Here is a 72089-nt window from a genome sequence, read left to right on the forward strand (position 1 = left end):
ATTGACATCACCTTCTGATGTTCTGATGTTGTGATGTTCTGTTGTGATGTTCTGATTGAAGTGTATTTCCTGCTTTTTCCTTCCATCTGATTGTATTATTGAAATCCAGACACTGAAATTGATAAACTCCCATTTGTGCACAAAAATGTGTGTGCATTACAAAACCTATACAATGACTAATTAGTCAGTTGCCCTCCAGCAGTCCATAGTAATAAGTGATAAGGCTGTGCTTCCACCTATCCAGTCCTTTCAGATAGGAGGCCAAGGAAACGTGGTACAGGCCAGCGAGGAACCAACCCCTTGGGTTGCACCACCTCCTCTAAGCTGAGTGTGGTTTTGACTGATGCTTGCCCCAACCTGGCCCCGACCATGGTGTCCACGGCCTGGTGTGTGGTGTCCACGGCCTGGTGTGTGGTGTCCACGGTCTGGTGTGTGGTGTCCACGGTCTGGTGTCCATGGCTTGGTGTGTGGTGTCCACGGCCTGGTGTGTGGTGAAAAAAAAATCCAGAAAATCACATTGTAGGATTTTTAATGAATTTATTTGCAAATTATGGTGGAAAATAAGTATTTGGTCACCTACAAACAAGCAAGATTTCTGGCTCTCACAGACCTGTAACTTCTTCTTTAAGAGGCTCCTCTGTCCTCCACTCGTTACCTGTATTAATGGCACCTGTTTGAACTTGTTATCAGTATAAAAGACACCTGTCCACAACCTCAAACAGTCACACTCCAAACTCCACTATGGCCAAGACCAAAGAGCTGTCAAAGGACACCAGAAACAAAATTGTAGACCTGCACCAGGCTGGGAAGACTGAATCTGCAATAGGTAAGCAGCTTGGTTTGAAGAAATCAACTGTGGGAGCAATTATTAGGAAATGGAAGACATACAAGACCACTGATAATCTCCCTCGAGCTGGGGCTCCACGCAAGATCTCACCCCGTGGGGTCAAAATGATCACAAGAACGGTGAGCAAAAATTCCAGAACCACACGGGGGGACCTAGTGAATGACCTGCAGAGAGCTGGGACCAAAGTAACAAAGCCTACCATCAGTAACACACTACGCCACCAGGGACTCAAATCCTGCAGTGGCAGACGTGTCCCCCCGCTTAAGCCAGTACATGTCCAGGCCCGTCTGAAGTTTGCTAGAGTGCATTTGGATGATCCAGAAGAGGATTGGGAGAATGTCATATGGTCAGATGAAAGCAAAATAGAACTTTTTGGTAAAAACTCAACTCGTCGTGTTTGGAGGACAAAGAATGCTGAGTTGCATCCAAAGAACACCATACCTACTGTGAAGCATGGGGGTGGAAACATCATGCTTTGGGGCTGTTTTTCTGCAAAGGGACCAGGATGACTGATCCGTGTAAAGGAAATAATGAATGGGGCCATGTATCATGAGATTTTGAGTGAAAACCTCCTTCCATCAGCAAGGGCATTGAAGATGAAACGTGGCTGGGTCTTTCAGCATGACAATGATCCCAAACACACTGCCCGGGCAACGAAGGAATGGCTTCGTAAGAAGCATTTCAAGGTCCTGGAGTGGCCTAGCCAGTCTCCAGATCTCAACGCCATAGAAAATCTTTGGAGGGAGTTGAAAGTCTGTGTTGCCCAGCGACAGCCCCAAAACATCACTGCTCTAGAGGAGATCTGCATGGAGGAATGGGCCAAAATACCAGCAACAGTGTGTGAAAACCTTGTGAAGACTTGCAGAAAACCTTTGACCTGTGTCATTGCCAACAAAGGGTATATAACAAAGTATTGAGAAACTTTTGTTATTGACCAAATACTTATTTTCCACCATAATTTGCAAATAAATTCATTAAAAATCCTACAATGTGATTTTCTGGATTTTTTTTCCTCATTTTGTCTGTCATAGTTGACGTGTACCTATGATGAAAATTACAGGCCTCTCTCATCTTTTTAAGTGGGAGAACTTGCACAATTGGTGGCTGACTAAATACTTTTTCCCCCACTGTACGTGATAGGCCTATCTGGCCTATATGATCATGATGTCATAATGCTTCTGGACAGTCATAAAGCGTATTTTCTTAGTCCAAGTAAAGTGACACACAATGTTTATAATGCCTATTGACAGTGTCATAAAGCGTATTTTCTTAGTCCAAGTAAAGGATGGTCAATGCTTCACGACAGTTTCATATAGTGTATTTTCTACAAGTTACTTAAAATGTGATGAAAGAAAAACATGACTGTAAAGAATTCATTACAACAAACGCCTTTTTTTTTAGGGGGTAGATCAGCTTTAATATTGTAGATAGATTGTGGCTTCCATCAATGTAATTGTCTGCAGCATTTCCAATCCCCCATATTTGTTTTGTAAATATATATTATTTTCCCCTAACCCTACCACCCCTCCCCTAATTGGAGTAAACTAATGGTCAACACTTTAGCTTGTACTTCCAGCTTATACATACTATAGACATTTTACAGACACTGTATATTTTACAATATCTATCTTTTGTTTGTTTTTAGTCCCATCCTTCAGCTCCACTCAACCCCTCACATCTATCTCTGAACACCATCCAGTTTTGATTTCTATTTGCCATATATTTTTCAACTGTGCTGTGATGTTTCACAAAAGTTCTGAACCTTTCTATTCTCATAGATTATACATATTGTAAATTAAAGATACATTTTTTTGGCGAAGAGTAATATATTATTGATCGATTGACTGACTTTTTAAATCACCCAGCAGTGCTATTTGCAGAGTTAGCTCAAGGTGAATGTTGCAATTCTTCAGCCATTCCTGAACCTGCTAGCAAAAATAAGCTACATATGGACAGTAACAAAACAAATTACTTAAACTTTCAAACGAAAGGAAACTTCTTGAAAGGGAAATAACGCATTTGATGAAATGTGGATTTTTACACTTATGTTGGTGTCATAACCAGCCATAACATAACGCAATATATATCACAACAGGTGTAAATATATGGGTCATGACAGTGTTATGACCAAATTATGACACGTTATGTCAGCTGTTATAACATAGTTATAAGTCCAGTGTTACCAGTCTTTCCTCCTATCAGTGATCTTTATCCAGACTGGTTAGGCTTTCCTCCCGTCAGTGATCTTTATCCAGACGGGTTAGGCTTTCCTCCCGTCAGTGATCTTTATCCAGACGGGTTAGGCTTTCCTCCCGTCAGTGATCTTTATCCAGACGGGTTAGGCTTTCCTCCCGTCAGTGATCTTTATCCAGACGGGTTAGGCTTTCCTCCCGTCAGTGATCTTTATCCAGACTGGTTAGGCTTTCCTCCCATCAGTGATCTTTATCCAGACTGGTTAGGCTTTCCTCCCGTCAGTGATCTTTATCCAGACGGGTTAGGCTTTCCTCCCGTCAGTGATCTTTATCCAGACGGGTTAGGCTTTCCTCCCGTCAGTGATCTTTATCCAGACGGGTTAGGCTTTCCTCCCGTCAGTGATCTTTATCCAGACGGGTCAGGCTTTCCTCCTGTCAGTGATCTTTATCCAGACGGGTTAGGCTTTCCTCCCGTCAGTGATCTTTATCCAGACGGGTTAGGCTTTCCTCCCGTCAGTGATCTTTATCCAGACGGGTTAGGCTTTCCTCCCGTCAGTGATCTTTATCCAGACGGGTTAGGCTTTCCTCCCGTCAGTGATCTTTATCCAGACGGGTTAGGCTTTCCTCCCGTCAGTGATCTTTATCCAGACGGGTTAGGCTTTCCTCCCGTCAGTGATCTTTATCCAGACGGGTCAGGCTTTCCTCCCGTCAGTGATCTTTATCCAGACGGGTTAGGCTTTCCTCCCGTCAGTGATCTTTATCCAGACGGGTTAGGCTTTCCTCCCGTCAGTGATCTTTATCCAGACGGGTTAGGCTTTCCTCCCGTCAGTGATCTTTATCCAGACGGGTTAGGCTTTCCTCCCGTCAGTGATCTTTATCCAGACGGGTTAGGCTTTCCTCCCGTCAGTGATCTTTATCCAGACGGGTTAGGCTTTCCTCCCGTCAGTGATCTTTATCCAGACGGGTTAGGCTTTCCTCCCGTCAGTGATCTTTATCCAGACGGGTTAGGCTTTCCTCCCGTCAGTGATCTTTATCCAGACGGGTTAGGCTTTCCTCCCGTCAGTGATCTTTATCCAGACGGGTTAGGCTTTCCTCCCGTCAGTGATCTTTATCCAGAAGGGTTAGGCTTTCCTCCCGTCAGTGATCTTTATCCAGACGGGTTAGGCTTTCCTCCCGTCAGTGATCTTTATCCAGACGGGTTAGGCTTTCCTCCCGTCAGTGATCTTTATCCAGACTGGTTAGGCTTTCCTCCCGTCAGTGATCTTTATCCAGACTGGTTAGGCTTTCCTCCCGTCAGTGATCTTTATCCAGACGGGTTAGGCTTTCCTCCCGTCAGTGATCTTTATCCAGACGGGTTAGGCTTTCCTCCCGTCAGTGATCTTTATCCAGACGGGTTAGGCTTTCCTCCCGTCAGTGATCTTTATCCAGACGGGTTAGGCTTTCCTCCCGTCAGTGATCTTTATCCAGACGGGTTAGGCTTTCCTCCCGTCAGTGATCTTTATCCAGACGGGTTAGGCTTTCCTCCCGTCAGTGATCTTTATCCAGACGGGTTAGGCTTTCCTCCTGTCAGTGATCTTTATCCAGACGGGTTAGGCTTTCCTCCTGGTACATGTAAATGGTGAATAAAGGTGATTCTGATAATTTTCCTAGTACTGTTACTTACTGGAGATTCTCCTGACCAAGATGTTACTGAAATTAGTCAGGTGAGCCTTGACAGTATGCACAAATTGTTCAGTGAATAAAACTGATCAATATGCTTCAAAATGTCCATTTGTTTTCATTAAATACCTCAACAACATACCAACACCAACTGCATTCGCTTTCACTTTATTGAATTATACCATAACAGCATTGATCACTTTCAATCACTTTCATTCTTACAGAAACAAATCTCAAAAGTCCCACCCTTCCAAGGCTCGGCATATACAACACAAGCAAGTTCAGTGTTTGTCAAGGAGTTAACCACACATTCACATGTATTGTATGTGTCGAGGCTAGAAGAAGCACAAGGTTGAGGCATGACGTAAATATCTGTTGAACGCCCGACTTTGTTTTGCTTGTCAGAAATGGGAACACCCACCTCAAGTGTAAATAAATATATATAAAATATAAGGATTAAATTACAGAAGAAGACTGAGGGGAGATATGTGATGTTGACTGATATCACCATGAGCAATCCTGACTTTAATCAAAAATATGCCTCCCTCAGAATCAAGACAAAAGCATTTCTTTAACATTCTGAATATAGAACAGAGCAAGTATTCTTCTTTCTTTACTTGTATGAGTGGCAATATGCACTAGGAAATTGCAATCCCCTTCTTCACACAAAAGCAACATTTTTTTACTGTGCCAGTTGACAATACGTTTTCAAACTAAAAGTAGTTAACAGCTGGTGTATGGTGCTAATTGTAGAACAGATCGTTGTTGTTCAACTCTGGAAGATTGAAGATGGAAAGTCAGACTGGAAAGTCTTTATTTCTTTCTGTTTCCGCCACCAGACAGAATCATCACCATCCTCATGAAGATGTTCAGAGTGTCCATGTAGATCCCCATGCACCTACAAGACAGGATAACACCACAAAGCACCAACCGTCAGTTTCATAACGCAATACAAGACAGGATAACACCACAAAGCACCAACCGTCAGTTTCATAACGCAATACAAGACAGGATAACACCACAAAGCACCAACCGTCAGTTTCATAACGCAATACAAGACAGGATAACACCACAAAGCACCAACCGTCAGTTTCATAACGCTACAGAAGACGGGATAACACCATTAGGGCTGTCCTCGACTAAAATAAATCTTGGTCGACCGAGAGTCGTCTACTCTATCGACTGGTCTACATTTTTAAACGTGTATTTTTCCATATATAGACACACCCTCTGTTTCAATACAATCAACTATAGTTAGGCTACTGAGCTTGTCTGATGCTTTAATTACTGCGATTAAAAATGAAGACACAAATGACTAAAGAGGGAGCCAGAGATCAATATAGCCTAACCAGAAGAAAAAAAAACCTGTTCCTGGCCCTCTTCCTCCCGCTGCCCTTCACAGATTCTGCCGTTATGCTCCTAAAGTTGCTGGTAATAGGCTACACTAGCGGTTGGCAACCTTTTCCGTTTGGAGTGCCAAGTTATCGTACCATTTCTGCGTGCCAGTTCTGATTTTTATATGCACATTTACGTGGAACAGTTTCATTTCATTTATAATAAAAAGTCTTCATATTTCAAAATCAATGTCATGTGGTTAATCAACATTTTATCTAAATGAAAACGATACACATCTAAAAAGTATCTTATATTGCCATTGCCAATACGTAAAAATAGCCTACATAAATCAACACATAAAAACATTGCAGCCTGCAGGTAGAAAATATCATGATAAAATAAATATCCTATAAATAACATTGGCTATGCATAGCCTGTCTGCAAGGAACTTAAAACATTGTATCAACTATTAACTTGGTCTAGCCCGATCGTGCTAGCAAACTTGCAATATTGTATAAAATATTCTGTTTCCTGCGCCAGTGAGCTCCGGACAGACAGACACAGCTGTAGACTATTTGAGAAAGGGATAAGACGTAATCAGGTAGGCCTATTTTATGAAGTTTCCACCAGATCAGAGCATGAAATTTTTTTCCCCTTTCACGCTGAGTGGTTAATTGAAAGGGAGAGAGACCGAAATATTTTTCAAGTAGGCTACGTTGAGGAACTATTGTCATTCTCAATGGCCTGCATCTGGCCTACTGTATAGTAGGCCAGTATTCTATTGTATAGTAGGCCAGTATTCTATTGTATAGTAGGCCAGTATTCTACTGTATAGTAGGCTAGTATTCTACTGTATGATAGGCCAGTATTCTACTGTATAGTAGGCCAGTATTCTACTGTATAGTAGGCCAGTATTCTATTGTATAGTAGGCCAGTATTCTACTGTATAGTAGGCTAGTATTCTACTGTATGATAGGCCAGTATTCTACTGTATAGTAGGCCAGTATTCTACTGTATAGTAGGCCAGTATTCTACTGTATAGTAGGCTAGTATTCTACTGTATGATAGGCCAGTATTCTACTGTATAGTAGGCCAGTATCGTACTGTATAATAGGCCAGTATTCTACTGTATAGTAGGCCAGTATTCTACTGTATAGTAGGCTAGTATTCTACTGTATGATAGGCCAGTATTCTACTGTATAGTAGGCCAGTATTCTACTGTATAGTAGGCCAGTATTCTACTGTATAGTAGGCTAGTATTCTACTGTATAGTAGGCCAGTATTCTACTGTATAGTAGGCCAGTATTCTACTGTATAGTAGGCCAGTATCTACTGTATAGTAGGCCAGTATTCTATTGTATAGTAGGCTAGTATTCTACTGTATAGTAGGCCAGTATTCTACTGTATAGTAGGCCAGTATTCATACTGTATAGTAGGCCAGTATTCTACTGTATAGTAGGCCAGTATTCTACTGTATAGTTGGCCAGTATCTACTGTATAGTAGGCCAGTATTCTACTGTATAGTAGGCCAGTATTCTACTGTATAGTAGGCCAGTATCTACTGTATAGTAGGCCAGTATTCTACTGTATAGTAGGCCAGTATTCTACTGTATAGTAGGCCAGTATTCTATTGTATAGTAGGCCAGTATTCTACTGTATAGTAGGCCAGTATTCTACTGTATAGTAGGCCAGTATTCTACTGTATAGTAGGCCAGTATTCTACTGTATAGTAGGCCAGTATCTACTGTATAGTAGGCCAGTATTCTACTGTATAGTAGGCTAGTATTCTACTGTATAGTAGGCCAGTATTCTACTGTATAGTAGGCCAGTATCTACTGTATAGTAGGCCAGTATTCTACTGTATAGTAGGCCAGTATTCTACTGTATAGTAGGCTAGTATTCTACTGTATAGTAGGCCAGTATCATACTGTATGATAGGCTAGAATTCTACTGTATAGTAGGCCAGTATTCTACTGTATAGTAGGCCAGTATTCTACTGTATAGTAGGCCAGTATTCTACTGTATAGTAGGCTAGTATTCTACTGTATGATAGGCCAGTATTCTACTGTATAGTAGGCCAGTATTCTACTGTATAGTAGGCCAGTATTCTACTGTATAGTAGGCCAGTATTCTACTGTATAGTAGGCTAGTATTCTACTGTATAGTAGGCCAGTATCGTACTGTATAGTAGGCCAGTATCGTACTGTATAGTAGGCCAGTATTCTACTGTATGATAGGCCAGTATTCTACTGTATAGTAGGCCAGTATTCTACTGTATAGTAGGCTTGTATTCTACTGTATGATAGGCCAGTATTCTACTGTATAGTAGGCCAGTATTCTACTGTATAGTAGGCCAGTATCGTACTGTATAGTAGGCCAGTATTCTACTGTATAGTAGGCCAGTATCGTACTGTATAGTAGGCCAGTATTCTACTGTATAGTAGGCCAGTATTCTACTGTATAGTAGGCCAGTATTCTACTGTATAGTAGGCCAGTATTCTACTGTATAGTAGGCCAGTATTCTACTGTATAGTAGGCTAGTATTCTACTGTATGATAGGCCAGTATTCTACTGTATAGTAGGCCAGTATTCTACTGTATAGTAGGCCAGTATTCTACTGTATAGTAGGCCAGTATTCTACTGTATAGTAGGCCAGTATTCTACTGTATAGTAGGCCAGTATCGTACTGTATAGTAGGCCAGTATCGTACTGTATAGTAGGCCAGTATTCTACTGTATGATAGGCCAGTATTCTACTGTATAGTAGGCCAGTATTCTACTGTATAGTAGGCTTGTATTCTACTGTATGATAGGCCAGTATTCTACTGTATAGTAGGCCAGTATTCTACTGTATAGTAGGCCAGTATCGTACTGTATAGTAGGCCAGTATTCTACTGTATAGTAGGCCAGTATCGTACTGTATAGTAGGCCAGTATTCTACTGTATAGTAGGCCAGTATTCTACTGTATAGTAGGCCAGTATTCTACTGTATAGTAGGCCAGTATTCTACTGTATAGTAGGCCAGTATTCTACTGTATAGTAGGCTAGTATTCTACTGTATAGTAGGCCAGTATTCTACTGTATAGTAGGCCAATATCCTACTGTATAGTAGGCCAGTATTCTACTGTATAGTAGGCCAGTTTTCTACTGTATAGTAGGCCAGTATTCTAATGTATAGTAGGCCAGTATTCTATTGTATAGTAGGCCAGTATTATACTGTATAGTAGGCCAGTATTAAGCCAGTTTTCTACTGTATAGTAGGCCAGTATTCTACTGTATAGTAGGCCAGTATCGTACTGTATAGTAGGCTAGTATCATACTGTATAGTAGGCCAGTATGCTACTGTATAGTAGGCTAGTATTCTACTGTATAGTAGGCCAGTATTCTACTGTATAGTAGGCCAGTATTCTACTGTATAGTAGGCCAATATCATACTGTATAGTAGGCCAGTATTCTACTGTATGATAGGCTAGTATTCTACTGTATAGTAGGCCAGTATTCTACTGTATAGTAGGCCAGTATCCTACTGTATAGTAGGCCAGTATTCAACTGTATAGTAGGCTAGTATTCTACTGTATAGTAGGCCAGTATTCTACTGTATAGTAGGCCAGTATTCTACTGTATAGTAGGCCAGTATCCTACTGTATAGTAGGCCAGTATCCTACTGTATAGTAGGCCAGTATTCAACTGTATAGTAGGCTAGTATTCTACTGTTCTACTGTATAGTAGGCCAGTATTCTACTGTATAGTAGGCCAGTATTTTACTGTATAGTAGGCCAGTATTCTACTGTATAGTAGGCCAGTATTCAACTGTATAGTACGCTAGTATTCTACTGTATAGTAGGCTATTATTCTACTATTCTACTGTATAGTAGGCCAGTATTCTACTGTATAGTAGGACAGTATTCTACTGTATAGTAGGCCAGTTTTCTACTGTATAGTAAGCCAGTATTCTACTGTATAGTAGGCCTGAATTCTACTGTATAGTAGGACAGTATTCTACTGTATAGTAGGCCAGTTTTCTACTGTATAGTAGGCCAGTATTCTAATGTATAGTAGGCCAGTATTCTATTGTATAGTAGGCCAGTATTATACTGTATAGTAGGCCAGTATTAAGCCAGTTTTCTACTGTATAGTAGGCCAGTATTCTACTGTATAGTAGGCCAGTATCGTACTGTATAGTAGGCTAGTATCATACTGTATAGTAGGCCAGTATGCTACTGTATAGTAGGCTAGTATTCTACTGTATAGTAGGCCAGTATTCTACTGTATAGTAGGCCAGTATTCTACTGTATAGTAGGCCAATATCATACTGTATAGTAGGCCAGTATTCTACTGTATGATAGGCTAGTATTCTACTGTATAGTAGGCCAGTATTCTACTGTATAGTAGGCCAGTATCCTACTGTATAGTAGGCCAGTATTCAACTGTATAGTAGGCTAGTATTCTACTGTATAGTAGGCCAGTATTCTACTGTATAGTAGGCCAGTATTCTACTGTATAGTAGGCCAGTATCCTACTGTATAGTAGGCCAGTATCCTACTGTATAGTAGGCCAGTATTCAACTGTATAGTAGGCTAGTATTCTACTGTTCTACTGTATAGTAGGCCAGTATTCTACTGTATAGTAGGCCAGTATTTTACTGTATAGTAGGCCAGTATTCTACTGTATAGTAGGCCAGTATTCAACTGTATAGTACGCTAGTATTCTACTGTATAGTAGGCTATTATTCTACTATTCTACTGTATAGTAGGCCAGTATTCTACTGTATAGTAGGACAGTATTCTACTGTATAGTAGGCCAGTAGTCTACTGTATAGTAGGCTATTATTCTACTAATCTACTGTATAGTAGGCCTGTATTCTACTGTATAGTAGGACAGTAATCTACTGTATAGTAGGCCAGTATTCAACTGTATAGTAGGCTAGTATTCTACTATTCTACTGTATAGTAGGCCTGTATTCTACTGTATAGTAGGCCAGTATCCTACTGTATAGTAGGCTAGTATTCTACTGTATGATAGGCCAGTATTCTACTGTATAGTAGGCCAGTATTCTACTGTATAGTAGGCAAGTATTCTACTGTATAGTAGGCCAGTATTCTACTGTATAGTAGGCCAGTATTCAACTGTATAGTACGCTAGTATTCTACTGTATAGTAGGCTATTATTCTACTATTCTACTGTATGATAGGCCAGTATTCTACTGTATAGTAGGACAGTATTCTACTGTATAGTAGGCCAGTAGTCTACTGTATAGTAGGCTATTATTCTACTAATCTACTGTATAGTAGGCCTGTATTCTACTGTATAGTAGGACAGTAATCTACTGTATAGTAGGCCAGTATTCAACTGTATAGTAGGCTAGTATTCTACTATTCTACTGTATAGTAGGCCTGTATTCTACTGTATAGTAGGCCAGTATCCTACTGTATAGTAGGCTAGTATTCTACTGTATGATAGGCCAGTATTCTACTGTATAGTAGGCCAGTATTCTACTGTATAGTAGGCAAGTATTCTACTGTATAGTAGGCCAGTATTCTACTGTATAGTAGGCCAGTATTCTACAGTATAGTAGGCCAGTATTCTACTGTATAGTAGGCCAGTATTCTACTGTATAGTTTGCCAGTATTCTACTGTATAGTTTGCCAGTATTCTACAGTATAGTAGGCCAGTATTCTACTGTATATTAGGCCAGTATTCTACTGTATAGTAGGCCAGTATTCTACTGTATAGTAGGCCAGTATCCTACTGTATAGTAGGCCAGTATTCAACTGTATAGTAGGCTAGTATTCTACTGTTCTACTGTATAGTAGGCCAGTATTCTACTGTATAGTAGGCCAGTATTCTACTGTATAGTAGGCCAGTATTCTATTGTATAGTAGGCCAGTATTCAAATGTATAGTAGGCCAGTATTCTACTGTATAGTAGGCCAGTATTCTATTGTATAGTAGGCCAGTATTCAACTGTATAGTAGGCCAGTATTCTACTGTATAGTAGGCCAGTATTCTACTGTATAGTAGGCTATTATTCTACTGTATAGTAGGCCTGTATTCTACTGTATAGTAGGACAGTAATCTACTGTATAGTAGGCCAATATTCAACTGTATAGTAGGCTAGTATTCTACTATTCTACTGTATAGTAGGCCTGTATTCTACTGTATAGTAGGCCAGTATTCTACTGTATGATAGGCCAGTATTCTACTGTATGATAGGCCAGTATTCTACTGTATAGTAGGCCAGTATTCTACTGTATAGTAGGCCAGTATTCTACTGTATAGTAGGCCAGTATTCTACTGTATAGTTTGCCAGTATTCTACTGTATAGTTTGCCAGTATTCTACAGTATAGTAGGCCAGTATTCTACTGTATATTAGGCCAGTATTCTACTGTATAGTAGGCCAGTATTCTACTGTATAGTAGGCCAGTATCCTACTGTATAGTAGGCCAGTATTCAACTGTATAGTAGGCTAGTATTCTACTGTTCTACTGTATAGTAGGCCAGTATTCTACTGTATAGTAGGCCAGTATTCTACTGTATAGTAGGCCAGTATTCTATTGTATAGTAGGCCAGTATTCAACTGTATAGTAGGCCAGTATTCTACTGTATAGTAGGCCAGTATTCTATTGTATAGTAGGCCAGTATTCAACTGTATAGTAGGCCAGTATTCTACTGTATAGTAGGCCAGTATTCTACTGTATAGTAGGCTATTATTCTACTGTATAGTAGGCCTGTATTCTACTGTATAGTAGGACAGTAATCTACTGTATAGTAGGCCAGTATTCAACTGTATAGTAGGCTAGTATTCTACTATTCTACTGTATAGTAGGCCTGTATTCTACTGTATAGTAGGCCAGTATTCTACTGTATGATAGGCCAGTATTCTACTGTATGATAGGCCAGTATTCTACTGTATAGTAGGCCAGTATTCTACTGTATAGTAGGCCAGTATTCTAAAGTATAGTAGGCCAGTATTCTACAGTATAGTAGGCCAGTATTCTACTGTATAGTAGGCCAGTATTCTACTGTATAGTTGGCCAGTATTCTACAGTATAGTAGGCCAGTATTCTACTGTATATTAGGCCAGTATTCCACTGTATGGTAGGCCAGTATCCTACTGTGTATAGTAGGCCAGTATTCAACTGTATAGTAGGCTAGTATTCTACTGTTCTACTGTATAGTAGGCCAGTATTCTACTGTATAGTAGGCCAGTATTCTACTGTATAGTAGGCTATTATTTTACTGTATAGTAGGCTATTATTCTACTATTCTACTGTATAGTAGGCCAGTATTCTACTGTATAGTAGGCCAGTATTCTACTGTATAGTAGGCCAGTATTCTACTGTATAGTAGGCTATTATTCTACTATTCTACTGTATAGTAGGCCTGTATTCTACTGTATAGTAGGCCAGTATTCTACTGTATAGTAGGCCTGTATTCTACTGTATAGTAGGCTAGTATTCTACTGTATAGTAGGCCAGTATTCTACTGTATAGTAGGCCAGTATTCTACTGTATGATAGGCTAGTATTCTACTATAGAGTAGGCCAGTATTCTACTGTATAGTAGGCCAGTATTCTACTGTATGATAGGCCAGTATTCTACTGTATAGTAGGCCAGTATTCTACTGTATAGTAGGCCAGTATTCTACTGTATAGTAGGCCTGTATTCTACTGTATAGTAGGCCAGTATTCTACTGTATAGTAGGCCAGTATTCTACTGTATATTAGGCAAGTATTCTACTGTATATTAGGCCAGTATTCTACTGTATGATAGGCCAGTATTCTACTGTATGATAGGCCAGTATTCTACTGTATAGTAGGCCAGTATTCTACTGTATAGTAGGCCAGTATTCTACTGTATAGTAGGACAGTATTCTACTGTATAGTATGACAGTATTATACTGCATCATGATGGTATTGATAGTAGTATACTGCATCATGATGGTATTGAGTATTATACTGCATCATGATGGTATTGATAGTATTATACTGCATCATGATGGTATTGATAGTATTATACTGCATCATGATGGTATTGATAGTATTATACTGCATCATGATGGTATTGATAGTATTATACTGCATCATGATGGTATTGATAGTATTATACTGCATCTTGATAGTATTGATAGTATTATACTGCATCATGATGGTATTGATAGTATTATACTGCATCATGATAGTATTGATAGAATTACACTGTATCGTGATAGTATTCTACACTGAACAAAAATGTAAACACAACATACAACAATTTCAAAGATTTTACTGAGTTAATGTTTGTATAAGGAAATCAGTTCATAAGGAAATCTGTCAATTGAAATAAATTCATTAGGCACTAATATATGGATTTCAGATGACTGGGATAACAGATATGCCTCTGTTGGTCACAGACACCTTAAAAAAAAGGTAGTGGTGGGAATCAGAAAACCAGTCAGTATCTGGTGTGACCACCATTTGCCTCATACAGCGTGACACATCTCTTTCGCATAGAAATGATGAGGCTGTTGATTGTGGCCTGTGGAATGTTGTCCCACTCCTCTTCAATGGCTGTGTGAAGTTGCTGGATACTGGCGGGAACTGGAACAGATTGATCCAGAGCATCACAAACATTCTCAATGGGTGACATGTCTGGTGATTATGCAGGCCATGGAAGAACTGGGACATTTTCAGCTTCCAGGAATTGTGTACAGATCCTTGTGGCATGGGTCCGTGCATTATCATGCTGAAACATGAGGTGATGGGGCGGATTAATGGCACTACAATGGGCCTCAGGATCTCATCACGTTATCTCTGTGCATTCAAATTGCCATCGATAAAATGCAATTGTGTTCGTTGTCTGTAGCTTATGCCTGCCCATACCATAACCCCACCGCCACTATGGGGCACTCTGTTCACAACATTGACTTCAGCAAAACGCTCGCCCACACGACTGCCATTTGCCCTGTACAGTTGAAACCGGGATTCATCCGTGAACAGCATATTTCTCCAGCGGCCATTTAAGGTGAGCATTTGCCCACTGAAGTCAGTTACGACGCCGAACTGCAGTCAGGTCAAGACCCTGGTGAGGCCGACGAGCATGCAGATGGGCTTCCCTGAGATGGTTTCTGACAGTTTGTGCAGAGATTCTTCGGTTGTGCAAACTAACAGTTTCATCAGCTGTCCGGGTGACTGGTCTCAGACCATCCCGCAGGTGAAGAAGCCGGAAGTGGAGGTCCTGGGCTGGAGTGGTTACACGTGGTCTGCGGTTGGGAGTTCGGTTGGACATACTGCCAAATTCTCTAAAACGACTTTGGGGGCGGCTTATGGTAGAGAACTCAACAAATTCTCTGGCAACAGCTCTGGTGGACATTCCTGCAGTCAGCATGCCAATTGCTCTCGCCCTCAAAACCTGATACATATGTGGCATTGTGTTGTGTGACAAAACTGCACATATCAGAGTGGCCTTTTATTGTCCCCAGCACAAGGTGCACCTGTGTAATGATCATGCTGTTTAATCAGCTTCTTGATATGCCACACCTGTCAGGTGGATGGATTACATTGGCAATGGAGAAAGGCTCACTAACAGGGATGTAAACAAATTTGTGCACAAACTTCGAGTAATAAAGCTTATTGTACGTATGGATCATTTTGGGGATTTTTTATTTCAGCTCATGAAACATTTTATTGCTATTTTTGTTCAGTGTACACAGCTCAAAAAAATAAAGGGAACACTTAAACAACACAATGTAACTCCAAGTCAATCACACTTCTGTGAAATCAAACTGTCCACTTAGGAAGCAACACTGATTGACAATACATTTCACATGCTGTTGTGCAAATGGAATAGACAACAGGTGGAAATTATAGGCAATTAGCAAGACACCCCCAATAAAGGAGTGGTTCTGCAGGTGGTGACCACAGACCACTTCTCAGTTCCTATGCTTCCTGGCTGATGTTTTGGTCACTTTTGAATGCTGGCGGTGCTTTCACTCTAGTGGTAGCATGAGACGGAGTCTACAACCCACACAAGTGGCTCAGGTAGTGCAGCTCATCCAGGATGGCACATCAATGCGAGCTGTGGCAAGAAGGTTTGCTGTGTCTGTCAGCGAAGTGTCCAGAGCATGGAGGCGCTACCAGGAGACAGGCCAGTACATCAGGAGACGTGGAGGAGGCCGTAGGAGGGCAACAACCCAGCAGCAGGACTGCTACCTCCGCTTTTGTGCAAGGAGGAGCAGGAGGAGCACTGCCAGAGCCCTGCAAAATGACCTCCAGCAGGCCACAAATGTGCATGTGTCTGCTCAAACGGTCAGAAACAGACTCCATGAGGGTGGTATGAGGGCACGACGTCCACAGGTGGGGGTTGTGCTTACAGCCCAACACCGTGCAGGACGTTTGGCATTTGCCAGAGAACACCAAGATTAGCAAATTCGCCACTGGCGCCCTGTGCTCTTCACCGATGAAAGCAGGTTCACACTGAGCACGTGACAGACGTGACAGAGTCTGGAGATGCTGTGGAGAACGTTCTGCTGCCTGCAACATCCTCCAGCATGACCAGTTTGGTGGTGGGTCAGTCATGGTGTGGGGTGGCATTTCTTTGGAGGGCCGCACAGCCCTCCATGTGCTCGCCAGAGGTAGCCTGACTGCCATTAGGTACCGAGATGAAATCCTCAGACCCCTTGTGAGACCATATGCTGGTGCGGTTGGCCCTGGGTTCCTCCTAATGCAAGACAATGCTAGACCTCATGTGGCTAGAGTGTGTCAGCAGTTCCTGCAAGAGGAAGGCATTGATGCTATGGACTGGCCCGCCCGTTCCCCAGACCTGAATCCAATTGAGCACATCTGGGACATCATGTCTCGCTCCATCCACCAACGCCACGTTGCACCACAGACTGTCCAGGAGTTGGCGGATGCTTTAGTCCAGGTCTGGGAGGAGATCCCTCAGGAGACCATCCGCCACCTCATCAGGAGCATGCCCAGGCGTTGTAGGGAGGTCATACAGGCACGTGGAGGCCACACACACTACTGAGCCTCATTTTGACTTGTTTTAAGGACATTACATCAAAGTTGGATCAGCCTGTAGTGTGGTTTTCCACTTTAATTTTGAGGGTGACTCCAAATCCAGACCTCCATGGGTTGATAAATTTGATTTCCATTGATAATTTTTGTGTGATTTTGTTGTCAGCACATTCAACTATGTAAAGAAAAAAGTATTTCATAAGATTATTTCATTCATTCAGATCTAGGATGTGTTATTTTAGTGTTCCCTTTATTTTTTTGAGCAGTGTATATCAAAGCAGGATAAAGAAATTAGAAATAACAGGAGAAATGGTCTAGTTGTCTTTCTATATGTTTGAATAGTAAAGTACAGAAATTGACTTGTCTTTCTATATGTTTGAATAGTAAAGTACAGAAATTGACTTGTCTTTCTATATGTTTGAATAGTAAAGTACAGAAATTGACTTGTCTTTCTATATGTTTGAATAGTAAGGTACAGAAAGGACTAGTTGTCTTTCTATCTGTTTGAATAGTAAGGTACAGAAAGGACTAGTTGTCTTTCTATCTGTTTGAATAGTAAGGTACAGAAAGGACTAGTTGTCTTTCTATCAGTTTAAATAGTAAGGAACAGAAAGGACTAGTTGTCTTTCTATCTGTTTAAATAGTAAGGTACAGAAAGGACTAGTTGTCTTTCTATCTGTTTGAATAGTAAGGTACAGAAAGGACTAGTTGTCTTTCTATCTGTTTAAATAGTAAGGTACAGAAAGGACTAGTTGTCTTTCTATCTGTTTGAATAGTAAGGTACAGAAAGGACTAGTTGTCTTTCTATCTGTTTGAATAGTAAGGTCCAGAAAGGACTAGTTGTCTTTCTATCAGTTTAAATAGTAAGGTACAGAAAGGACTAGTTGTCTTTCTATCTGTTTGAATAGTAAGGTACAGAAAGGACTAGTTGTCTTTCTATCTGTTTGAATAGTAAGGTACAGAAAGGACTAGTTGTCTTTCTATCTGTTTGAATAGTAAGGTCCAGAAAGGACTAGTTGTCTTTCTATCAGTTTAAATAGTAAGGTACAGAAAGGACTAGTTGTCTTTCTATCTGTTTGAATAGTAAGGTACAGAAAGGACTAGTTGTCTTTCTATCTGTTTGAATAGTAAGGTACAGAAAGGACTAGTTGTCTTTCTATCAGTTTAAATAGTAAGGTACAGAAAGGACTAGTTGTCTTTCTATCTGTTTGAATAGTAAGGTACAGAAAGGACTAGTTGTCTTTCTATCTGTTTGAATAGTAAGGTACAGAAAGGACTAGTTGTCTTTCTATCTGTTTGAATAGTAAGATACAGAAAGGACTATAAATAGGTCATTTAGCAGACGCTCTTATCCAGAGCGACTTACAGGAGCAATTAGGGTTAAGTGCCTTGCTCAAGGGCACATCGACAGATTTTTCACCTAGTCGGCTCGGGTATTAGAACCAGCGACCTTTTGGTTACTGGCACAACGCTCTTAACCGCTAAGCTACCTGCCGCCCTAGTTGTCTTTCTATCTGTTTGAACAGTAAGGTACAGAAATCAGACATAGCAGGAAAGATGACTCTGCAGACGTCACTTACGAGTTGATGGGGTCGTATTTCTGCATGCCATACATGGGGTATGTCTCTGCCCTCTTGATGACCTTCTGGGTGTCGTAAAGCAGGAACAAGCTGAAGAGGACCAGACCTCCGTAGATAGCGATGGAGTACAGGCCTGCTCCCATCGCTGAGGTAGGGGGCAGGAACATTGAGCCTGGGGACAGAGAGAGTGGAGAGGACATTGTTTAATACCATGTCCTCAAGTTCAATTAATAACTGAGGGGAAATGATCTGACGAGGGCTCAAGGGTGTTTGTCACCAGAGAGACAAATCCTAAATAATGCTACTTGAAAAAGAAGAAACTCCAGCACACTAGTATCTTCAACAATCCATTAACCATTTACTGGGTTTCCTGGAACCAAAGGTTACGGTCCAATAGACTTCATTGATGTCTGTCTACCATGTTGTTTTTCATTGATAAACATTTTAAAATGCAATAACCATTTAGTTGTCTTCTAAAAGTATGACGTTTACAACCCTGCATTTTATGTCCATGTTCCTTTGTGAATTTGACCATAATAAACAGATTGTGAAGAAAAGACAACTAACTGATGGAGGTGAAGACCACTGAAGCCCACAGCCAGGGTTATTGATCTAAAGGTACTAACCGATGGAGGAGGTGAAAACCACTGAAGCCCACAGCCAGGGTTATTGATCTAAAGGTACTAACCGATGGAGGAGGTGAAAACCACTGAAGCCCACAGCCAGGGTTATTGATCTAAAGGTACTAACCGATGGAGGAGGTGAAAACCACTGAAGCCCACAGCCAGGGTTATTGATCTAAATCAAATCAAATCAAATCAAATTTTATTGGTCACATGCGCCGAATACAACAGGTGCAGACATTACAGTGAAATGCTTACTTGATCTAAAGGTACTAACCGATGGAGGAGGTGAAGACCACTGAAGCCCACAGCCAGGGTTATTGATCTAAAGGTACTAACCGATGGAGGAGGTGAAGACCACTGAAGCCCACAGCCAGGGTTATTGATCTAAAGGTACTAACCGATGGAGGAGGCGAAGACCACTGAAGCCCACAGCCAGGGTTATTGATCTAAAGGTACTAACCGATGGAGGAGGTGAAGACCACTGAAGCCCACAGCCAGGGTTATTGATCTAAAGGTACTAACCGATGGAGGTGAAGACCACTGAAGCCCACAGCCAGGGTTATTGATCTAAAGGTATTAACCGATGGAGGAGGTAAAGACCACTGAAGCCCACAGCCAGGGTTATTGATCTAAAGGTACTAACCGATGGAGGAGGTGAAGACCACTGAAGCCCACAGCCAGGGTTATTGATCTAAAGGTACTAACTGATGGAGGTGAAGACCACTGAAGCCCACAGCCAGGGTTATTGATCTAAAGGTACTAACCGATGGAGGAGGTGAAGACCACTGAAGCCCACAGCCAGGGTTATTGATCTAAAGGTACTAACCGATGGAGGAGGCGAAGACCACTGAAGCCCACAGCCAGGGTTATTGATCTAAAGGTACTAACCGATGGAGGAGGTGAAGACCACTGAAGCCCACAGCCAGGGTTATTGATCTAAAGGTACTAACCGATGGAGGTGGTGAAGACCACTGAAGCCCACAGCCAGGGTTATTGATCTAAAGGTACTAACCGATGGAGGAGGTGAAGACCACTGAAGCCCACAGCCAGGGTTATTGATCTAAAGGTACTAACCGATGGAGGTGAAGACCACTGAAGCCCACAGCCAGGGTTATTGATCTAAAGGTACTAACCGATGGAGGAGGTGAAGACCACTGAAGCCCACAGCCAGGGTTATTGATCTAAAGGTACTAACCGATGGAGGAGGCGAAGACCACTGAAGCCCACAGCCAGGGTTATTGATCTAAAGGTACTAACCGATGGAGGAGGTGAAGACCACTGAAGCCCACAGCCAGGGTTATTGATCTAAAGGTACTAACTGATGGAGGTGAAGACCACTGAAGCCCACAGCCAGGGTTATTGATCTAAAGGTACTAACCGATGGAGGAGGCGAAGACCACTGAAGCCCACAGCCAGGGTTATTGATCTAAAGGTACTAACCGATGGAGGAGGTGAAAACCACTGAAGCCCACAGCCAGGGTTATTGATCTAAAGGTACTAACCGATGGAGGAGGTGAAAACCACTGAAGCCCACAGCCAGGGTTATTGATCTAAATCAAATCAAATCAAATCAAATTTTATTGGTCACATGCGCCGAATACAACAGGTGCAGACATTACAGTGAAATGCTTACTTGATCTAAAGGTACTAACCGATGGAGGAGGTGAAGACCACTGAAGCCCACAGCCAGGGTTATTGATCTAAAGGTACTAACCGATTGAGGTGAAGACCACTGAAGCCCACAGCCAGGGTTATTGATCTAAAGGTACTAACCGATGGAGGAGGTGAAGACCACTGAAGCCCACAGCCAGGGTTATTGATCTAAAGGTACTAACCGATGGAGGAGGCGAAGACCACTGAAGCCCACAGCCAGGGTTATTGATCTAAAGGTACTAACCGATGGAGGAGGTGAAGACCACTGAAGCCCACAGCCAGGGTTATTGATCTAAAGGTACTAACTGATGGAGGTGAAGACCACTGAAGCCCACAGCCAGGGTTATTGATCTAAAGGTACTAACCGATGGAGGAGGCGAAGACCACTGAAGCCCACAGCCAGGGTTATTGATCTAAAGGTACTAACCGATGGAGGAGGTGAAGACCACTGAAGCCCACAGCCAGGGTTATTGATCTAAAGGTACTAACCGATGGAGGAGGCGAAAACCACTGAAGCCCACAGCCAGGGTTATTGATCTAAAGGTACTAACCGATGGAGGAGGCGAAGACCACTCCGAAGCCCACCGCCAGGGGTCCTCCCATGTTGAGGAACTTCTCACTGGGGGCACACATGGCCACGGTGGACAGACCCCCCACGATGCCCGCTGTGTACCAGGCTGCCCTCATCATCAGGGGCCCACCTAGCAGAGTCATGGGGGCTATGACCGCTCCCATCACACCTGGAAAAAAAGGAACAAACAGATGTATTTATTAATTTATTCAGTTAGTTTAAAAGGGACCATGTACGTACACCAAACGTGAAAAAGCACCAGATTTTAGCTACACAGCTATTTCTCATCTGAGGTCCAAATAAAGCGGTTATATATCACAAGATGTTATATTTAAAGAAAAAGGATCTGGTATTTAACAGTCTGCTCTGAATATTCTCCCAGGCACAGCACCAGTGTTGTAAGCACTAGAAAAACCTGATCCATTCATGTAAACTGCTGCTGCATAGTGTTGGTATTCTGAAACTCTATAGTACTGCCCTCTAGTGGTGAAAATAAGCAAGTGGGACATTTCAATTGACAAATGCTTGGTAAAGTGAGCAGGTAAAGCAGTCCAGCACCTGCATGTAGCATCCAGGCTAGATGTTTGGTTCCTGGGCTCTGGTCATAGGAGATAGATCTGACCAGCATGCCTGCTCCAATCATGGCTGCAAAGGTAGCTCCAATTGCCTGGTGAAAAATGTACACATTTCTGTATTATTTAAAAAAAAATGTCTAATGTGGCTATTGAGGTGTAATGCAAGTGTCTCCAAATCATACACAATGGTTTGCCATTGAAAATCAGCACCATATTTATCAATACAAAACCCTGAGGTTTGGTGGGCCCTCAAATGACTAATTTCATGTTTAAAGGGTTAATAATATACAGTGGATGCAGATATACTTGAAGAATACTGGAAGCACATTTTAGTCATAAGTCACTGGCCCGGTGGCGGTGGTTATTGTAAATATGAATATTTTCTTAAAGGTAGACTCAGCGATATGACGTAGATGCAGAAAGTAAACAGCATAGTGGGTCCATTTCCGCAACAACTAAAAGCGTTGAATCGTGAGGCTCAACTTCTCCGCTGTTTTGGTCCCCGGTGGCTACCATGATGTTACAGCGTGAAGCAAACGCATGCAAATGTGCAGATCTGTGTGTGTGACTGTGTGAGAGAGAAGTCTTGCATCTCGCTCATCTCAATATCTGCGGTGCTGCTCGTGGCAACGTCATATCGCTGAGTCTACCTTTAACTGACTTGACTGGTTAAATAAAGGTTCAATAAAAAGGTGTATCACCAGCCAGGATCCTCTCATCATGAGACCCATGAGGGCTGGGGTCCTGCTGACTGCTACAGCCGACAGAGCTGTCATCCCCACACTGCCTGCAAAGTACATGTAGGTGGAGTGGATCCTGTCCTTCACGTACTGGGGCCAGATACTGGGCCGAGACCCAGGGAAAAGAACAGAAACATTTTTACAGAGGACAACGCTTGTTGATATGCCTCCAAAACAGCACCCTATTCCCAACAGAGTGCACTACTTTCAACCAGGGTCCATAGGGCTCTGGTCAAAATGAGTGCACTATGTAGGGAATAGGGTGCCATTTGGGAGACAGGGAAGGTAACCCTTTCCTTTAAGTTGTGATTATACCCATGGAAATACCCAGCAATAGCTACAGTAATGACAAAGACACATGTACTTGATACCAGTGAATCGTTAAACCACTGTAACTTCATGGGATAACACCAGTACAACACACACTAGCATGGGATAACACCAGTACAACACACACACTACCATGGGATAACACCAGTACAACACACACACTACCATGGGATAACACCAGTACAACACACACACTACCATGGGATAACACCAGTACAACACACACACTACCATGGGATAACACCAGTACAACACACACACTACCATGGGATAACACCAGTACAACACACACACTACCATGGGATAACACCAGTACAACACACACACTACCATGAGATAACACCAGTACAACACACACACTACCATGGGATAACACCAGTACAACACACACACTACCATGGGATAACACCAGTACAACACCCACACTACCATGAGATAACACCAGTACAACACACACACTAGCATGGGATAACACCAGTACAACACACACACTACCATGGGATAACACCAGTACAACACACACACTACCATGGGATAACACCAGTACAACACACACACTACCATGGGATAACACCAGTACAACACACACTACCATGGGATAACACCAGTACAACACACACACTACCATGGGATAACACCAGTACAACACACACACTACCATGGGATAACACCAGTACAACACACACACTACCATGGGATAACACCAGTACAACACACACACTACCATGGGATAACACCAGTACAACACACACACTAGCATGGGATAACACCAGTACAACACCCACACTACCATGGGATAACACCAGTACAACACACACACTAGCATGGGATAACACCAGTACAACACACACACTAGCATGGGATAACACCAGTACAACACACACACTAGCATGGGATAACACCAGTACAACACACACACTAGCATGGGATAACACCAGTACAACACACACACTAGCATGGGATAACACCAGTACAACACACACACTAGCATGGGATAACACCAGTACAACACACACACTACCATGGGATAACACCAGTACAACACACACTACCATGGGATAACACCAGTACAACACACACACTACCATGGGATAACACCAGTACAACACACACACTACCATGGGATAACACCAGTACAACACACACACTACCATGGGATAACACCAGTACAACACTCACTACCATGGGATAACACCAGTACAACACCCACACTACCATGGGATAACACCAGTACAACACCCACACTACCATGGGATAACACCAGTACAACACACACTACCATGGGATAACACCAGTACAACACACACCCTACCATGGGATAACACCAGTACAACAGACACTACCATGGGATAACACCAGTACAACACACACACTACCATGGGATAACACCAGTACAACACACACACACTAGCATGGGATAACACCAGTACAACACACACACTAGCATGGGATAACACCAGTACAACACACACACTAGCATGGGATAACACCAGTACAACACACACACTAGCATGGGATAACACCAGTACAACACACACACTACCATGGGATAACACCAGTACAACACACACACTACCATGGGATAACACCAGTACAACACACACACTACCATGGGATAACACCAGTACAACACACACACTACCATGGGATAACACCAGTACAACACACACACTACCATGGGATAACACCAGTACAACACCCACACTACCATGGGATAACACCAGTACAACACACACACTACCATGGGATAACACCAGTACAACACCCACACTACCATGGGATAACACCAGTACAACACACACTACCATGGGATAACACCAGTACAACACACACACTACCATGGGATAACACCAGTACAACACACACACTACCATGGGATAACACCAGTACAACACACACACTACCATGGGATAACACCAGTACAACACACACACTACCATGGGATAACACCAGTACAACACACACACTACCATGGGATAACACCAGTACAACACACACACTACCATGGGATAACACCAGTACAACACACACCCTACCATGGGATAACACCAGTACAACACCCACACTACCATGGGATAACACCAGTACAACACACACACTACCATGGGATAACACCAGTACAACACACACCCTACCATGGGATAACACCAGTACAACACACACACTACCATGGGATAACACCAGTACAACACACACACTACCATGGGATAACACCAGTACAACACACACACTACCATGGGATAACACCAGTACAACACCCACACTACCATGGGATAACACCAGTACAACACACACACTACCATGGGATAACACCAGTACAACACACACACTACCATGGGATAACACCAGTACAACACACACACTACCATGGGATAACACCAGTACAACACCCACACTACCATGGGATAACACCAGTACAACACACACACTACCATGGGATAACACCAGTACAACACACACACTAGCATGGGATAACACCAGTACAACACCCACACTAGCATGGGATAACACCAGTACAACACACACACTACCATGGGATAACACCAGTACAACACCCACACTACCATGGGATAACACCAGTACAACACACACACTACCATGGGATAACACCAGTACAACACCCACACTACCATGGGATAACACCAGTACAACACACACTACCATGGGATAACACCAGTACAACACACACACACTACCATGGGATAACACCAGTACAACACACACACTACCATGGGATAACACCAGTACAACACACACACTACCATGGGATAACACCAGTACAACACCCACACTAGCATGGGATAACACCAGTACAACACACACACTACCATGGGATAACACCAGTACAACACACACACTAGCATGGGATAACACCAGTACAACACCCACACTACCATGGGATAACACCAGTACAACACACACTACCATGGGATAACACCAGTACAACACACACACTACCATGGGATAACACCAGTACAACACACACACTACCATGGGATAACACCAGTACAACACACACACTACCATGGGATAACACCAGTACAACACACACACTACCATGGGATAACACCAGTACAACACCCACTACCATGGGATAACACCAGTACAACACCCACACTACCATGGGATAACACCAGTACAACACACACACTACCATGGGATAACACCAGTACAACACACACACTACCATGGGATAACACCAGTACAACACACACACTACCATGGGATAACACCAGTACAACACACACCCTACCATGGGATAACACCAGTACAACACACACACTACCATGGGATAACACCAGTACAACACACACACTACCATGGGATAACACCAGTACAACACACACACTACCATGGGATAACACCAGTACAACACACACACTACCATGGGATAACACCAGTACAACACACACACTAGCATGGGAGCAGCTGCACTTACACTGCTCTCTCGATGGCACCGATCTCATTGGACATGCCGAGTCCGTAGTAGCACAGAGCTCCCAGGCCTACAGCAGCCCCTCCAGCCAGGAACATCCTGCCCATGTTATCCACTGGAAGGAATACATAGTACATCCATACCAGTTACAACCTGGTGCTGACTAGCACATGTAATGGTCCTGACTTCATTATGTAACTGTGGGGGGGGGGGGGGGGGGGTGAGATGGGCCTATGCTGATTTCAGCTATGTTTACACGTGAGGTACATAATTCCCCGGCCCCCCCCGGCACGCAGATGTTTGTGTTGTGAGGTGAGATTGAAGTGCTTTAGTAAGTCATTATATTCACTTCTGATGGCAGTATCAGTGGCTGGCTCGAAAGCTGCCTGTTGGAGCTGGTCCTTGGCAGTTTTCCCACGACGGAAGCCCATTCTGGATTTGGTGGAATAGCCCTGATGAAAGAGGAAGATAAAGCAGAATATTACATACATCAGCAGTTATTACAGCATGCTGACCTACAACTGAAGACATACAAATTGTCCACAGGTAGGGTCTTTAAAAAAAATGTTGTCAATGGCCGCAGCCCCATGGGAATCTTATTAGCATGATGAAAAATCCCCATATAAATCTGTCAGTTTAAGATAGAGATCTGTTTTTTGCACGGGCTATCTGTTTATCCATGTATGAATCTGTTATTCAATGCGTTTCTATGGGCTAATAGCAGTAAGGCCAAATTCAATGTTTCATCAAATATTTTGTGTGTATATATATATATATATATATATATATAATGTGGTCCTCTGTAGCTCAATTGGTAGAGCATGGCGCTTGTATCGCCAGGGTAGTGGGTTCGATCCCCGGGACCACCCATACGTAAAAATGTATGCACACATGACTGTAAGTCGCTTTGGATAAAACGTCTGCTAAATGGCATATTATTATATATTTATACAGTACCAGTGAAATGTTTGGACACACCTACTCATTCAAGGGTTTTTAATTTGTTTTACTATTTTCTACATTATAGAACAATAGTGCAGACATCAAAACTATGAAATAACAGATATGGAATCATGTAGTAACCAAAAAAGTGTTAAACAAATCCAAATATATTTTGTATTTGAGATTCTTCAAATAGCCACCCTTTGCCTTGATGACAGCTTTGCACACTCTTGGCATTCTCTCAACCAGCTTCATGAGGTAGTCACCTAGAATGCGTTTTAATTAACAGGTGTGCCTTCTTAAAAGTACATTTCTTGAATTTCTTTCCTTCTTAATGCGTTTGAGCCAATCAGTTGTGTTGTGAAAAGTTGGGGGGGGGGGGGTGTATACAGAAGATAGACCTATTTGGTAAAAGACCAAGTCCATATTATGGCAAGAACAGCTCAAATAAGCAAAGAGAAACAACAGTCTATCATTAATTTAAGACATGAAGGTCAGTCAATACGGAACATTTCAAGAACTTTGAACGTTTCTTCAAGTGCAGTCGCAAAAACCATCAAGCGCTATGATGAAACTGGCTCTCATGAGGTCCGCCACAGGAATGTAAGACCCAGAGTTACCTCTGCTGCAGAGGATAAGTTCATTAGAGTTTTCCTTTGGTTTGGAGTCCAAATTGGAGATTTTTGGTCCCAACCGCCGTGTCTTTGTGAGACGCGGTGTGGGTGAACGGATGATCTCAACATGTGTATTTCCCACCGTAAAGCATGGAGGAGGTGGTGTTATGGTGTGGGGGTGCTTTGCTGGTGACACCGTCTGTGATTTATTTAGAATTCAAGGCACACTTAACCAGCATGGCTACCACAGCATTCTGCAGCGATACGCCATCCCATCTGGTTTGGGCTTAGTGGGACTATCGATTGTTTTTCAACAGGACAATGACCCAACACACCTCCAGGCTGTGTAAGGGCTATTTTACCAAGTAGGAGAGTGATGGAGCGCTGCATCAGATGACCTGGCCTCCACAATCCCCCGACCTCAACCAAATTGAGATGGTTTGGGATGAGTCGGACCGCAGAGTGAAGGAAAACCAGCCAACAAGTGCTCAGCATATGTGGGAACTCCTTCAAGAATGTTGGAAAAGCATTCCAGGTGAAGCTGGTTGAGAGAATGCCAGGAGTGCGCAAAGCTGTCATCAAGGCAAAGGGTGGCTATTTGAAGAATCTCAAATATAAAATATAATTTGGATTTGTTTAACACTTTTTTGGTTACTACATGATTCCATATGTGTTATTTAATAGTTCTGATGTCGTCACTATTATTCTACAATGTAGAAAATAGTAAAAATAAAGAAAAACCCTTGAATGAGTAGGTGTTCTAAAACTTTTGACCGGTAGTGTGTGTGTATGTGTGTGTGTGTGTGTGTGTGTGTGTGTGTGTGTGTATATATATACACACCTTAAGGGTCCTAAAAATCTAATAGCTAAATGATCCTTTGAATGACCATCTTAAAACAATTCCATATGTTAACTTAGTAGATTTGCCAGTGGCAACGTTAAACTACTGTCCCAATTGAAAAGAATACTGGTCCGGGAAAACGGATGATGCGCACATCTTTAATTGAGCCTGAGCACAGTACTACATAGAGCCATGACTACATGGAACTCTATTCCACATCAGGTAACTGATGCAAGCAGTAGAATCAGATAAAAAAAATGTACAGATAAAAATACACCTTATGGAACAGCGGGGACTGTGAAGCAACGCAAACATAGACACATGCCTACAAACACACGATAACATACACACTACACACACTATACACACTACACACACTATACACACTACACACACTATACACACTATACACACTACACACACTACACACACTACACACACTACACACACTACACACACTACACACACTACACACACTATACACACTACACACACTATACACACTACACACACTACACACATGGATTATATGTTATAGATATGTGGTAGTAGAGTAGAGGCCTGAGGGCACATACTTAATATGTTGTGAAATCTGTTGTGAATGTATTGTAATGTTTTTAAAATGTATAACTGCCTTAATTTTGCTGGACCCCAGGAAGAGTAGCTGCTGCCTTGGCGAGAACTAATGGGGATCCATAATAAATACAAATCCATACACCAAAAAATGACATTTCAATTTGATAATATCATATTTACATTGATTGTTTGGAACAACCTCAAAAAGGGTGTTATTGTTAGTCTACAGTTGTATGGCCCTATAAAATCAGTTTTCCCAGTTTTGTTTAAGGTTTCCGAGTTGTTTGAGGTTTTCACTCAAAATCACACTTTTTATAGAAAAACTAAAAGATAAATTGATGTTTTAAGTCCACAACAATGCTTAAAAACCACATCAGGAGACAACTTTTGAGGTCTGGGAACAATATATAAAAAATATATTTGGAGGGTGTAGTTGCCCTTTAATTCAAGTGCGGGACTAGCAAGAGACAGAATGACGCTGCAATGGATAGATGCCGTTTTACAGGCTCCTGACCAATTCTGCTATTTTAGTCCCCTCCTGTACTCCCTGTTCACCAACGACTGCGTGGCCACACATAACTCCCAACACCATCGTTACGTTTGCTGACGACGCGACGGTCATAGGCCTGATAACCGACGACGATGAGACAGCCTATAGGGAGGCCTGGCAGTGTGGTGCCAGAGACGTGGCAGTGTGGTGCCAGAGACGTGGCAGTGTGGTGCCAGAGACGTGGCAGTGTGGTGCCAGAGACGTGGCAGTGTGGTTCCAGAGACGTGGCAGTGTGGTGCCAGAGACGTGGCAGTGTGGTGCCAGAGACGTGGCAGTGTGGTGCCAGAGACGTGGCAGTATGGTGCCAGAGACGTGGCAGTGTGGTGCCAGAGACGTGGCAGTGTGGTGCCAGAGACGTGGCAGTGTGGTGCCAGAGACGTGGCAGTGTGGTGCCAGAGACGTGGCAGTGTGGTGCCAGAGACGTGGCAGTGTGGTGCCAGAGACGTGGCAGTGTGGTGCCAGAGACGTGGCAGTGTGGTGCCAGAGACGTGGCAGTGTGGTGCCAGAGACGTGGCAGTGTGGTGCCAGAGACGTGGCAGTGTGGTGCCAGAGACGTGGCAGTGTGGTGCCAGAGACGTGGCAGTGTGGTGCCAGGACGACTACCTCTCCCTCGACGTCGGCAAGACAAAGGAGCTGTTCGTGGACTACAGGAAACGGAGGGCCGAGCACGCCCACATTCACATTGACGGGGCTGTAGTGGAGCGGGTCGAGAGCTTTAAGTTCCTCTGTGTACACTAAGGATCTATCATGGTCCACACCAACAGTCATGAAGAGGGCACGACAAGGACTCTTCCCCTCAAGAGGCTGAAAAGACTTGGCATGGGCCCTCAGATCCTCAAAATGTTATACAGCTGCACCATTGAGATAATCTTGACTGGCTGCATCACCGCTTGGTACGGCAACTGCTTGGCATCCGACCGCAAGACACTACAAAGGGTAGTGCGTACAGCCAAGTACATCACTGGGGCCAAGCTCCCTGCCATCCAGGACCTCTATACCAGGCGTTTTTTAGAGGAAGGCCCTAAATATTGTCAAAGACTCCAGCCACCCAAGTCATAGACTTTTCTCTCCGCTACCGCACGGCAAGCGGTACCGGAGTGCCAAGTCTAGGTCCAAAAGACTTCTCAACAGCTTCTACCCCCAAGCCATAAGACTCCTGAACAGCTAATCATGGCTACCACCAAGCCACAAGACTGCTAAATAGTTAGTTAAATAGTTAGTTAAATAGTTAACCAAATGGCTACACGGACTATCTGCATTTACCTTTTTTGTACAAACTCTTTTGACTCATCACATACGCTGCTGTTACTGTTAATTATCTATCCTGTTGACTAGTCACTTTATCCCTACTTATATGTACATAACTACCTCAATTACTTCGTACCCCTGAACATCGACTCGCTACTGGTACCCCGTGTATATAGCCAAGTTATCATTACTTGTGTATTTATTCCTTGTGTTATATAATTTTATATTTTTTTCTTCTGCATAGTTGGGAAGGACCCGTAAGTAAGCATTTCACTGTTAGTCTACACCTGTTGTTTACGAAGCATGTGACCAATCCATTTTGATTGGAGACTGTTGTATTTGGCTAGCTGTGTTTTTGTACTGTACAATGTAGGCTACATGTGATGGCAGAGTTTGGAAAACCAATGCCCCACGATTGCTACGAGTCATCATGATATCATTCTGCCAGGTAGGCCTACTTTACAGTCAACATTTCATTGGGAAGTTTTTTTATGAACGCCTTTAGAAATGTTCATTCAAACAGCGCATGATGATTGAATTGCGCCTCGCCAAGATTCAACCTAAGACTTTGGACCAAACGTTTTTGAATACCCATTTCTGAAAAGCAAATTGTGAACCAAAAACTACTGTGAACAGAAAACAAAAAATAAAAAATATTACTGGCACCATAGCGACCAATAAACAATTGGTGTTGCACTGCCAAGTCCAATGCAAGTGTTTTGGTCGCAGTTTTGAGCGCTGACTGGACAAGTGTGTTATTCAGCATCTCTGTCAGGGATGACTGTACCTGATGAGGCTTAAGCAAGGGTGTGTGTGTGTGTGTTAGGGATGGGCAAGAGTAATTGTGTACTCGAACAGATGTCAAAACGATATCTTTAACCAGAGATCACTTTTTCTTTCTCCAAATACTGTAAAAACGATTTGGTCTAAACAAAACAAAATTGAAACCAAGCCAAGCATCCCTCAGTTTCTTCTCCCTAAATTCCCTTTCCCCTCGGTGTCTCACTCACTCACACGCGTTCGGACCACTCCCGCTAAACACGCGTGCACACTCATTTAAGGTCAGGGTTAGGCATAAGGTTAGGAGTATGGTTAAGGTTAAGGTCAGGGTTAGGCATAAGGTTAGGAGTATGGTTAAGGTTAAGGTCAGGGTTAGGCATAAGGTTAGGAGTATGGTTAAGGTTAAGGTCAGGGTTAGGCATAAGGTTAGGAGTATGGTTAAGGTTAAGGTCAGGGTTAGGCATAAGGTTAGGAGTATGGTTAAGGTTAAGGTCAGGGTTAGGCATAAGGTTAGGAGTATGGTTAAGGTTAAGGTCAGGGTTAGGCATAAGGTTAGGAGTATGGTTAAGGTTAAGGTCAGGGTTAGGCATAAGGTTAGGAGTATGGTTAAGGTTAAGGTCAGGGTTAGGCATAAGGTTAGCAGCGGGGTTAAGGTTAAGGTCAGGGTTAGGCATAAGGTTAGGAGTATGGTTAAGGTTAAGGTCAGGGTTAGGCATAAGGTTAGCAGCGGGGTTAAGGTTAAGGTCAGGGTTAGGCATAAGGTTAGCAGCGTGGTTAAGGTTATGGTCAAAGGTTAGGTTTAAGAAGATAAATTGGTAGAAATAGGTGGGGTTTATGACTTTGTGGCTGTGGTAACTAGTGACGACCCTACTTTGCGACACCCCGGCCTTACGTTTTTTATTTAACCGACCTGTAAAGCCGTGTGTGTTAAATTTAGGCAAACACTGAACTGATCAATGAGCTCAGTTGGTCAGGTGTGGCGCCTAGTTGGGACAAAGCCATGCAGTACCTGCGGCACTCCAGGAACAGGGTTGCCTACTCCTGGCCTAGGCTATAACCCTGCTAAACACAGACAGGTTCCACACTGAAAATATACTAAAACATTAGTTTGATAAAGACAAAGAGCGTATTTTAATCAGAATCATTAAGCCTAGGCCTACTCGCCAGACAGATGTCGTGAAAATAATTCATCCCCATGCAGTGTTCAATATGGAATTGTTAATCCATTTGGAAAATTCCAAAGAACAAGCAGAATAAACTACATTGAACGTCTGAATATCAAAAAGAACAATTTTTGTTTTGTAACCCTGGAGAAAAAACATTCCAAATTGAGCCCAGTTTCAAATGATCACTGGGAATAACTGTTCCAGATGCGTGACGACATCACACTATTCTGTTATATTTTATTCTGTTATATTACATCATGTTTTTTACTATAAAATAGGCGTGTCTTGACTGTGATAAGGCCTCGGGAAATAAGAGTGTCTTGTCTGCCAAATTAACAAAACAAGGCCACATCGTTGCACAGCCACAGGCTTCTTACAAGCAAGCACCACTTCTGAGGTTACTGCCTTTTTGAAGACTGTGTTCCACAATATAATATAACCAGTTGATATTACGGTTTCAATTAATTAATCTTAAAATGGCACTTGTCTTTTTATTGATTAAATATGAGGCAATTTAGCAATTCGGATTTGTCATCTGTAATGGTTATGTTAAATTATACATTTTTGCGCACCGTTGGCATGTAGATAAATGCATATTTTTTCCAGTGCGGGCCTTGTGTTCTAAAAGTTTTTTTTTTTTTTTTTTTTGTACTGGAGTAAAAATGATGTGAGTGCTGGAACAGTCCAACAAAGTGAAAAGCCCATCCCTAATGTGTTACCTGGTGAGCCTTGAGGAGCGGTGGGCAGCTCTTCAGGGTGGAGCTCCTCAGGGCTGGAGAGCCCTGGGTCAACATAGGACGCAGCCCGGACACAGGGAGACTGCGCAGGCATGCTAGCCTCACCAACATGGTCATGATAAAGCTCTGGAATTACAATCTGAAAACAGTTCAAAAGATCAGACAGTCAGCAACCACAACAATGACATCTAGAATACATGTGGTAATATGTAGTATCCATGTGTTCATTACTAATAAAATATGATGGCATTCATGCTCATGTTCTAGCTAGTTAACTCGCTTGTAGCTGCTTTAAGTCGCCTACAAGTTATTCCTTTTTTTGTGTACATATGGCGCACGTGCAGGACTTTTATTTTGAGATGAGGTAAGCAGAGAGGAAATGGGTCGACAACAGTCTTTAATAATACGTTCCTTTAGATATTTTGTCTCAAATTCCCCATCATAATGACCAACTGTCCTGCCCACCGGCACAGTAAGTTGATTGAATTGTATTTAATATCTGGCTTCCCGCTGACTGTTTTTGTGCAACCCAATAAAATAAGGAGCCACGCTTGTCTATGTAAATACAACCGTGTGGCTAAAAGCAGCTAACGTTACATGTTGATGATTTCCTTCCTGTACTGTTTGTAACTACCCTGGTAGGTTGATTGATAACCTGAACCAGGTTGCAGGCACTAGTTACAGTTCACCCAGAAAGTATACCTCTCTATTGATAGCACATATATTATCAAGCATTTCACACGTTATCCAGATACTGACTGTTAGCACTTGGTGGTCTATAGCAGCTTCCCACCAGAATGGGCTTTAGGTGAGGCAGGTGAAACTGTAGCCATATTACTTCAACAGTATTTAACATGAGATCCTCTCTAAGCTTTACAGGAATGTGGTTCTGAACATAGACAACAACACCACCCCCATTGGCATTTCTGTATTTTCTGTAAATGTTATAACCTTGTATTGCTACCACTGTATCATCAAAGGTATTATCTAAGTGAGTTCCAGAGATTGTCAGAATATGAACGTCTTATGAAACCTTGTTTCTTAAGCTACATATGTTAACGTGGGCTATTTCTAACACTTTTCTGGGATGCTTGATTATTTGTCTTGCTTTACTGGGAGGCTTAGCAGAGGTAGACATACTCAGGTTATTTTTCTTTGTGCATTGGCCGGAAGTGGGAGAAGATGGAGCGAGATGGATTATGGCCGACATTCTGTTAATTTTCTCATCTATGAAACATTTGATCTCCATACAGTTCGTTTCCAAAACGATGATTCATTTGCTCCCATTGGAAACGAAAGGCTCTGGTCCATCTTGGGTTAGTTATAAAAAAGCTTTGCTATCACAGTCATTGTCAGGCAACTAACTCGCTTTCTATACTGAACAAATATATAAACACAACATGTAAAGTGTTGGTCCCATGTTTCATGAGCTGAAATAAAAGATCCCACATCGTTTTACAGAATTTGGCAGTACGTCTGCGACCAGCCACCCGGACAGCTGATGAAACTGAGGAGTAGTTCAGTCTGTAATAAAGCCCTTTTGTGAGGAAAAAATAGTTTTGATTGGCTGGTCCTATGCCCACCCATGGCTGTGCCCCTGCAAGTGACGTGAAATCCATAGGTTATGGCCTAATGAATGTATTTCAATTGACTGATTTCCTTATATGAACTGTAACTCAGTAAAATCGTTTTAACTGTTGCGTTTATATTTTTGTTCACTATACAAAGACGAGTGAAAAACATAGCTAGCTTACTAAATTAGCTGATCATTCTGGTTTTCATAACACAGTATGTTAGCTAACGTTAGCTAACTGCAGAATCCCAAAGCTGAGAAAAGTTAAATGAAATAACGAGGATCATGAACATAAAAGTACCACAGCTATCTTTTATAGTCATAAAAACGTATATTTGATTGAATTTTGCTGAATTTGTCAGAGAATGTTCCTTGTTTTGTAACCATTGCGTACGTTAGAAAGCGGCTTGCTTGCTAGTTAGTCGCTGTTGTGATTCACATCGAGCTGACAAGTTAACATCGTTTCCTCCTTAAAAGCTTTGCTACAAATTTAGATATTGATAGATCATGTCAACAATAAAACAGTACTCCTATTTACAATGTTTTAAAGATAAGTCAAAACTCTATATATTACATACCAAGCGTGTAGCTAGACTTCTGTTCACCTTCCTTGAGATAAGTGCGCACTTCACTGACGTAGTATGACGCAATTTCGTGAAAGTTCTGACCGATGTCATCATCATCAGGGGACGAATTTCAGTGAAATTATGTGACTTGTAGTTCTTAGGTTGTTTTTTATTTATAGAGATTCTAAAGACGTGTAAAATGAATTCCAACAGGTGGCGGCACATCTTCATCCACCAAAAAGTGCTGCAACGTTTGCAACTCAACTTTTGAGGATAGCATATCTTTCAGTTTCAACTTGCTTATGAGGTTTTGGAGATCAATTTTTGTTTTAAATGGGCCATTACGTTGATATAGAAAGAGAGAAAGAGAGAGCACTCTGAAATGAATTGAGAGAGGGAAAGATGGAGTGAGGGAGGCGAGTGCGAGCGAGACAGAGAAAGAGTGGCCCTCTATATTCGGCTATGCCAAAACCACGACGGGTGAGGGGCCAACCTCCCCACATGTGACTACTGTGTCCATTTTTAGAGGTAGAGCGGCACACTCGGTCACGGTTGGAGTTCCTGCTCTTTCGTTGCGATTAGAGGTGTAAAATTATTATTTTCCAACCGTTAATGTTTTGTTTTTTTGTTACACATATCTTCCCCCAGTTAATTTCTTCTCATTATTGATCTGAGTTTATTTTCTTTATATTTCGTGTGGACAGTTTGAGATACTTCTTTTATTTCTAAACTTTTCTTTCTAAAATGTCAACTTTTGCTTGCGTATTTTAGTAGCCTACCTTCGTCTATGGAATCATCTTGGGGATATTAGAAATAGCCTAACGGACATGGAGTGGGTTATGAAGTTTTCCCACACAAGGTGCCTTTTGTTCATGAATAAGGCAGCGTGCTTTTGGAGGGTTAGACCATGAGGGAACACATCGAGCGCACAACTGTCGATTAGGCGACTGGTTGCTTGAGAGCTTCAAAATAAAATGGTAAGGAATGCTCAGTTTTAAACCAAGTTCGTTTTTATAAATGATTTCATTAAAAAAAAAAAAAAAAGTTGTTGCTTTATTATTTTCATTATTTAAAAAAAGTGTTTGCTACTTTTCATTATTTGAGAATGAATAACATGGCATGCTCTATTGATGACTTTATTGATTATGTATTACTACTTTATTACTAGCCTATTAACTCATTACTGTATGAGGACTTCCTGCTGTATAAATGATGTATTGTATCCAGTGCGGATGACTAGACAAGGTTTGTGCTGTATATCACCTGATAGCTCGTGGCTATTCATTTCTAAAGACCAAACGCCATCTTTTTAATGGCTGGGTATACCTGCATGAGCTGGAAGCACCACCAATGGATGAGGGCTTCTAGGGTATCAAACAAGCCACAGTGAAATGATGCCAGCGCTGCCCTCTGTCAATGTGCCAGCTTGTCAGGATCCAATACAGCCCCCGATTGCTCAGTTTGTCCGGGCTGCCAGCTCTAGGAAGAGTCTTGGTGGTTCCAAACTTCTTCCATTTAAGAATGATGGAGGCCACTGTGTTCTTGGGGACCTTCAATGCTGCAGACATTTTCTGGTACCCTTCCCCAGATCTGTGCCTCGACGCAATCCTGTCTCTGAGCTCTACGGACAACGGATACACTCTATCCACATGTACATATTACCTTTAATTACCATGACTAACCTGTGCCCCCGCACATTGACTCTGTACCGGTACCCCCTGTATATAGCCTCCCTACTGTTATTTTATTTTACTGCTGCTTTTTAATTATTTTTAATTAAAAAAATTTACTTATCACTTATTTTTCTTAAAACTGCATTGTTGGTTAAGAGCTTGTAAGAAAGCGTTTCACTGTAAGGTCTACACCGGTTGTATTCGGCGCAGGTGACAAATAACATTTGATTTGATTTGAATTGAATTCCTTCGACCTCATGGCTAGGTTTTTGATTTGATTTGATTTGATTTCCTTCGACCTTATGGCTTGGTCTTTGCTCTGACATGCACTGTCAACTGTGGGACCTTCTATAGACAGGTGTGTTCCTTTCCAAATCATGTCCAATCAATAGAATTGACCACAGGTGGACTCCAATCAAGTTGTGGAAACATCTCAAGGATGATCAATGGAAACAGGATGCACCTGAGCTCAATTTCGAGTCTCATAGCAAAGGGTCTGAATACTTATGTAAATAAGTTGTTCCTGTTTTTTTTTTTTTCATTTTTTATACATTTGCAAAAATTTCTAAAAACCTGTTTTTGCTTTGTCTTTATGGGGTATTGTGTGTAGATTGATGAGGAAAACAAATATATTTAATCTATTTTAGAATAAGGCTGTAATGTAACAAAATGTGGAAAAAGTCAAGGGGTCTGAATACTTTGCGAATGCACTGTATGTGTGTCTTTCGGAGGGGTTGGGTTAAAAGCGGAAGTAACATTTCAGTTGGACCTTGTGTGCTATTGACCAATAAAGTCATCTTGATCTTAGCCTGGTCCCAGATCTGTTTGTACTTTCTTGCCAATGGCCACAGGGTTTGGCAAGACAGCACAAAGAGATCTGAGTCCAGGCTACATCCATTACAGAGGAACCACTGAACTGCTCTCTGTAAATATGAGCCAACCTGCCATGGGGGTACGATCCCCCAGACTCCACAATGGGGCACAGCCTCTACTTTATCATGTAGACTAGTTTAAATAGCCCTGTGGATTTACAGTATTACAGTATGTCAAGCTAAACGTCTGTTGATAGGGGTAAGGCAAAATCACCTGAGTTGATGTCATGTTGCTGTATGTCTGTGGTGCCTATGATAGCCTAATGTACCTGCAATGTTAATTACTTTGTCAAGGTAGAGTAAAAAAAACAACTGCAGATCGCTTCTATTCTGAAATTATTCAAGATTTCACTTGATACACTGCTTTGCACCGCCAGATCAGGTGAAAATAAAACCATATGTTGTTCAAGCTTCACTGACTGCATTAATTGAAATTTCACACAGAGAAATGGATACAAATGTGATTGTCACACTGGCTCTTCTATCTTCAGTCCCCTTTCATGAAAAAAAACGATCATATTTGAGCCTTAAGAAGGAGGCATCCATTAAAAGCATTTGTAACGTGATGATAAATGGGGAGATGGTGGTTCCTTCATGAGCTGATCATCAAATGTGTCATACGCCTCAGTGGGTTGTGAATGTTTCGATGGCAGCTCTATAAAGATGAGCTCTTTCTGACACCACGCTTCTATGGGATAATAAGCTCAGATAATTGGTGTGTACTGGCTTACATTATAAATCATGAATCCATTTGAAAGAAAATACTATTTTCGTGGATGTTCTTTTGATGGTTTTCACAGTGATCCGTTCCGTATAGCTCATGCTATGGGACTGCTGTATATGTAGTGTAGTACAGATTTCACTGAAGGTACAAATACAGCGTGTTAGACAACAACCATTGGACCCAACATAGTTACATGGTGTTATTGAACTATGCCAAAAATCACCAGTATGACAAATAACAAATGAAGCAATCTTCATCCAGCTATGAGCAATTGTTAAGCAATCGTCATGAAGCTCTCAATGTATTTCCCTTCTCATTTCCCCTGGCATTTCTCCCATTGTCTGTGGTCTGTGGCTATATGATGATGAGCACCGCTCATGCATGCACTCAAATGTCCTCCTCAATTAGTCTTTCCATGATTCCTCGCGTCCCCTTTCTTCGCTTCCTTCTGAAACAGCATTGGAGGAAAAGATCCAAGGTCCATCCCCTATGACCTAATCCTCCAATGTATTTTGAGGAGAAAGGCCGCAGGGAATTGAGAAAGGATGAATTGTGAAAGAGCCACAGAGTGAATAAAAAAAAAGGACTGGGTTGGGATCTTTAGTCACTGACCAATTGATGTGTAAGGGACACTGGGCCCTCGCTGTGCGGACGTACTGTATTTCTTGTGACTAACTGATTTTTACGCACCGACAAAGAAAACCCTTTGGGAGAGTACAATGGTTTTCCAATGAGTAAAATGTTACACCTCAGGTCTTGGCATGGCAGGGATCCAAACAGGCCGGCAGGTTGGCATTTATTGAGATTACTCATGTACTGGAGGCAGCTCTGCAGTGGTCACTAGCTGGCACAGCCAGAAAGTCAGAAAATCTGATTTCAAACCCAACCCTAACCTTAACCACACTGCTAACCCTAATTCCTAACCCTAACCTTAAATTTACAATATCGACAATTTTGACTTTGCAGCTGGCCCATCTAGCGGAACCCACTCAGTTCTGCCTCCAGGGCAAGACTCATGACAATAAACGTCAACCATGCAACCCTGGGAGCCATAGTGCTGTGATCTCAGGCCAGAAGGTTTTTTACAGTCTGAACTCTGTGAGAGACCTTTGTGTCTGTGGCATGCGGTGTAAGACGGAGATGTTCAGAGGGAGATTTCCTCTCTGGGGAAAACACAGACTCAGTGTACTGTGATAACTGACTAGTCCACGTCAACAGTGAGTGCTTGGTCTAGTTCCAATTCAAAACTTTTACTGTAAGTCCTAGAACTCATTCACTTTTTGAGAGAATTTCACAGAAGCTGTCTAGTCATTTTGGGAGTTTAGATTTGCAGTCTTTTGGACTGGCTACAGCAGAGGCACTTTCTACAAGCTTATGAATCTCTTGGTAACGTGACAACATTGAGAGAACTCAGAGGGCGCGCAGTTTCAAAATCTGCAAGTGTATTTTTGATTCACAGCAGAACATTCATTTTTGTAAATGGATTTGTAATAATTCTGAAAATGTAAAGTTACAAATGTCAAGTTACAAGTTTGCGACCGCTGTTTAATCTTTCACACATCATGATACAAGCTTGCAAAATTAAAATTACACATTTGCGAATCGTACTTGCAACCACGAATCTCAACGTGCAACCACAACATTCAAAATACAAACTGGCGTAGTTCTGTCATCATTGTAATCCCGTACCTAAGAGGTTCTGGTCAAAAGTAGTGCCGTATATAGGGAGCGGTTTGATCTCTGAGCCGGTCATTGGATCTTTAATGATCTCAGGATCTTTAATGATCACAGCCTTTTACTGTTGCCACTGTTAGAGGGACCTCATTGTTTTTATTTATTTAACTAGGCAAGTCAGTTAAGAACAAACTCTTATTTACAATGACGGTGTACCCCGGCCAAACCCGGACGACGCTGGGCCAATTGCGCACCGCCCTATGGGACTCCCAATCACGGCCGGATTGTGACACAGCCTGAAATCGAACCAGGGGGTCTGTAGTGACGCCTCAAACACTGAAATGCAGTGCCTTAGACCGCTGCGCCACTCGGGAGCCGGCAGACGTTTTCCACATCATGCGGCCCAAATGGCACCTTATTCCATATATAGTGCACATCTTTTGACCAGGGCAGCGCCTTTAGGGATCTGGTAAAAAGTAGTGCACTAGGTAACGAATAGGGTGCCACTTGGGATGCAGTATTAATGATCACAGGCTACTGTAGCTACCATTAGAGGGTCCTAATGAACTGACCTTGTCACAGACACAGATGTGCCTTTTGAAAAATGTATTAACACCAGCTATATATACGGTTAAAGCAGATGGTTTACAAGTTCTGCTTCATGTTTATACACTTTTCCTGACTCGATAGTAGATGGACATTTGAATAGAAAGATACCATAGTGTTGTTGGTCTACAGCTGGTTTTGTGGTGGCAGACACATAAGCAACGGTTAACCTGTGTCTTCTCATTGAATGGGTCATTATATCAAACCGGTTCAATAGTGATGTACATTTTCACCTCAATCATCACCTCAATCAATGTAGTACTTTTACTGTGGGTGAATGGCCACAGTCTCTCGTCATGTAAGGTACCCTTTCTACTGTTTAAAGTGGCAATCTGGGATTGGTACATCCATTTTTGGATTTTTAGATGAATTATATATAGCCATTGATATTTGAAGAATATAACTTCATTTAAGAGTGGTTACATTTCTCCAGCCCACACCCTTCAGTTGTTTACAAAAAAATGAGTGGCGGGTTGACCGCTTTTGTTTACTTAGAATCCCAGAATGCCCCTTTCATCCTGGAGCATTAGTCAGGGATTAAAGCCAAGCTGACATTATCCCAAAAGTAACATTATAGTAATCCTTCAGCAGAATGGGCAGGATATCCCTAAATAGGCCCCATTAAATCCGTCTTTGTCTTCAATGGATAGACCCTACCTACTCTGCAAGCAGGTACAGCTAGGGATGTGTCCCAAATGGCACAATATTCCCCCTATGGGACCTGATCTAAAGTAGTGCACTATGAAGGGTATTGGGTAACATTTGGGACGCACACCAGGTTTCATATCCTACTGCAGCCCTGCTTGCTCACACTCTCACAGTCTCATAATGGCTACAATTTATGGCCCTGTGACAAGCAGGTTTTCCCCCTCAGTTTCTGTTTACTTTTGCCTCTGTGCTGTTTTAGTGCAGTTTTAGGTCACTGTTTAAGGGGCTCAGTCTGGGAGCTCTCTGTTGGAATACTGAAAGCCCTTCTTCACTATTCATAGGTTTCACCTCCTTCACTCGGTTGCGTCATGCCATTGTTAAGAACATTCCCAAGCCGCCCTCTGCCGGTGGCGCCATAGTGGTGCCCTAAAGTGGTGATAAACCCAGTCCTTCTGGACGGAGGCTAAATACTATTTAGTCTAAATTACACTATAGTGTCTGGAAATACAATTACAATGCTAAAGTAATCAAATATTTAGTAGGAAACATCTTTGCCAGCATTATCATGTCGTCAAAATTTCTTTAGATGGATGGCAATGTTGTCATTAGCTAGCAAAGTCCTTAAAAAAAAATTGCTGTCAATGCTAACGTTAGCTAGCTAAAATCCGGTGGCTTCCCCTCAATCTTAGCTATCTAGCTAACGTTATACTGCATTTAAAGTCAATCTGGCGACATCAAAATGATGACAAAAGGTTTTCTACTAATTATTTGCCTCCTTTTGAATGTCATTATTGTATTTCCAAGCCACTGTAATGCACTTTTGATGAAATCTTTATCAACGCTCATTGACGATGCATTGAGTAGAATGCTCAGTCGGGCATCAGTCCAAAACATTATTGTGACGAAACATGCAACCCATGAATATGGGATACCTAGTCAGTTATACAACTGAAATGTGTCTTCCGCATTTAACCCAACCTCTCTGAAACAGAGAGCTGCAGGGGGGGGGGCTGCCTTAATCGACATCATCAGAGCCCAGGGAATAGTGGGTTAACTGCCTTGCTCAGAACGACAGATTTTTTTTACCTTGACAGCTCTGGGATTCGATCCAGCAAACCTTTCAGTTACTGGCCCAACGTTCCTACCTGCCTGATCCCAGATCTGTTTGTGCTAACTTGTGAACTCCTATTTTCATTGTCATTGAAGGAACAACTAGGAGGTGGTAAGACAGCACCAACAGATCTGGGACCAGGCTACAGTATGTCTTCACCAGACGGTGGTTTATTCCAGTAGCCGGCTGAACATGTCACTGAGTGGCTCTTGAGTCTTCTCTGAAAATACCTCATTGAGTGTTGACATAAAGGAGCCGCTGGTAGACTGAAGTGGGTTGGGTACCTTGGTGACATACACTACTTGACCAGCAGTATGTGGACGCCTCTTCAAATGAGTGGATTTGGCTATTTCAGCCACACTCGTTGCTGACAGGTGTATAAAATCGAGCACACAGCCAGTAGAATGGCCCATACTGAAGAGCTCAGTGACTTTCAACGTGGCACCGTCATAGGATGCCACCTTTCCAACAAGTCAGTTCGTCAAATTTCTGCCCTGCTAGAGCTGCCCCGGTCAACTGTAAGTGCTGTTACTGTGAAGTGGAAACGTCTAGGAGCAACAACGGCTCAGCCGCGAAGTTGTAGGCCACACAAGCTCACAGAACGGGACCACCGAGTGCTGAAGCGCCTAGCCCCAATGCATAGTGCCAACTGTAAAGGTTGATGGAGGAGGAATAATGGTCTGGGGCTGTTTTTCATGGTTCGGGCTAGGCCCCTTAGTTCCAGTGAAAGGAAATCCTAACGCTACAGCATACAATGACATTCTAGACGATTCTGTTCTTCCAACTTTGTGGGGAAGGCCCTTTCCTGTTTCAGCATGACAATGCCCCCATGCACAAAGTGAGGTCCATACAGAAATGGTTTGTTGAGATGGGTGTGGAAGAACATGACTGGCCTGCACAGAGCCCTGACCTCAACCCCATTGAATACCTTTGGGATGAATTGGAACACCGACTGCGAGCCAGGCCTAATTGCTCAACATCAGTGTCCGACCTCACTAATGCTCTTGTGGCTGAATGGAAGTAAGTCCCCCACAGCAATGTTCCAACATCTAGTGGAAAGCCTTCCCAGAAGAGTGGAGGCTGTTATAGCAGCAAAGGGGGGACCAACTCCATGTTAACGCCCATGATTTTGAAATGAGATGTCCGACGAGCACATACTTTTGTGTTTGGCAGTGTTGGTTGCATTCAAAGCCAAGATATTTTGTTCCGCTGTGTATGGGTCATGTTACAAACACATTTTTATGCTATTATCACCATTAGATGCAAGACAGAGAGACAGAGAGAGACTCAGTCTGAGCGAACATTGTTTTATCTCTGGGGGGTCACCAGCTTTCAACACTAGCATGGTGGGTGGCCCACTGTAAGCATGTTCTTGAAATCCCCCTGTAGCCCTAAAGATAACACAGACCGACCCAAGGGAAGTAGCAGATTAAATTCCCCCGGTGAAACCACTCTGCCACTTTCTATTCTTACACCACTGAAATATGAAATTATATTATCCTCTCCCGGAAAAGGGGTCTTACACCAATGGATGGGAAGCTAGCATGACACAAAAAAAAGAATAGCTATTAAAACCCCACCTCATTTACCAGACGCTCTTATCCAGAGCGACTTACAGTTAGTGAGTGCATACATGATTTTATTTTATCATACTGGCCCCCCGTGGGAATCAAACCCACAACCCTGGTGTTGCAAACGTCATGCTTCACCAACTGAGCTACATCCCTGCCGGCCAGTCCCTCCCCTACCCTGGATCAATTGTGCGCCGCCCCATGGGTCTCCCAGGCGCGGCCGGCTATGACAGAGCCTGGATTCGAACCAGGATCTCTAGTGACACAGTGCCTTAGACCACTGCGCCACTCGGGAGACACAGGCTACAACATGCTGACTAAGGCTACAACATGCTGACTAAGGCTACAACATGCTGACTAAGGCTACAACATGCTGACTAAGGCTACAACATGCTGACTAAGGCTACAACATGCTGACTAAGGCTACAACATGCTGACTAAGGCTATACGGGCTTAGTGGTCCTCTGTAGCTCAGCTGGTAGAGCACGGCGCTTGTAACGCCAGGGTAGTGGGTTTGATCCCCGGCACCACCCATACACAAAATGTATGCACGCATGACTGTAAGTCGCTTTGGATAAAAGCGTCTGCTAAATGGCTTATTATTACTATTATTATTATAGGCTACAACATGCTGACTAAGCGACAAGGCACTGATACATTTACATCAAGCTATATATGTAGAACCTGTGCTACTTTCTCCTCCATTTGACTGGTTATCAACAGATTAGATTTAATCTAACACAACTTTACTATAACAATTTAAGTCATCTTTACTATAACAATTTAAGTCATTTAAGGTTTGTGTTCTTGTTTACAGTACTATAGCGTTGAAAAGTGTGACTGACAGTTTATTAATGCTCATTTCATTTTGCAGAATGAAACAGCCGTCTTTACGATGGGAAATACAACAACGAACAAGTGGAGGACTCTTTGAACAGGCAGCTGGAGTCTGGAGAAGAGGATTGGCAGAACCTATTAAGAAGACAGTCCGTGACAGCAGCATATCCCAGCACAGCTACATCACAGAATGAGGTTGAAGTACTCCATCTCCCTTGTCTTCATTGTGGCACTGGTCATCATTGAGAAGGAAAACAATATTATCTCACGGTAAACCTAAGCCCATCTCCATGATCAACAGAGAGAGAGAGCAAGAGAGAGGGAGAGAGAGAGAGAGAGAGAGAGAGAGAGAGAGAGAGAGAGAGAGAGAAAGAGAGAGTGTGTGTGTGTGTGTGTGTGTGTGTGTGTTAAGCCTGCCTGTTGTACTGATCTCCCTCAGATTGGAACAGACTCACCTTTATTCAGAGCTGTGTGTTTGGAACATTTGTTTCAGCTACTCACATGCTGTTTTTTTTTCTCCAATTTGTCTGATTGGATGAAGTAGTCATGCTGTCAAGGCTTCAATTGCATTGGTTGTTTACTTACTTTGATTGAATTCACTGTCTGAGGATAAGATGGTCTTCTAAACTATAAAACATAAAAAAATATAAATACATTGTTTAACACTGTCTTTTAGGGTCTCAGACAAGCTCACCCCAAAGCAGACCCCCCAGACACCCCTCCAGCCCAGTAACTCTGCCCCAGCCTCAGCCCTGGGTCTCCTGAAGTTCAATGGCTCCTCCTTCACTACGCTGAGCAAGCTGGACCCTGCTTTCACCCTCATGAAGAGACGTCTGGAGAACTACACCGAGCAGAGGTCTGTGTGTGTAGCATCATATACTATTTATCATACATTAAGACAAACAGTCTGGCCTTAATGGTCACATGCACTCTTAAATCTCTACCCAGTACAGCCAGGAGAGGACTGGCCACGCCTCAGAGCCTGGTTCCTCTCTACCCAGTACAGCCAGGAGAGGACTGGCCACCCCTCAGAGCCTGGTTCCTCTCTACCCAGTACAGCCAGGAGGGGACTGGCCACCCCTCAGAGCCTGGTTCCTCTCTACCCAGTACAACTAGGAGAGGACTGGCCACCCCTCAGAGCCTGGTTCCTCTCTACCCAGTACAGCCAGGAGAGGACTGGCCACCCCTCAGAGCCTGGTTCCTCTCTACCCAGTACAGCCAGGAGAGGACTGGCCACGCCTCAGAGCCTGGTTCCTCTCTACCCTGTACAACCAGGAGAGGACTGGCCACCCTTCAGAGCCTGGTTCCTCTCTACCCAGTACAACCAGGAGAGGACTGGCCACCCCTCAGAGCCTGGTTCCTCTCTACCCAGTACAGCCAGGAGAGGACTGGCCACCCCTCAGAACCTGTTTCCTCTCTACCATGTACAGCAAGGATAGGACTGGCCACCCCTCAGAGCCTGGTTCCTCTCTACCCTGCATAGCCAGTAGAGGACTGGCCACCCCTCAGAGCCTGGTTCCTCTCTACCCAGTACAGCCAGGAGAGGACTGGCCACCCCTCAGAACCTGTTTCCTCTCTACCCAGTACAGCCAGGAGGGGACTGGCCACCCCTCAGAGCCTGGTTCCTCTCTACCCTGTACAGCCAGGATAGGACTGGCCACCCCTCAGAGCCTGGTTCCTCTCTAAGTTTCTTCCTAGGTTCTTGCCATCTAGGGTGTTTTTCCTAGACACTGTGCTTCTGCCTCTCCATTGCTTGCTTTTTGGGGTTTTAGGCTGGGTATCTGTAAAGCACTTTGTGACAACTGCTGACGTAAAAAGGGCTTCATCAAATAAATGTGATTGATTGATTGATACTACATTACCTATAATGCTGTGTGTAACATATCCTATTTTGTCTCAGTAAAGATGTTCCTTAAGCTAGCATAATGGTGTCCCCACTCCTGATCTGTATTTATATGTGTGGTGTCCAAGGGGTTGGGAATAACGTTTTAAAAAATGTATCCGATCCGATTTGACATTGGACAATACATTTTTGTAATTTGTACTGTATTGTAGGTCAGAGGTCATAGGATCAGCAGGAAACAGAAAGCACATCCTCCTATTGGCCACCACGCGGACAGGCTCCTCCTTCGTGGGCGAGTTCTTCAACCAGCAGGGCGACAACATGTTCTACCTGTTCGAGCCGCTGTGGCACGTCGAGAGGTCGCTGACGTTAGAGACCGGCGGGACCAATGCCACGGCCGCCGCCCGGGCCTACCGAGAAGTCCTCCAGGGGCTCTTCCTGTGCGACTTCACCCCTCTGGAGAGCTTTATTGACCCACTTCCTGTAGACCACGTCACCTCAGCCCTGTTCAGGAGAGAATCTAGCAGCTCTCTCTGTGAGGAGTCCGTCTGTAGCCCGTTTGTTAAGAAAGTATTTGAGCGCTACCACTGCCGGACCAGGAAGTGTGGTCCCCTCAACCTGACCATGGCGTCCGAGTCATGCCAGCAGAAGGAGCACAGGGCCATTAAATCCGTCCGGGTGCGTCAGCTGGAGACCCTGAGACCCCTCGCTGAGGACCCTCGTCTGGATATCAAGTTCATCCAGCTGGTGAGGGACCCCAGGGCGGTTCTGGCCTCGCGCATGGTGGCCTTCTCTGCAAAGTACAACAACTGGAAGAAGTGGGCCGTGGACGGGGACGTGCCCATTGACGACGACGAGGTGAGGAAGCTGAAAGGGAACTGCGACAACATCAGGATGTCTGCGGAGGTGGGCCTGAGGCAGCCGTCGTGGCTGAGGCGGAGGTACATGCTAGTGCGGTACGAGGATATCGCTAGATTCCCTATGAGGAAGGCAGCGGAGATGTACAAGTTCACCGGGATCCCGTTCACTCCTCAGGTGAAAGACTGGGTACTAAAGAACACCCAGGCTTCCAATGAGACTAGCGGAGTTTATTCAACACAGAAGAACTCCTCCGAGCAAGTAGAGAAATGGAGGTTCAGCATACCGTACAAACTAGCCCAGGTGGTGCAGAGAGTTTGTGGACCCACGATGAAACTGTTTGGGTACAGGTTTGTGAACAGCGAGGCGATGCTGACGGACAAGTCTATCAGTTTGATCGAAGAAAAGGTTTTCATACAAAACTTTTCGTAGACATTTTACTGTAACTCTGAACTCTGCTCAACAGACAAAGTGGACATACAGATACGATTATGAAGTGATTGTTGTGAGGATATTTATTGGGGACTGTACTAGTCTACAACAGAGTAATGTATAAGACCCTTTATATATATATATATATATATATATATATTAAATGATAACATGTTACACTCCAGGGTGTAGAAAGAAATACACATTTATGTGTGTAATTGTGGAAAAAACGATTGAATGAAGACAAAAACAGGTACTACCTTTTAACGCTTTACAGGAATATTTAACAAAAGAAAACCCTTGTTTTATGAGTACTACATGGTATTAAAGTTGTTTGTTACGCACCTTTGTCACCTTGTCACCCCAAACCAAGTCATACTTTTTAAACCAAATCTGGTTGTAGAGTGGCCAAGCTTGAGTCCTTGAACAGTTTGCCAATTGAAATGTATTTTTTTTCTGTCAAGCTAGCCATGGGTTAATAACAGTAGCTGCTTTTGAACTGAGCTGTAGAGAAGGTAGCTAAATGAATGACTTGCTCTGTGTGTGTGGATAGCAGGATACTAGTAGGGCATTCCAAGGTTTTGGTCTTGTATTTTCTATATCATTTACCATAAAGAAGGGATGTTCTTTCATGTTAATTTAATATATTATTTTATTTGTATTGAGATTGAGAGATTATGGCTATGGCTTTTGCACATGCTACATAGATGGATAGTTTTCTCCCCGCTAACTGATGGGACCCATACTTCCAGACCTGGGTTCAAATAGTATTAGAAATCTTTCATATACTTTTAGCATTTGCTTTAGCCTGCCAGGAGCGGTGTTTGCAGTATTGCGATTAGTCTATTGGTTAATAGCACCAGGCAAGCTCAATCAAGCCTAGCTAAAGTAATATTATTATTTTGAATACTATTTGAACCCAGGTCTGTTTCACGCACACATAGGCTAGGTGGCTGAGTAGCTGTACATGCATGTTACTGTTTTAGTTTTAATTGGCTGTTAGCGTTTCACATTGTGGAAGTCGACGGTGAGTGTAGCGACTCATTCTGTAGAAACAGATGTCTACAGTGGTTTTGTATGTACAGACAGACTGCATCCCAAATGGCTTCCTATTCCCCATAGTGCACTATAGGGAATAGACACAGACATTCCTCCTGCAGCTGGTTTGCAGAATTGTGTGAGATTAATCAGCAGCTTTCTGTCCATTGACACTAGTCTCCTGGCTGGTGATAATGGAAGAGAAGAGGACCAGGGGACTAAAAGACTGGGCGTACATTCCAAATGGCATCCTATTTCCTATACAGTGCACTATTTTTGACCAGGCCCCATAGGGCTCTGGTCAAAGGTAGTGCACTACGTAGGGAAGTGAGTACCATTTGGGAGGCAGTATGGGTTTGTCTGTATGTCAATGCCTTTTCTCCTTCTGTTGTTAAGTTAAATCCTTTGCTTTTCATTTCAGTGGAATTTTCAATTGTTGTGTGATTGTTTGGCCTTTTACTGTACAAGTAAATTGAATATTGACACGTTTACTTGTTTTGCTGTCAGATGTATTTTAAACTGTAAGGTGACATTTCTTCAAAAACAGTGCATTCGGAAATAATTCAGATCCCTTGACTTTTTCCACATTTTGTTACGTTACAGCCTTATTCTAAAATGGACAAAAAAAAAATCCCCTAATCAATCTACACATAATACCGCATAATGACAAATAAAAAAAGGTTGTAAGAAATGTTTGCAAATGTATTAAAAATAAAAAACTGAAATATTACATTTACATAAGTATTCAGACCCTTTACTCAGTACTTTGTTGAAACACCTTTGGCAGTGATTACAGCCTCGAGTCTTCTTGGGTATGATGCTACAAGCTTGGCACACCTGTATTTGGGGAGTTTCTCCCATTGTTCTCTGCAGATCCTCTCAAGCTCTGTCAGGTTGAATTGGGAGCGTCGCTGCACAGCTATTTTCAGGTCTCTACAGAGATGTTTGATCGGGTTCAAGTCTGGACTCTGGCTGGGCCACTCATGGACATTCAGAGACTTGTCCCGAAGCCACTCCTGCGTTGTCTTGGCTGTGTGCTTGGGGTCGTTGTCCTGTTGGAAGGTGAACCTTTGCCCCAGTCTGAGGTCCTGAGTGCTCTGGAGCAGGTTTTCATCAAGGATCTCTCTGTACTTTGCTCTGTTTATCTTTCCTTCGATACTGACTAGTCTCCCAGTCCATGCCGATGAAAAACATCCCCACAGCATGATGCTGCCACCATCATGCTTCACCGTAGCGATGGTGCCAGGTTTCCTCCAGACGTGACACTTGGCATTCAGGCCAAAGAGTTCAATCTTGCTTTCATCAGACCAGAGAATCTTGTTTAGGTGATTATTGGCAAACTCCAAGCGGTCTGTCGTGCCTTTTACTGAGGAGTGGCTTCCGTCTGGCCACTCTACCATAAAGGCCTGATTGGTGGAGTCCTGCAGAGATGGTTATCCTTCTGGAAGGTTCTCCCATCTCCACAGAGGAACTCTGGAGCTCTGTCAGAGGGACCATCGGGTACTTGGTCATCTCCCTGACCAAGGCCCATCTCCCCCGATAGCTCAGTTTGGCTGGGCGGCCAGCTCTAGGAAGAGTCTTGGTGGTTCCAAACTTCTTCCATTTAAGAATGATGGAGGCCACTGTGTTCTTGGGGACCTTCAATGCTGCAAAACGTTTTTGGTACCTTTCCCCAGATCTGTGCCTCGACACAATCCTATCTCGGAGCTCTACGGACAATTCCTTCGACCTCATGGCTTGGTTTTTACTCTGACATGCACTGTCAAATCAAATCAAATCAAATTTTATTTGCCACATCCACCGAATACAAAGGTGTAGACATTACAGTGAAATGCTTACTTACAAGCCCTTAACCAACAATGCAGTAAAAAAAAGTAATAATAATAATAATAATGGTTCAGTAAAAAATAGATAAGTAAAAAAAACAAAAAAACAATAGCAAATAATTAAAGAGCAGCAGTAAGATAAAATAACAGTAGGGAGGCTGTATACATGGGGTACCGGTACAGAGTCAATGTACGGGGGCACCGGTTAGTCGAGGTAATTGAGGTAATATGTACATGTGGGTACAGTTAAAGTGACTATGCATAAATAATAAACAGAGTAGCAGCAGCGTAAAAGAGGGGGATGGGGTGGGGGGGCAATGCAAATAGTCCAGGTAGCCATGATTAGGTGTTCAGGAGTCTTATGGCTTCGGGGTAGATGCTGTTAAGAAGCCTTTTGGACCTAGACTTGGCGCTCCGGTACCGCTTGCCGTGCGGTAGCAGAGAGAACAGTATATGACTAGGGTGGCTGGAGTCTTTGACAATTTTTAGGGCCTTCCTCTGACACCGCCTGGTATAGAGGTCCTGGATGGCAGGAAGCTTGGCCCCAGTGATGTACTGGGCCGTACGCACTACCCTCTGTAGTGCCTTGCGGTCGGAGGCCGAGCAGTTGCCATACCAGGCGGTGATGCAACCAGTCAGGATGCTCTCGATGGTGCAGCTGTATAACTTTTTGAGGATCTGAGGACCCATGCCAAATCTTTTCAGTCACCTGAGGGGGAATAGGCATTGGGCCTTGTCGGGTGTCTGTAGGATATCCTTCGCGTCCGACTCGTTGAAGAAAAAATCTTTGTCCAATACGAGGTGAGCAATCTCTGTCCTGATATCCAGAAGCTATTTTTGGTCATAAGAGACGGTGGCAGAAACATTATGTACAGAATAAATTACAAATAACACGAAAAAAAACACATAATAGTACAATTGGTTAGAAGGCTGTAAAACCGCAGCCATCTTCTCCGGCACCATCATTGTCAACTGTGGGACCTTATATAGACAGGTGTGTGCCTTTCCAAATCATGTCCAATCAATTGAATTTACCACAGGTGGATTCCAATCAAGTTGTAGAAACAGCTCAAGGATGATCAATGGAAACAGGATGCACCTGAGCTCAATTTTGAGTCTCACAGCAAAGGGTCTTAATACTTATGTAAATAAGGTATTTCCGTTTTTTTATTTTTAATACATTAGCAAAAAATTCTAAAAACCTGTTTTCGCTTTGTCATTATGGGGTATTGTGTGTAGATTGATGAGGAAAACAATTTATTTTATCAATTTTAGAATAAAGCTGTAACGTAACAAAATGTGGAAAAAGTCAAGAGGTCTGAATACTTTCCGAATGCACTGTATGTATTCTATGTGTAGCGTACTAATGCTTATTCATTTGGAGAAAGCTCAAACCGATTGGAAGCAAACTAGCCTTTCATTAAACCCAGAGCAGAGCTCTCTAACCCTGTTCCATCCCAGAGCAGGGCTCTCCAACCCTGTTCCATCCCAGAGCAGGGCTCTCCAACCCTGGTAAATCCCAGAGCAGGGCTCTCCAACCCTGGTCCATCCCAGAGCAGGGCTCTCCAACCCTGTTCCTGCCCAGAGCAGGGCTCTCCAACCCTGGTCCATCCCAGAGCAGGGCTCTCCAACCCTGGTCCATCCCAGAGCAGGGCTCTCCAACCCTGTTCCATCCCAGAGCAGGGCTCTCCAACCCTGGTCCATCCCAGAGCAGTGCTCTCCAACCCTGTTCCATCCCAGAGCAGTGCTCTCCAACCCTGGTCCATCCCAGAGCAGGGCTCTCCAACACTGTTCCATCCCAGAGCAGGGCTCTCCAACCCTGTTCCATCCCAGAGCAGGGCTCTCCAACCCTGTTCCTGCCCAGAGCAGGGCTCTCCAACCCTGTACCATCCCAGAGCAGGGCTCTCCACCCCTGTTCCTGCCCAGAGCAGGGCTCTCCAACCCTGTTCTATCCCAGAGCAGGGCTCTCCAACCCTGTTCCTGCCCAGAGCAGGGCTCTTCAACCCTGTACCATCCTGTAGGTTTTCACTCCAACCCTAATCTAGCGCACCTGATTCTAATAATTAGCTGGTTAATAAGCGGAATCAGGTTAGTTTGAGCAAAAACCTACAGGTCGGTAGCTCTCCAGGAACAGGGTTGGAGAGCCCTGAATCAGAGCAATATATTTAGAAGATATACATTCTAAATAATAATATATACATTCTAAATAATAATACATACATTCTAAATATATGGCTCTGATTCAGCCATACAATTCATTTCCTATTATGACTAAGTTGTAGAACCAAACAGTAGCCTGATATTGTAATCACATGTCATTTTTATGGAAGATCTAGAAAAGAAACTCAGACCAAGAGGTCTGTAAAAACCGGTACAGGAGACCTGACAGTTTGGGGTTGTGGCACACTTCTATTGGGCTCCGTCCACTGCATGTGCTTGTACTTAGCCCAACCCTCCAACCAACCCTCCAACGTTGCCTTCGAGGAAGCTGGAAGCATGATGGTTGTAGGAGCCAGCTGCTCAGCTAACAGCATGTTTACGATGTTGGTGGCGTAGCTATTTAAGTCTTCCCAACCTAGCAATTTCCTCCAGCTTTACATATAACTGATTTTGCCTCCACCTGACCACGCCTGCCTACAAAGACCACTGGGAGGCTGTCGTCTGGGACACTGATTCCACACAGATGCACATGCAGGGTCACACACACACACACACACTCACACACTCTCACACACTCAGGCAAGGACACATACACATGGAGTCATAAACAGCCTGTTCCTGTGTACACCATAACATATGTAGGCTACCAGAGCAACACCCCTAAATCAATGCAACCACACATTCACAAAATCACTGGTCCTTTTGTAGGTCTATCTCAAGTAGACTGGTTGATTATGTACCCCTCCCTTAGCTCAAGCACTCTCTCTCTCTCACACACACACACACACACACACACACACACACACACACACACACACACACACACACACACACACACACACACACACACACACACACACACACACACACACACACACACACCATTCCCGTGGAATCAGAGACCTGAGTCCTCTTGGGGGAAACGTAATAAGGTGAAGCAAGGCATTCATAAACTGTTATATTACAGCTGTGGCTTTATGTGGGGAGGGTGGAGTCCTCCACTGTAAGGTCGGGTGGGGCAAATATAGCACAGAAACAACCGCTTTCCACTCAATTAAAGATAATAATAAAATAATATGCCATTTAGCAGACGCTTTTATCCAAAGCGACTTACAGTCATGCGTGCATACATTTTTGTGTATGGGTGGTGCCAGGGATCGAACCCACTACCTTGGCGTTACAAGCGCCGTTCTCTACCAGCTGAGCTACAGAGGACCACGATCTCTTCCTCCCTAGAATGAGTTCAAGTGAAATAATGGCATCTCACTCCAAACTCCCCCCTCCTGCCTCCATGTCCTGTTATATGGTTATATCTCCTCCTTCCTGTTATATGGTTATATCTCCTCCTCCCTGTTATATGGTTATATCCTCCTCCTCCCTGTTATATGGTTATATCTCCTCCTCCCTGTTATATGGTTATATATCCTCCTCCCTGTTATATGGTTATATCTCCTCCTTCCTGTTATATGGTTATATCTCCTCCTCCTCCCTGTTATATGGTTATATCTCCTCCTCCCTGTTATATGGTTATATCTCCTCCTTCCTGTTATATGGTTATATCTCCTCCTCCTCCCTGTTATATTGTTATATCTCCTCCTCCTCCCTGTTATATGGTTATATCTCCTCCTCCTCCCTGTTATATGGTTATATCTCCTCCTCCTCCCTGTTATATGGTTATATATCCTCCTCCTCCCTGTTATATGGTTATATCTCCTCCTCCCTGTTATATGGTTATATCTCCTCCCCCCTGTTATATGGTTATATCTCCTCCTCCCTGTTATATGGTTATATCTCCTCCTCCCTGTTATATGGTTATATCTCCTCCTCCTCCCTGTTATATGGTAATATCTCCTCCTCCCTGTTATATGGTTATATCTCCTCCTCCTCCCTGTTATATGGTTATATCTCCTCCTCCTCCCTGTTATATGGTTATATATCCTCCTCCTCCCTGTTATATGGTTATATCTCCACCTCCCTGTTATATGGTTATATCTCCTCCTCCCTGTTATATGGTTATATCTCCTCCCCCCTGTTATATGGTTATATTTCCTCCTCCTCCCTGTTATATGGTTATATCTCCTCCTCCCTGTTATATGGTTACATCTCCTCCTCCTCGCTGTTATATGGTTATATCTCCTCCTCCTCCCTGTTATATGGTTATATCTCCTCCTCCTCCCTGTTATATGGTTATATCTCCTCCTCCCTGTTATATGGTTATATCTCCTCTTCCTCCCTGTTATATGGTTATATCTCCTCCTCCCTGTTATATGGTTATATCTCCTCCTCCCTGTTATATGGTTATATCTCCTCTTGCTCCCTGTTATATGGTTATATCTCCTCTTCCTCCCTGTTATATGGTTATATCTCTTCCTCCCTGTTATATGGTTATATCTCCTCCTCCCTGTTATATGGTTATATCTCCTCCTCCCTGTTATATGGTTATATCTCCTCCTCCCTGTTATATGGTTATATCTCCTCCTCCTCCCTGTTATATGGTTATATCTCCTCCTCCCTGTTATATGGTTATATCTCCTCCTCCTTCCTGTTATATGGTTATATCTCCTCCTCCCTGTTATATGGTTATATCTCCTCCTCCTCCCTGTTATATGGTTATATCTCCTCCTCCCTGTTATATGGTTATATCTCCTCCTCCCTGTTATATGGTTATATCTCCTCCTCCTTCCTGTTATATGGTTATATCTCCTCCTCCCTGTTATATGGTTATATCTCCTCCTCCTCCCTGTTATATGGTTATATCTCCTCCTCCCTGTTATATGGTTATATCTCCTCCTCCTCCCTGTTATATGGTTATATCTCATCCTCCCTGTTATATGGTTATATCTCCTCCTCCTCCCTGTTATATGGTTATATCTCCTCCTCCCTATTATATGGTTATATCTCCTCCTCCCTGTTATATGGTTATATCTCCTCCTCCTCCCTGTTATATGGTTATATCTCCTCCTCCCTGTTATATGGATATATCTCCTCCTCCTCCCTGTTATATGGTTATATCTCCTCCTCCTCCCTGTTATTTGGTTATATCTGCTCCTCCTTCATGTTATATGGTTATATCTCATCCTCCCTGTTATATGGTTATATCTCCTCCTCCCTGTTATATGGTTATATCTCCTCCTTCCTGTTATATGTCTGCTAAATGGCATATTATTATTATTATTTATATGGTTATATCTCCTCCTCCTCCCTGTTATATGGTTATATCTCCTCCTTCCTGTTATATGGTTATATATCCTCCTCCTCCCTGTTATATGGTTATATCTCCTCCTCCCTGTTATATGGTTATATCTCCTCCTCCTCCCTGTTATATGGTTATATCTCCTCCTCCTCCCTGTTATATGGTTATATCTCCTCCTCCTCCCTGTTATATGGTTATATCTCCTCCTCCTTCCTGTTATATGGTTATATCTCCTCCTCCCTTTTATATGGTTATATCTCCTCCTCCCTGTTATATGGTTATATCTCCTCCTCCCTGTTATATGGTTATATCTCCTCCTCCCTGTTAAATGGTTATATCTCCTCCTCCCTGTTATATGGTTATATCTCCTCCTCCTCCCTGTTATATGGTTATATCTCCTCCTCCTTCCTGTTATATGGTTATATCTCATCCTCCCTGTTATATGGTTATATCTCCTCCTCCCTGTTATATGGTTATATCTCCTCCTTCCTGTTATATGGTTATATCTCCTCCTCCTCCCTGTTATATGGTTATATCTCCTCCTTCCTGTTATATGGTTATATCTCCTCCTCCTCCCTGTTATATGGTTATATCTCCTCTTCCTCCCTGTTATATGGTTATATCTCCTCCTCCTCCCTGTTATATGGTTATATCTCCTCCTCCTTCCTGTTATATGGTTATATCTCCTCCTCCCTGTTATATGGTTATATCTCCTCTTCCTCCCTGTTATATGGTTATATCTCCTCCTCCCTGTTATATGGTTATATCTCCTCCTTCCTGTTATATGGTTATATCTCCTCCTCCTCCCTGTTATATGGTTATATCTCCTCTTCCTCCCTGTTATATGGTTATATCTCCTCCTCCTCCCTGTTATATGGTTATATCTCCTCCTCCTTCCTGTTATATGGTTATATCTCCTCCTCCCTGTTATATGGTTATATCTCCTCTTCCTCCCTGTTATATGGTTATATCTCCTCCTCCCTGCTATATGGTTATATCTCCTCCTCCCTGTTATATGGTTATATCTCCTCCTCCTCCCTGTTATATGGTTATATCTCCTCCTCCCTGTTATATGGTTATATCTCCTCCTCCTCCCTGTTATTTGGTTATATCTCCTCCTTCCTGTTATATGGTTATATCTCCTCCTCCTCCCTGTTATATGGTTATATCTCCTCCTCCTCCCTGTTATATGGTTATATCTCCTCCTCCCTGTTATATGGTTATATCTCCTCCTCCCTGTTATATGGTTATATCTCCTCCTTCCTGTTATATGGTTATATCTCCTCCTCCTCCCTGTTATATGGTTATATCTCCTCCTCCTCCCTGTTATATGGTTATATCTCCTCCTCCTCCCTGTTATATGGTTATATCTCCTCCTCCTCCCTGTTATATGGTTATATCTCCTCCTCCCTGTTATATGGTTATATCTCCTCCTCCTCCCTGTTATATGGTTATATCTCCTCCTCCTCCCTGTTATATGGTTATATCTCCTCCTCCCTGTTATATGGTTATATCTCCTCCTCCTCCCTGTTATATGGTTATATCTCCTCCTCCTCCCTGTTATATGGTTATATCTCCTCCTCCTCCCTGTTATATGGTTATATCTCCTCCTCCCTGTTATATGGTTATATCTCCTCCTTCCTGTTATATGGTTATATCTCCTCCTCCCTGTTATATGGTTATATCTCCTCCTCCTCCCTGTTATATGGTTATATCTCCTCCTCCCTGTTATATGGTTATATCTCCTCCTCCCTGTTATATGGTTATATCTCCTCAAAGCAACTAGAGGAGGAAGAGTAGGAAAAGGAGGAGGAGGAGGAGCAGGGAGAGGTGGAGGAGTAAGAGGAAGAGGTGGAGTAGGAGGAGAAGGGAGTGGGTTAGGAGGAGAAGGGGGTGGATTAGGAGGAGAAGGGGGTGGGTTAGGAGGAGAAGGGGGTGGGTTAGGAGGAGAAGGGGTGGGTTTAGGAGGAGAAGGGGTTGGGATAGGAGGAGAAGGGGGTGGGTTAGGAGGAGAAGGAGGTGGGTTAGGAGGAGAAGGGGGTGGATTAGGAGGAGAAGGGGTTGGGTTAGGAGGAGAAGGGGGTGGGTTAGGAGGAGAAGGGGGTGGGTTATGAGGAGCAGGGAGTGGGTTAGGAGGAGAAGAGGGTGGGTTAGGAGGAGAAGGGGGTGGATTAGGAGGAGAAGGGGGTGGATTAGGAGGAGAAGGGGGTGGATTAGGAGGAGAAGGGGGTGGATTAGGAGGAGAAGGGGGTGGATTAGGAGGAGAAGGGGGTGGGTTAGGAGGAGAAGGGGGTGGATTAGGAGGAGAAGGGGGTGGATTAGGAGGAGAAGGGGGTGGATTAGGAGGAGAAGGGGGTGGATTAGGAGGAGAAGGGGGTGGATTAGGAGGAGAAGGGGGTGGGTTAGGAAGAGAAGGGGTGGGTTAGGAGGAGAAGGGGGTGGGTTAGGAGGAGAAGGGGGTGGGTTAGGAGGAGAAGGGGGTGGGTTAGGAGGAGAAGGGGGTGGATTAGGAGGAGAAGGGGGTGGGTTAGGTCAAAGTCATAGCATCCTCTGGCATCTGTGTCATAGAGATACAAAATGGAGGGGAAATCTAGACTTGGCTAGACTCACGTCAGACAAATACTTACAGAAACAACCGCTTTCCACTCAATTAAAGATAATAATAAAATAATATGCCATTTAGCAGACGCTTTTATCCAAAGCGACTTACAGTCATGCGTGCATACATTTTTGTGTATGGGTGGTGCCAGGGATCGAACCCACTACCTTGGCGTTACAAGCGCCGTTCTCTACCAGCTGAGCTACAGAGGACCACGATCTCTTCCTCCCTAGAATGAGTTCAAGTGAAATAATGGCATCTCACTCCAAACTCCCCCCTCCTGCCTCCATGTCCTGTTATATGGTTATATCTCCTCCTTCCTGTTATATGGTTATATCTCCTCCTCCCTGTTATATGGTTATATCCTCCTCCTCCCTGTTATATGGTTATATCTCCTCCTCCCTGTTATATGGTTATATATCCTCCTCCCTGTTATATGGTTATATCTCCTCCTTCCTGTTATATGGTTATATCTCCTCCTCCTCCCTGTTATATGGTTATATCTCCTCCTCCCTGTTATATGGTTATATCTCCTCCTTCCTGTTATATGGTTATATCTCCTCCTCCTCCCTGTTATATTGTTATATCTCCTCCTCCTCCCTGTTATATGGTTATATCTCCTCCTCCTCCCTGTTATATGGTTATATCTCCTCCTCCTCCCTGTTATATGGTTATATATCCTCCTCCTCCCTGTTATATGGTTATATCTCCTCCTCCCTGTTATATGGTTATATCTCCTCCCCCCTGTTATATGGTTATATCTCCTCCTCCCTGTTATATGGTTATATCTCCTCCTCCCTGTTATATGGTTATATCTCCTCCTCCTCCCTGTTATATGGTAATATCTCCTCCTCCCTGTTATATGGTTATATCTCCTCCTCCTCCCTGTTATATGGTTATATCTCCTCCTCCTCCCTGTTATATGGTTATATATCCTCCTCCTCCCTGTTATATGGTTATATCTCCACCTCCCTGTTATATGGTTATATCTCCTCCTCCCTGTTATATGGTTATATCTCCTCCCCCCTGTTATATGGTTATATTTCCTCCTCCTCCCTGTTATATGGTTATATCTCCTCCTCCCTGTTATATGGTTACATCTCCTCCTCCTCGCTGTTATATGGTTATATCTCCTCCTCCTCCCTGTTATATGGTTATATCTCCTCCTCCTCCCTGTTATATGGTTATATCTCCTCCTCCCTGTTATATGGTTATATCTCCTCTTCCTCCCTGTTATATGGTTATATCTCCTCCTCCCTGTTATATGGTTATATCTCCTCCTCCCTGTTATATGGTTATATCTCCTCTTGCTCCCTGTTATATGGTTATATCTCCTCTTCCTCCCTGTTATATGGTTATATCTCTTCCTCCCTGTTATATGGTTATATCTCCTCCTCCCTGTTATATGGTTATATCTCCTCCTCCCTGTTATATGGTTATATCTCCTCCTCCCTGTTATATGGTTATATCTCCTCCTCCTCCCTGTTATATGGTTATATCTCCTCCTCCCTGTTATATGGTTATATCTCCTCCTCCTTCCTGTTATATGGTTATATCTCCTCCTCCCTGTTATATGGTTATATCTCCTCCTCCTCCCTGTTATATGGTTATATCTCCTCCTCCCTGTTATATGGTTATATCTCCTCCTCCCTGTTATATGGTTATATCTCCTCCTCCTTCCTGTTATATGGTTATATCTCCTCCTCCCTGTTATATGGTTATATCTCCTCCTCCTCCCTGTTATATGGTTATATCTCCTCCTCCCTGTTATATGGTTATATCTCCTCCTCCTCCCTGTTATATGGTTATATCTCATCCTCCCTGTTATATGGTTATATCTCCTCCTCCTCCCTGTTATATGGTTATATCTCCTCCTCCCTATTATATGGTTATATCTCCTCCTCCCTGTTATATGGTTATATCTCCTCCTCCTCCCTGTTATATGGTTATATCTCCTCCTCCCTGTTATATGGATATATCTCCTCCTCCTCCCTGTTATATGGTTATATCTCCTCCTCCTCCCTGTTATTTGGTTATATCTGCTCCTCCTTCATGTTATATGGTTATATCTCATCCTCCCTGTTATATGGTTATATCTCCTCCTCCCTGTTATATGGTTATATCTCCTCCTTCCTGTTATATGTCTGCTAAATGGCATATTATTATTATTATTTATATGGTTATATCTCCTCCTCCTCCCTGTTATATGGTTATATCTCCTCCTTCCTGTTATATGGTTATATCTCCTCCTCCTCCCTGTTATATGGTTATATCTCCTCCTCCCTGTTATATGGTTATATCTCCTCCTCCTCCCTGTTATATGGTTATATCTCCTCCTCCTCCCTGTTATATGGTTATATCTCCTCCTCCTCCCTGTTATATGGTTATATCTCCTCCTCCTTCCTGTTATATGGTTATATCTCCTCCTCCCTTTTATATGGTTATATCTCCTCCTCCCTGTTATATGGTTATATCTCCTCCTCCCTGTTATATGGTTATATCTCCTCCTCCCTGTTAAATGGTTATATCTCCTCCTCCCTGTTATATGGTTATATCTCCTCCTCCTCCCTGTTATATGGTTATATCTCCTCCTCCTTCCTGTTATATGGTTATATCTCATCCTCCCTGTTATATGGTTATATCTCCTCCTCCCTGTTATATGGTTATATCTCCTCCTTCCTGTTATATGGTTATATCTCCTCCTCCTCCCTGTTATATGGTTATATCTCCTCCTTCCTGTTATATGGTTATATCTCCTCCTCCTCCCTGTTATATGGTTATATCTCCTCTTCCTCCCTGTTATATGGTTATATCTCCTCCTCCTCCCTGTTATATGGTTATATCTCCTCCTCCTTCCTGTTATATGGTTATATCTCCTCCTCCCTGTTATATGGTTATATCTCCTCTTCCTCCCTGTTATATGGTTATATCTCCTCCTCCCTGTTATATGGTTATATCTCCTCCTTCCTGTTATATGGTTATATCTCCTCCTCCTCCCTGTTATATGGTTATATCTCCTCTTCCTCCCTGTTATATGGTTATATCTCCTCCTCCTCCCTGTTATATGGTTATATCTCCTCCTCCTTCCTGTTATATGGTTATATCTCCTCCTCCCTGTTATATGGTTATATCTCCTCTTCCTCCCTGTTATATGGTTATATCTCCTCCTCCCTGCTATATGGTTATATCTCCTCCTCCCTGTTATATGGTTATATCTCCTCCTCCTCCCTGTTATATGGTTATATCTCCTCCTCCCTGTTATATGGTTATATCTCCTCCTCCTCCCTGTTATTTGGTTATATCTCCTCCTTCCTGTTATATGGTTATATCTCCTCCTCCTCCCTGTTATATGGTTATATCTCCTCCTCCTCCCTGTTATATGGTTATATCTCCTCCTCCCTGTTATATGGTTATATCTCCTCCTCCCTGTTATATGGTTATATCTCCTCCTTCCTGTTATATGGTTATATCTCCTCCTCCTCCCTGTTATATGGTTATATCTCCTCCTCCTCCCTGTTATATGGTTATATCTCCTCCTCCTCCCTGTTATATGGTTATATCTCCTCCTCCTCCCTGTTATATGGTTATATCTCCTCCTCCCTGTTATATGGTTATATCTCCTCCTCCTCCCTGTTATATGGTTATATCTCCTCCTCCTCCCTGTTATATGGTTATATCTCCTCCTCCCTGTTATATGGTTATATCTCCTCCTCCTCCCTGTTATATGGTTATATCTCCTCCTCCTCCCTGTTATATGGTTATATCTCCTCCTCCTCCCTGTTATATGGTTATATCTCCTCCTCCCTGTTATATGGTTATATCTCCTCCTTCCTGTTATATGGTTATATCTCCTCCTCCCTGTTATATGGTTATATCTCCTCCTCCTCCCTGTTATATGGTTATATCTCCTCCTCCCTGTTATATGGTTATATCTCCTCCTCCCTGTTATATGGTTATATCTCCTCAAAGCAACTAGAGGAGGAAGAGTAGGAAAAGGAGGAGGAGGAGGAGCAGGGAGAGGTGGAGGAGTAAGAGGAAGAGGTGGAGTAGGAGGAGAAGGGAGTGGGTTAGGAGGAGAAGGGGGTGGATTAGGAGGAGAAGGGGGTGGGTTAGGAGGAGAAGGGGGTGGGTTAGGAGGAGAAGGGGTGGGTTTAGGAGGAGAAGGGGTTGGGATAGGAGGAGAAGGGGGTGGGTTAGGAGGAGAAGGAGGTGGGTTAGGAGGAGAAGGGGGTGGATTAGGAGGAGAAGGGGTTGGGTTAGGAGGAGAAGGGGGTGGGTTAGGAGGAGAAGGGGGTGGGTTATGAGGAGCAGGGAGTGGGTTAGGAGGAGAAGAGGGTGGGTTAGGAGGAGAAGGGGGTGGATTAGGAGGAGAAGGGGGTGGATTAGGAGGAGAAGGGGGTGGATTAGGAGGAGAAGGGGGTGGATTAGGAGGAGAAGGGGGTGGATTAGGAGGAGAAGGGGGTGGGTTAGGAGGAGAAGGGGGTGGATTAGGAGGAGAAGGGGGTGGATTAGGAGGAGAAGGGGGTGGATTAGGAGGAGAAGGGGGTGGATTAGGAGGAGAAGGGGGTGGATTAGGAGGAGAAGGGGGTGGGTTAGGAAGAGAAGGGGTGGGTTAGGAGGAGAAGGGGGTGGGTTAGGAGGAGAAGGGGGTGGGTTAGGAGGAGAAGGGGGTGGGTTAGGAGGAGAAGGGGGTGGATTAGGAGGAGAAGGGGGTGGGTTAGGTCAAAGTCATAGCATCCTCTGGCATCTGTGTCATAGAGATACAAAATGGAGGGGAAATCTAGACTTGGCTAGACTCACGTCAGACAAATACTTATTGGCACATAATTAAATTACAGGGGCCCGGGTTTTTGTAGAGATAATTACTGTTTGAAGAATAGTAGGTTAATTAAAGGTTTATAAACATGATAAAGTCATGTTTGAATAGACAGAATCAGACTATAGAGCTTAGAAATATGTAGGCTAGAGCCTACTGTGAACCCTTTACATTGGATGTCATTGTTGGCTGCCACTCTGTAGCTTCAAATAAAGTGCTTGGCAATGAAACCTGTTTTTCATTGTCGGTTTTTATCACTCAGAGTCGAGTATCTTGCGAGCTACTGTCTTACTATTAACATATTATTAAAGCCAGACGCGCCAATTTGATGTCAAGCCTGGAAATGAAATGGTATTTGTTTACAGCAACTGTGTTAAATCTTTAAATGAATCAAACTTTTAATATATTTTTTTAAGTACTGTAAGTTATAAGCCCGGGCTAATGAGCCAGATGGGCCCATCTTTGACTATTGTTATACCGCTTTAAGCGAAAGCCATGGCGATAGTAAATCACATCAAGTTTCATTACAATAGTATCTCATTAGCGTACTCTTAGATCAAACGTCTAGAAATGCAGTTATCAGTGTTACACTGGTTCACACTTTCATTTGCAGTCACAGTAAATGTCTGAGGACATTTTTCTGTAAAAACAAAAATCAACCTCCTTTAGTTGCAGAGTTGCAGACCTGAATTGTGGCATGAACAGGAATAGAAAAGTGTTGTTGTGGTTGCAACCACTTGAGAGAAAGAGAGAGAGAAACAGAGAGACAGAGCGAGAGAGACAGAGAGAGTGAGAGACAGAGCGAGAGAGAGATACAGAGAGAGAGAGACAGAGAGAGTGAGAGACAGAGCGAGAGAGAGATACAGAGAGACAGAGAGAGAGAGACAGAGAGAGTGAGAGACAGAGCGAGAGAGAGATACAGAGAGACAGAGAGAGAGAGACAGAGAGAGAGAGAGACAGAGTGAGAGAGAGATACAGAGAGACAGAGAGAGAGAGACAGAGAGAGTGAGAGACAGAGCGAGAGAGAGATACAGAGAGACAGAGAGACAGAGAGACAGAGAGTGAGAGACAGAGAGAGTGAGAGACAGAGCGAGAGAGAGATACAGAGAGACAGAGAGACAGAGAGACAGAGAGAGAGAGACAGAGAGAGCGAGAGACAGAGAGAGAGAGAGAGAGAGAGAGAGAGAGAGACAGAGAGAGCGAGAGACAGAGAGAGAGAGAGAGACAGAGAGAGCGAGAGACAGAGAGAGAGAGAGAGACAGAGAGAGCGACAGAGAGAGAGAGTGAGAGACAGAGAGCGAGAGAGAGTGAGAGACAGAGAGCGAGAGAGAGTGAGAGACAGAGAGAGAGAGAGACAGAGAGAGAGAGTGAGAGACAGAGAGAGACAGAGAGAGAGAGAGACAGAGAGAGAGAGAGAGAGAGAGAGAGAGAGACAGAGAGAGAGAGAGAGAGAGAGACAGAGAGAGAGAGACAGAGAGAGAGATACAGAGAGACAGAGAGAGAGAGCACAGTGCTTGGGTGTTTTTCTGAACACAAGTGAACATGACAGTACAAGGTACAACAGGAAGCTAACTTAGGTCACCTCTCAGTGTCTGTGTTGTGCGTGCAGGAAGGACTGTAAAACTATATCAAGCCTTTCACTGCTGACGTCTTAAAACATACATAGTAACTACTGTAGGTTTGCTTACTGTATATTTAACAATAAGTGGTTGCTGAAACTTATTTTTGATCTCTCTTTCAGTGCTAACTCCTTAAATACATAAACCCAACCACTTCCTTAGCTTAACGCATATTTACAATAAGTGTGAATCTTATTTTCTATCTTAGTTGGACCACATATACAAACCCCTCAACTTTGTTAGCTTACTGTATATTTTACATTTTCTGTTGGACCCCAAACTGAACATAAACATACAGGGACGGTTTCCCGGACACAGATTAAACCTAATCCTGGACTAAAAAGCATTTTCAACGGAGATTCTCCACTGAATGTTCTAACTGACTTGATGTCTCTGTCCACTATGGCAGACCAAATTGTACAAACCTGCTGACATGGAAGTCAATGTATATAGATGGAAGTGAATTCCCATAGACTATATTGTTGCTGCTGCTGCTGTCTTTAGATTCTGCAAAACAAGGGGGAAAATGCCATGGAGGAGTTGTGGGCTCTGTCTACTCAGTACTGTGACTCAAACAGGCTGACTAACACAGCTTCAAAAGTACATTTGTCAAAGAACAACAACACGATCTGAGGTGCCTGTGGCGGTTGTGGAAATGTTACTGCAGCCCGCAACTCTTAACATGGCACCCTATTCCCTATATAGTGCACTACTTTTGACCAGAGCCCTGGTGAATATTAGTGCACTATAAAGGGAATAGGGTGCCATTTGGGACGCGGTTGCTAGAAGAGAAGTGGATTGAGGAGGCAGGCACCGGTTCAACAACCCGTAGGTGTGTTACACATACTTTTTTGTCTTTACCGTAAATTGTGACGATATATCTGGCCCATTGTTGTCTTTTATGAGACTTGTTTCTCTGTAGCCTGCAGTGTTTTCACTTATTAATATTATATGTTGTTCATTAGTATTTTGAGAGTGTGTCCCCGTCCCACAGTCGATGTATAACTAGTCTAAATTAGCTTATTTAGCCATTAAAGTAAAGTAAATACCTACTGCTGCATTCAGGTTTTGTGATTTTTCAGGGCATCAAAGTATGCTGAGTAACTACAGTGTTGCATTCAGGTCGAGGGTTTTTTGGACTGGACTGGATGAGGCTGCTGTTATTCTTGGGTAGCCTTGGATAACTTCTATAGTAATACGAGTCCCGTGCGAACAGGGCTTTGGATAACTGGATAACTACAGGGTCCCAGAGAGAGGTTCATGTCCATCAGATGACATATGACACATGACTTCCCACCAACTTTCCAACTTGTTCTAATGATATATTTTGTTCCTCCACTCTGCCTTGTCTTGTTGTGGCATGTGTTGTACCAATTACCTTGACCATTTTGAGAATGTTTTTCAGCACAACGCTTATCTCCCTGTCGCCCACATGACCTCAGACTGTTAATGAATGTAGGTTGTGTTGGATCATGTTTTAACACCCGTACCATGCCAACCTGTCTGTGGTATGGTATTTCCCTTTTTGGAAAATAACAATTTAATTTAGACTCTCTTCCAGGTCTGAAAAGAACAAACTCGGTGACTTAAATGATCATAATTTTCACAGGGTTTCTTCAAACTAGCAGGAAGTTAACTATCCAAGAGACCTTTGTTGGGGGCAGTGACGTGTTCTGACACATTGAAATGAGAGAAATACATTTTCTCCAAACATAGAATGTTTTAACAGCTTATTTGTTTTTTTGACCAATCTACTAATGTTCCTACAGAATGTTAGGAATGAGGGTTGTTTTGTTTCAGAAAAACGAGGGTTGTCTAAAGTAAATAACCAGGGTAGGCTTAATCAGGAGGTACCACATAAACAATGTGGACAAAGAACTGGACTTCCTTTCACAAAGCACAAAGCATTTCAGAGTACTGAGCTAGGATCAGGTCCCCCTTCTTATTCATTATGAGTTTAAGGGAAAAACTGATCCCAGGTCAGGAATAAAGAGCCCATTCTCCCCAACACCCTTCACTGAATGGTAGCTACATATTCTATTATGTAGCTACCCCTCCTTTAAATATTTAACTTCTGTCACACAGTGTGGACTGTGGAGAACTAGGAACACACCTTCTGTCACACAGTGTGGACTGTGGAGAACCAAACATCTTCTGTCAGACAGTGTGGACTGTAGAGAACTAGGAACACACCTTCTGTCAGACAGTGTGGACTGTGGAGAACCAAACATCTTCTGTCAGACAGTGTGGACTGTGGAGAACTAGGAACACACCTTCTGTCAGACAGTGTGGACTGTGGAGAACTAGGAACACACCTTCTGTCAGACAGTGTGGACTGTGGAGAACTAGGAACACACCTTCTGTCACACAGTGTGGACTGTGGAGAACTAGGAACACACCTTCTGTCACACAGTGTGGACTGTAGAGAACTAGGAACACACCTTCTGGCACACAGTGTGGACTGTGGAGAACTAGGAACACACCTTCTGTCAGACAGTGTGGACTGTGGAGAACTAGGAACACACCTTCTGTCACACAGTGTGGACTGTGGAGAACTAGGAACACACCTTCTGTCACACAGTGTGGACTGTAGAGAACTAGGAACACACCTTCTGGCACACAGTGTGGACTGTGGAGAACTAGGAACACACCTTCTGTCAGACAGTGTGGACTGTGGAGAACTAGGAACACACCTTCTGTCACACAGTGTGGACTGTGGAGAACTAGGAACACACCTTCTGGCACACAGTGTGGACTGTGGAGAACTAGGGACACACCTTCTGTCACACAGTGTGGACTGTAGAGAACTAGGAACACACCTTCTGTCAGACAGTGTGGACTGTGGAGAACTAGGAACACACCTTCTGTCACACAGTGTGGACTGTAGAGAACTAGGAACGCACCTTCTGTCACACAGTGTGGACTGTGGAGAACTAGGAACACACCTTCTGTCAGACAGTGTGGACTGTGGAGAACTAGGAACACACCTTCTGTCACACAGTGTGGACTGTGGAGAACTAGGAACACACCTTCTGTCAGACAGTGTGGACTGTGGAGAACCAAACACCTTCTGTCACACAGTGTGGACTGTAGAGAACTAGGAACACACCTTCTGTCACACAGTGTGGACTGTGGAGAACTAGGAACACACCTTCTGTCACACAGTGTGGACTGTGGAGAACTAGGAACACACCTTCTGGCACACAGTGTGGACTGTGGAGAACTAGGAACACACCTTCTGTCACACAGTGTGGACTGTGGAGAGCTAGGAACACACCTTCTGTCACACAGTGTGGACTGTGGAGAGCTAGGAACACACCTTCTGTCAGACAGTGTGGACTGTGGAGAACTAAGAACACACCTTCTGTCAGACAGTGTGGACTGTGGAGAACTAGGAACACACCTTCTGTCAGACAGTGTGGACTGTGGAGAACTAGGAACACACCTTCTGTCACACAGTGTGGAGTGTGGAGAACTAGGAACACACCTTCTGTCAGACAGTGTGGACTGTGGAGAACTAGGAACACACCTTCTGTCACACAGTGTGGACTGTGGAGAGCTAGGAACACACCTTCTGTCACACAGTGTGGACTGTGGAGAACTAGGAACGCACCTTCTGTCACACAGTGTGGACTGTGGAGAACCAAACACCTTCTGTCACACAGTGTGGACTGTGGAGAACTAGGAACACACATTCTGTCAGACAGTGTGGACTGTGGAGAGCTAGGAACACACATTCTGTCAGACAGTGTGGACTGTGGAGAACTAGGAACACACATTCTGTCAGACAGTGTGGAGTGTGGAGAGCTAAGAACACACCTTCTGTCACACAGTGTGGACTGTGGAGAACTAGGAACACACATTCTGTCACACAGTGTGGACTGTGAAGAACTAGGAACACACATTCTGTCACACAGTGTGGACTGTGGAGAGCTAAGAACACACCTTCTGTCACACAGTGTGGACTGTGAAGAACTAGGAACGCACCTACTGTCACATGGTGTTCAGTCAGTCTCCGTGGGACTAGCCCATGACATTTTTTCAGAACAGGGCACATTCAGTGTGTGTTCTGGTCTCTAGAAGTCTACTCTGCACCCAGACGCATCTGTTCTGTTATCTTTGCTGGTCCCAGCCATTCCTCAGGAAACCAGCCAGGCAAACTTCACACTCTCATGTTCCAGACACTTCCCTGGGCTTGTATTCATGAAGCGTCTCAGAGCAGGAGTGCTGATCTAGGATCCGGTCCCTCCCCCTCTGTCCATGGAATCTTATTATGATCTAAAAGACAAAGCTGATCCTAGATCAGCACTCTTACTCTGAATTGCTTTATATGAATACATGCTCTTGTCGATACCTGATATTGTAGCACGTTAACAATAACAAATAATTTGTAATTTAGTTACTATCTCGGTAGTTCTCTGAAATTGGTTGAGAGTAATTTATGGTCTATCATACATTTTATTACACTGAAGGTTTGTATCTTAAACAGGATATTATGATAGTTAAATCCAGTTGTACCAGCCAAATACAACAGATAAAAGGCCTCAGTCTCCGTCTGTTGATTTTGTAAGTATTACCAATAACACTCTAAAGTCTCCAGTGTTTCTAATGTACACAATGTAGTGCAGCTTTTCCCACCCTGGCATGGAGTTTGTTTAAGAAACGTTTCCTGCACTCTGAAAGGTCTGTTAGTTGATACAAAGCTCCAGTCTTTTCCTTACCTAGGAGCCCAGCACCTCAATGAGTGCATGCTGTAAAGAGAGGAGAGCAAAAGGGCCTTAAAAAGCATGTTAGAAATGGGTTTCTCCTGTAATGCTCATGCCGTTTATCCCACGCTACTGGTACATTTTGCAATGGATTGAGAGAAGGTGGATGGTGCTTCCTGTAGTGCAGGGTTCCTATCTTCTGCAGCTGGTTGATTTTTAGTTATCATGCTTGGTTTTCATGCTTGGAGTAGCTTTAGAAAAAAATACAAACAAAATTAACTGAATGGAAATATCAAGAAAAGTCTGTGAAATTGACATTACAAATATTTCATTGTTTTTAAAAAAGTTTTCAGAAAAATTACTGTAGTTCAAATCCATAAGTAATATACATGACCATTTAACAATGAATATGTAAAAGGAACGGCAACATAAACAGCATTTTGAATCATTAGTCAACAGGGAATCCCAAACATTCCCCAATAAGATCTGAGAACATATTCATGAACTGCTATCAGACAGCTGAAGCGGCAGGTTCTAATCCCCGAGCCGACAAGGTGAAAAATCTGTCGATGTGTCCTTAAGCAAGGCACTTAACCCTAATTGCTCCTGTAAGTCGCTCTGGATAAGAGCGTCTGCTAAATGACGTAAATGTAAAATGAAAATGAAGCCTCCAACTCTGCAGTCTGTCTGGCTGAAATCACAGGCCTTTCTTTCTTCCTCTCTCACATGGTTGAAAGATGGGAGACACCCACAGGACACACCACACCAGTGCTGTTTTGCTTTGGTAGGTCAACAACAGTTGATGGGAGGAATTTATCATATGCATTTATTCATAATTTATTGGTACAGGTTGATCCATTTGAGCAGATGACATTAGAAACATGTACTAGTGGTTGTCATTTACACATACAATAGTAGTTATATATATCACCACAAATGTCACGTTAGTGACAATGTGAAATCAGAAAATCCTTACTTAGACTGAATAACTTTACTTAGACCACCTTGGACGCTGTTTAGAATCTTTTTTGTTGTTGTTGTTTACACCGTTTCACGATAATCAAGAGAGGGATCAAATTAAATGTGTGAGGCATACCTCAGTGTGACATAGAGGCAGCGCTGCAAATATGCTGCTGTTGGCTGAGAGAGAG

General features: G+C 43.3%; 2 protein-coding genes across 2 annotated transcripts; one reads left to right on the top strand and one right to left on the bottom strand.

Moving 5' to 3' along the window:
- Positions 1–4850: 4850 nt before the first annotated feature.
- Positions 4851–36209, bottom strand: LOC311115907 (growth hormone-inducible transmembrane protein-like). The gene is made up of 9 exons (XM_084191029.1): positions 36145–36209; positions 33976–34132; positions 26889–26991; positions 26543–26654; positions 22735–22876; positions 22017–22125; positions 21439–21627; positions 18609–18780; positions 4851–5596 (listed from the first exon to the last, which is right to left on the bottom strand). Exons 2-9 carry the CDS (start codon positions 34108–34110, stop codon positions 5512–5514), a joined length of 1047 nt encoding a protein of 348 aa, XP_084047155.1. The 5' UTR covers positions 34111–34132; positions 36145–36209; the 3' UTR covers positions 4851–5511.
- Positions 36210–36724: 515 nt separating this feature from the next.
- Positions 36725–49113, top strand: LOC311115905 (carbohydrate sulfotransferase 3-like). Its single transcript, XM_084191027.1, is given in 4 exon segments — positions 36725–37109; positions 45886–46118; positions 46525–46711; positions 47920–49113. Coding segments are annotated over 3 exon segments (1329 nt in total). The 5' UTR covers positions 36725–37109; positions 45886–46038; the 3' UTR covers positions 48982–49113.
- The last annotated feature ends 22976 nt before the right edge of the window (positions 49114–72089 follow it).

Source organism: Coregonus lavaretus (genome assembly GCF_964263955.1).
Source record: "Coregonus lavaretus genome assembly, contig: HAP1_SCAFFOLD_857, whole genome shotgun sequence".
Taxonomy (NCBI): Eukaryota; Metazoa; Chordata; class Actinopteri; order Salmoniformes; family Salmonidae; genus Coregonus; species Coregonus lavaretus.

Coding starts and splice junctions, on each gene's coding strand:
- LOC311115907 (XM_084191029.1), bottom strand. CDS start 34,110: ATGACCATGTTGGTGAGGCTAGCATGCCTGCGCAGTCTCCCTGTGTCC. Junction 26,655..26,888: donor CACTGATACTGCCATCAGAA/GTGAATATAATG, acceptor TATTCCTTCCAG/TGGATAACATGGGCAGGATG. Junction 22,126..22,734: donor TGATGAGAGGATCCTGGCTG/GTGATACACCTT, acceptor ATTTTTCACCAG/GCAATTGGAGCTACCTTTGC.